The sequence below is a fragment of the Nothoprocta perdicaria genome, unplaced genomic scaffold (assembly GCF_003342845.1).
Source record: "Nothoprocta perdicaria isolate Ctin4 unplaced genomic scaffold, notPer1 scaffold_102, whole genome shotgun sequence".
NCBI lineage: Eukaryota > Metazoa > Chordata > Aves > Tinamiformes > Tinamidae > Nothoprocta > Nothoprocta perdicaria.
This window is the reverse complement of record NW_020454117.1, coordinates 388040-459722: the sequence shown is the minus strand read 5'-3', so window position 1 is coordinate 459722 and position 71683 is coordinate 388040. Positions and strand designations below refer to the sequence as shown.

The 71683-nt window shown below is 42.9% G+C and overlaps 2 protein-coding genes across 2 annotated transcripts in view; both read left to right on the top strand.

The window, feature by feature from the left end:
• Positions 1–24965: 24965 nt before the first annotated feature.
• CD96 (CD96 molecule) lies at positions 24966–50522 on the top strand. The gene is made up of 12 exons (XM_026042015.1): positions 24966–25023; positions 27109–27534; positions 29995–30104; positions 32432–32654; positions 35486–35541; positions 37423–37513; positions 37866–38042; positions 39309–39363; positions 40329–40372; positions 41317–41391; positions 49132–49255; positions 50414–50522. Exons 1-12 carry the CDS (start codon positions 24966–24968, stop codon positions 50520–50522), a joined length of 1548 nt encoding a protein of 515 aa, XP_025897800.1.
• A 7999-nt stretch (positions 50523–58521) lies between these two features.
• PLCXD2 (phosphatidylinositol specific phospholipase C X domain containing 2) overlaps positions 58522–71683 on the top strand; it is a 22583-nt gene continuing 9421 nt past the window's right edge. Inside the window, exon 1 of the mRNA XM_026041841.1 lies at positions 58522–58630. Within this exon, the coding sequence (XP_025897626.1) occupies positions 58549–58630 (82 nt within the window). The 5' untranslated portion in view covers positions 58522–58548. The remainder of the gene's footprint in view (positions 58631–71683) is intronic.

Sequence of the window (71683 nt, the reverse complement as noted above, 5' to 3'; positions counted from 1 at the left end):
AATTCAGAATGAGCTCCTGCCCTGCAGACATGATTGCTACTGAGGCTTCAGGTGGTGCTTTGGAAACGTCAAAATAAACAGGCAGCGGTCATGGACTGAGGCTCTTGGCAGTCAGCACCCATTTTAAGCCTCCACAGGAYGCATTTGATAATGAAAGTCTGGACTGATTTAGTCTTTATTTGCCCTACAGGCAATGGGGGAAGTTATACTAACTCATGGGTTTTCCATCACTAAGAYAGATCTGAGAGTCATTGACATGGACATGAAATTTGAGGTTATTATGAGGACATGAGAAGCATCCAGTAAAATGGATAAGTTTTCTAATGGGTCTGTAGGGAAGATGCTGTGGGAGGAGAGCCATTATTTCCATAAGGCTCTCCTTGAACTAGGAWTCAGACAGCAAGCGGAGAGGGGTTGATATAGTAGGATTTTCATGGAAAGTGAAGTATTTCAAATATTTTTATGAAAAGAATTTCACAGGTGAACAAAAATGGAAGTACAATGTTAACACTGTTGCATATATTCCCAAATCAATAAATGAAACAAACCAAAGTCATGTCAGCCCACTTCCATAAGATCTGAGCAAGTTTAGCAGTTAAGTCCCCCRGTGCTTTCTGTTAGTAATATACCTCTCCATTCCCATCAGCACCTGCTTGCAAATAAATGCCTGTTTTACAGCTAAAAACAGGACTGGGTGAATGGTGGGACTGTCCAACGCATCCTTCTCCGCTTAATCTTTTTATTGCCTGAACAGTAGGTCAGTAGTATTCCAAAGATGATGTTGCCATTATTAATTATTAATTCCCCATTCTGCTAAAGCCACATTGGTAGTTTTCAGGATCAGGTAGTTTTAATCCTGGCCCCTCTGTCTGAGCAGGCAGGCTGCTGCAATCTCCCCTGCCATGGGGATACAGCCCTGCGGTCCTTCCCAAGCTCTGGTTCAAGCCCTGACACACCTTGTTGACCTCCTAGACAGTCCCCATGCCTTCAGATTGGAGTTCTACAATGTGAGCATTAAAGAAAAGTCTGTGATGAGAAACGCTTTCTCACAAATCTAAAGTGCATCTTTGTATTTCTTTTCAGCTGTAAAGAAATCAGAAAAATTTCAGAATGCAATTGCCCTGTTTTGCATGTGCCAGGTAGAAAACAAACTGTTTTTGGAAGCATGGAAGATGTGATCATGGTTCGCAGCTGAACTTGTTAATGTCTGAGTCGTTATTCCTCAGTTACCTTACTTAACATTKCTTAGTTGTACTGCCAGAGTATCCGCAGAGAGGATGGATGTGTAGCAATCAATCTGTTCTATGCAAATTAGAAGTGGAAAAATGGGCTTAAGTAAGTGAGATGTCATATAAATCTGAGTCCTGAAGTGGTGCATTATCAGAAAGGTCAGGAGCRGAGTACAGTGATTACCAGGGACCTCATATTCATCATGAGTCTGTTCTCTAGTCCTTTTGTGTTGGTCTTTTTGTACCCTTGGAAAATACACTGATTAAACAGATAGGTGCAAATGGAATTTGGAGAGGATCATGCCGCGAGTTAAATTAAGTCTACCGCAGGTGGATAAGTCCAGTGGTAATTCTTCCCTGCACCTTAGTGTTACCATTCAGATAAGATACATCCTCAGATGCATTTCTCTGAGGAGAAATAAGGCCAATGAGTGATCATCGTATCAAATAATCAAATAATTGTTTTTCAGTCTCCTGTAGATTACTATTGATGGCAAGAATTGCCAGCAGGTGCTAGAACACTGACAGGATTAGCGTGTGCCAAAAAAGCCATCACTGCAAAGTTAAGCTTTTATCCCAAAATAGAATATAAATATAGTCAGTGATTAGTGAGGGAGAGCGGGGAGGCAGCGTGAATGGCCTAGTAATAATTCCAAATTGTCTTAGTCCGATGACTCTCTCTATTTGATTTTTCGAGTTATCTTTCCTGGGCTGATGATTTGTCTGTGATGACAGTTGTGTTTCTTCAACTTACAAGCTGCCTATTCTATTCTGCTTCACTTCAATAAAATTGGTAAAGCCGATGGCCACAAGGGCACATTTTTTAAAGGAGTTGCTCTCTGTTAAGGCACCCCTTCAAGAAAGAATAGTTCAGCTGGGAGATAAGGGCAGAGACTCTGGCTACAGTTCAGGAGCAAGGCACCAACATTAGTATCTTGGGAGGCATCCAACATTTAAGCATTGGATGCCTCTAAAGTACCCCAGATATTCAGTGCTGTAGAATGAAAAACAAGAACAATAGAAGAGGATAAGCATGTATTCCTAATGTTTATATCACAGATGTGGATGGGCACATATACTTATAATTTTGTATTTGAGGAATTCTTGTTCAGACGAAAAGAAATATTGAATTAGCCAGTTCTTACTGAGGGTACAACATTGTTAATAATTAATTTCCAGTAACTCCATGGAAACAAAATTATTTTAGGATTCTTGAAGCTCATGTTACAGCTAAAAAGAGTAACAGTATTCAGCTCTACAATGGTGATTTTGTTCAGTGTCAGTTGTTAAACAATTAGAAAGCTGTGGACTGTTTGTGTGCTGTTGTGTCAGCTCATAAGCAATAAGTTGATTGCCTAACATATGACAGCTGATTTCATTTTAGAGCAATGGATTTTAAGCTAAGGAGATGGTATCAATAGGTTAAAATAAAACAAGGAACTGACATTCCAGGGAAGTTTCTATTTGTGATTTTATCATTTTCTTGTTGAGGGAAGCTCAACATGCTGTTGAACATGATTTATCATACATAGATATCAATATGAATGATTAAACCAAGTATCCTTTAAAGTTCTGGTTTAGTGAGCCCCTCACTTAGCATTTCTCAGTTTTATTTTGTTATGAAACTATGATGATCAATGGCTTTCTCAATGGTCAGAGTTGTCAGACTGGGAACTCTCTGGGACAACCAGGTTCTTCAACCAGGTGGTTAGCTGGGACAATGAAGCCTATAACTTAGTCTGCATCCAGTAGGATCTGCATGAGGGAAATTCTAGAGAAGTCTGAAGTCCTCCCCAGAGAGCTCCTGCAAGAGTTAGCCTGTGTTGAGTGTGATGGGAAGTAGGAGTCAGTCAACATTTTTGCTACAAAAATGATCTGCCCGTAGTCTCAGTGACCAGCTGGACAGCTCTTGGACTCCTCAGGGATTTAGTGATGCAAGTGCACTGGATATGCATGTGGGCACAGCCCTGAAAGCCAACCACATCACAACAATAACTATAGGACAATCTTGATTTTTTCCTCATATCTCACTTAAAAATTAAATTCCACAGCTCTTGCCACACAATATGCATGTAACAGTAATTTGCAAGGTGTGTTTTCATTCTTCGTGGTTCCCTAGGAAAAGGTAAATAGATGCCTTGGAGGTCATGCATCAGGAAAGCCTTCATTTCTCTTCTCACCAGCTAAAATAAGCCATTTGCACCACCAAGCTGAAGCTCAGTATATCTTCATGCAGAATATTGCTGCCCACTCAAAGCGCTATTCCCATATCTTCTGTAAATTGAAAAGACAGCTCCATCTTAAACCATAGGTTATCTTGCAATTGGAATTAAATAAAATCAGCAGCATTTTCCAGAATAGTGATTTATTAAATTTAACAGCAGCTACTTCATCTTTCTTTATTGTTATTTGTGACACTTAGCTAGCAGTTGTTTACAGTGATGAAGCTGGTCAATAAAAATAAATTAATAGAGCTTTTTTTTTCTAGTAGGGAAATACTGGAAGCTGAGACTCTAAGTTAGAGCATCCAAACAGAAGATGCTTCATAAAATGTTAGTGATTGTTCAAACTGTTGATCTTCAACAGAGAAGTGAAAAAACAAACTAAGATTAAGTAGACTTTAGCAAACATAAATGAATGTGTAGAAGCCACACAATTCAAATCGTCATTTTTTATAAAAATAAACAGCTCTACATTGTTCAATAATCAAAAAACCCTGTGGCATGAACACACATAATGATGGGCTGTATCTGAAATGCTATMTCTTCCTTGCAGTGCATGTTGTGGTTTTCTTGGCTAGAGCTTGTTGAATTGTTCATTGCAAATAGTTCTTGCCAACATGTCACCTTTTTGTGTGAAGTCCAGAGATGCTGTCGTTCAGTGAAAGAAGCCATGATATGACACTCCCTGGGTCATCATCAGAGACCAGCTAGGGAGCAGGTGAGATGAGGGAGTCAGAATGCCTCCTTGTAAAGTCACATATGAGGTTGTTAAAAATTATATTTTCCCTCTAATTGTGTTCAGTTGGTAGGTTATCACGCATGTAGATGTCAAAGTATTTTTCTTTCCTCCGTATGGGTGATTCAACTTGCCGTGTCAACCTATTGCTTGCTAGTCTAACAGCATCATGGGGTTGTACAAGACACGTGATTTCTACTCTCTCACTAAATGACAATGTCATGTGCGTTTAAATGGAGAGAAACTACTAAAYATTTCATAAGAATAATAATACACTTCCAATGTTGTGCCAAATTTGATGATTATGCATTTTCCCACATGTCAAGTGTTGCACGTCTATGAAGAGTACTGTCATGGTTTACAGTCATCATGTTTTGCCCAGCTCTGCTCTTAACTAATATAAGGCTTTCCTTAATAACTTAAAAGAAGATAATATTGAAAATCRGTTTCAAGCAACCAGTCATTGCCATGTCCATTTGATCCTGTAATGAGAATTCTGTAGAAGCAGGAAACTAATTATGTTGACATAGTTGTTAGTTCTGCAGCACAAGGTAGCCGCAAAAGATACTGAGAAAGTTTCTGTAAAAGAATGGACAGTGCTTTACTGACCATTAATTTTGTTCACTGTCCCAGTCAACTACTGCAATTTGCCTCTAAAGTGATGAATCATCCATAAACCTGTTTTCTTGTGACTGTCATAATCTTTGACGTAAACTAATTCTCACCACTTAATGGATGATAGTGTACTCAATGAGCCAGCATTGCTCATAAAGAAAAGAAAAGAAGTTTCATTCTTTTGGTCATAATCCTAGTAGAGAGCTAGAATATATTTAGCTCTTACATTTTAATTTGTAAATAAATCAGCTACACAAGGCCAGATTGTTAGATTTGCTAAGATGTTGTAAATCAAAGGAAATCTTCTGAACTATTTCTGACTTGAGTGAGAGAAGAGCCTACCTACTGGGTTTTAATAATACTTGTTTCATGAGCTTTGTTTTTCTTAGCAAATTATAAAAAACATAAAAAATGATTGTGTGAAAACTCCCACTGTTAAACCTTCAGGTCTCTATAGATTTTGGGTTTTTTTTTTTTAATGAAAAATGATTATTTACTTTAGGATATAATTGAAAGTGGGGTATTTTTTAATTCACGGTCAAATATTTTGAAAATTACATGTTAAATTGGTCTGCAAGGTATTTGAATTCCCAGAATAGTTTATATATTCTTCTCATACAATGTCAATGAGTGGATTTTTTTAAACATTCAGTGGAGGGGGGGTAGAGTGTGAGAGTTTTCCATATCTCCCAATACTTTTCTAGGTTTTAACAAACCTCTGGTAGGTGGTTATGTATAAGCCACAAAAATTGGTAGTTGAGAAGGGGAGGGAAATGTAATCACTAATAAATCTACATGCAGTAAGTTCAAATTACAAATATAAAAATGATTTATTTTCTCTAGCAATGGAGAAGAACATGTGCTAGAGAAAAATCCCCAGGCTCAAGTATCTCTTCTCAAACTCTAAATGTTAAAACATATTCTCTCCAGGCTGTGTACTCCTGCCTGCCCTATGATTTTCTGTATTCTCTATCTCAGTTCAGGAGGTATGTTCTGCCATGTTATTTTTCTTGAGCCAAAACTCACAATATATTAGATAGCTGCTTGTGCACACCTATCAGTGAATCTGACAGGTACAAGATGTAAGGATTCAAAAGAAAAAAAAAAGACATAGAAAAGGGGGAAAGATGTTTCAGTACTTGGGAAGCAGAGGAAGAAAACAGATTTCTTTTTCCCCCTATGTTGTTAAATGGCAGCTAGAGATACGTGAGTAGTTTCACATGGCTATTTGAATTTTCCCTATTCAGGGGTGAGATGGATGAATAAGAGATCTTCTGGGCTGCTGAAATGTTGTTCTCCACATTTTGCTAGTTAGTCAAAAAATATGTTTGCCCTGATGTTCTGGGGGCCTCATTCAATGGGGACATAGCTCCAGCCTCTGTGGAGCTTAACCTGGGAGCTCCTTGCTAGTGCTGGGAAGCACAGGCCCAAGCTAGGAGCACAGCCCTGGGGGTGCTTTTTGGCTGCCCCAGAGTCTACCCCCATCCCCGGAGCTTTGTGTCCTTGGGAATTTCTGCTCACAGTGTCCAGCACCTGATGGTCTTGCTCTCTTCCAAGCACTGGGGCAGGGCAGAGTCAGACCCACATCAGAAGAAGCAAGATCTCAGATAGACCTGGCACCTGAAAATAGCAGAGGGGTGCCCTGATGCATAAGTCAATCCCCCTTATACTCCCTAAATCTTCTGCTCAAAGACAATAAATCAAAGGTAAATAAGCGTGTGAGACAGTCCTTGTACGCTTGTAGGTATAGCAGCTGAGACCGCCTTGTTGGGGGCCATAAATCTGATAGCCAGCTATATTTAAAAGAGCACAAACAGTAATGTCTGTTTGAAAGAGCACCGTACACTAATGCCAATGACTTTATATATGTCAGGAATGACTTTTGAACATCATAAATCAATTCCAGCTCCCTTGCTGGAAGGAGAGGAGATCTGGTTAAAAATTTGGAGAACCCAGGCTGCAGTAATTCACAGCAGCACCTGCCTCATGCTCACAGGTGGAGCCTTTCCAGAKATAGGTATAAGGATAGTGGAATTATCTACTGAGATTTTCTTGATAAAGAGGAAATATTAAAATTGGGTTGGGATTTTGGGGCTTTTTTTTGGTCCCAAGAGAAAATGAGAGGTACTGCATCTAGCACTACAAAACATCTGCTTTAAAGATGTGTGCTTGTGTTTTAATGTTGGAGTCAATGCTTTTGAAAAGTGAGATTAGTTGCTATGGAGAGGGAATTCTCCTCTGCACCTCCTCACCTCCCCCAGGAAACATGAATGAGCAGCCAGCTACATGACTTCCTTCACGCTACCCTGGCAGCATGGTTTTAGGCACTGAAGGAAGAATTTCCTATGTAATTCCTATGTAATCCATTTCTGTCATCTGTTAAGAAGAAGGGAAAACATGTTGGAAGCTGTGGTCGCAAGTCCTGAGGTGAGGACACAGTGCAGGACAGCTCAGGAGGCTCCTGAGCTGATGCGCACCAGTAGTCAGATACTTAATTGAGGGGTTGACAGAACTGAGACATCTCCAAAAGAGCTCAAGATGAAGCTATAAAATGAAATAAAATAAAATGAAAGAAGGTAAAATAATATAAAAGGATTGGCGTTTTCACCATACAGTAAAGCWTGAAATCTCGACATGGTAAAGTTGGGTTTTGGTGCAGTAAAATGCTACATTTTTGAAAATGCAGTTTGAAACACACCTAATCCAACTCAGAACTAATTTAAAGTGATAACCTTTCTGTGACCTGGATTTGGCCAGTGTGGAATAAATTTTTTGGATACAGATGCATCCCTTTACAGAAGGGGACACATTATTGAATTCTCTTGGTACAGAAAATCCTCTTGTGAGCGCTTCAAGAGAGATGTCATAAAGTGAGTAGGGTTTTGAGGTTGTATTTACTCTCTGACCAGTCTTAAGAAGCAGTTCTTTCAGGGCCAGAATAAAGGCATGTCATTACCTTTCTTCTGATGGCTCTCCGTTTTCTTGTGAAGTAAATTCTTTACTTCAGAAACGTCAATCTAATGGCCTTCATCAGAATTAATACACATTTTATGGAAAATTAATATATATTTTCTGGAAAATAAAATTTTAAAATGATGCTACACAGATATAAATGTAGCACWTAGATTTTCTAGAGAAAAGGAAATAGGAAAAAGACTACTGTTTCTTCCAACAGTAGGATTAAGACAGAATTGGTTAAATTAATGCAAGGAATGGTTAGGAATTTTTAGAGGGAGACTCTGGAGTTCTCTTTGAAACAATGTTATTAAAAGTTCTTAAAGGAGATGTCTCACAAAGAGACATTTTGATCTCTTTTACATATATTATGAGAGAATTGAACTTTAGGAAGGTGATTGAATCTGTGGTTTTTCTTTTGGATTAGAACTCAGAATATTTGGGACACTTTTTGGTAAATTCTTGAATTTACTCATACCTCAGATTTTTTACTTAGAGGTTAGTGCTGTTTCAAAAAATTCTAACTTTTTGCCACAGCCTACTTTTGTTAACCGCTTCTAGTTTCAATGGAGCTATAAGTCCACTGAAGGCTTTGAACCTGATAGCAATAACCACATTTTACACATCTCCACAGACAAAGTTTTGTACACATAAAGCAAATATGGAATAAAGAAATTAAGGCAGCACCTTTCTTTTTCCATCATTGCTGCAAATAAAATGATTGTTTATCAATAAATACATAATAACCTCTAAACTACCTTATAAACTGTGGGAGCTGAATGAATTTCAATTACGCAGACCAACAGTACTCTGCAACCCATTCTATAAATCAAAGTTAGGCCTAGGCCTGTAAGCTTTAGCTGCTCCACTGATTTTTATTGCCAAGCAAAATGATAACATGAAACTGTATAGAACAAGGCAAATTAAGAATCTATTTGGGGGAAAATGCAATTGGCAATACACGTTCTCCTGGAAGCTATATTCACAGCCCAAATGCCTTGTGAGATTTTATCTTCCGTGCACAATGCAATGATATTCATGTGCATATATGGTTAAATTAATTTTCCCTTATCAACATAAAAATGTAGCTGGCCAAAATAGATTAGAACAGCATAATATACTGGATCATATTTTTTTTTTAGATGGAGAAGAGGAAAATATTTAATTTCAGACTGAAATGGTATTGAGCAGAATAAATGATTGAGTTCAAACAAAGAGATCATGCTCTCATTTTTTCCTTCTGTTCAGCATGAATGAAATTATCTATAAATTCATGGCAAGATGATAATTTTTCTCAGTTGCAGAGCACTAGAAAGAAAGTAAACAGCTTTTGCTATGGCCAAAAGGAGACTCCCGGTTCTGTCGGATCCCAGTCTCACTGTTCGGAGGATGGGGCTCTTGGGGCTCAGTGGGAGCAGTGGTGAAGAGTTTGAGACTAAGGTGGAATGAGGCCTCTTGTGTCTAGCTGGAGCATTCAGTAATGAGCCYGTCTTCCAAATGTCCCCAAAATACCAAAATCTAACTTTGTCCCCAGAGGGCCAAATGATGAAATCATGTTGTACAGGGACGGTTTTACTACTGACCTACTGACCTACCATCTGCAAGTCAAATTATATTTTCTTTTTCTTTTTTTTTTCTTTTTTTTTTTTTTTTAAGCAGTATCTTTGTCTTCCTGGCTCACCAGGCTCATGGAGCTTTGCCCAAGAGCATGGTCCCATATGTACAACCTGTCTCGCCTTCTGCAAAGGGGAGTCCTCTTTACTGTGTCTTACCATGTCTACAACAAATATCTTTAGGGTATTGGGATGATTTTTTTCCCTAATCCTGTTGTTTTAGTTCTCCTTGCAGTATAAGTTATTCTGGAGTGTTGTCTGTTTTTCCCTTCCCTTCCCTTCCCTTCCCTTCCCTTCCCTTCCCTTCCCTTCCCTTCCCTTCCCTTCCCTTCCCTTCCCTTCCCTTCTTTTTGCCATAATAACCATGGAGAGTATTTTAGCCTTCAGCTGTTTTTTATGAAACCATTTGAAGATGACATTTGCTATGTGCTTTAAGTGCATTTTTTAATGATAAAAAAAATTCAAACAAGACAGTGAGTGACATTCCCTTTCCATGCAGATATTACTTGCAGTTATAACTTACCATGTTTCCAAGAAAAAAATCACAACTTCTTCATTGAGGGAAATTATATTTGGGCAATCAGATGAAGTGAAAGATGTTGAAAGAGAAAGTAAATATTAATAATTTTTCAGTGTAACCTGATTTTGCCAGTAATAGCAATGTCTTTGGTTAAATTTGTGAACTAAATTTAGATGAAATTATTGGTGAAGTTGATTACTAATTTTGATTTTTGGTTATATAAATCAAATATTTAAGCAGTCAGCATTTTKATTTAGCATTAGAAAAATTTTATATTTCAGTATCAAAGAATAATCCCTATATTTTAGGTAGGAGAAATAAGGAAAAATACTCCTCAAAGGCACCAAAGATATAGCATAYAAAAGTGGGCTTCTACTCAAAAATTAATTCATGAAAAAGAAACTGATTTTCYTCTCAAGGTAGCACATTCCTTGGTTGTGGTAAAGCATTCCTTGGAAAACAYTGTGGCTGTCTGTATTGCAGGAAATAAAAACCGTTAAAAGGATAAGAGAATAAAAGTGTAGTGAGATGTTCAGAGAATCTGTCAATAAAAGGAAGGTAAGCAATTGCTAAAGACAGCCCTTTCTAAATGTATCTCTATGGTGTGGTCCTGTGTTGTGCCAGCACCCACTTGTGCTGCATTTTGCTTTTGGGGGAATGCTTTTTCACTGGTAACATGGGAACGGGGCAGTGCTGGGTTGGTTAAATTCACCTTCTATGGAAGATGGACGTATTTTTTTTTGAGAACGGTGGCTGAAAATAGAACAAATTGCAATCAGCTAGGTCAGGTCACTTCGTGTTGTTCAGGGGCACGTGCTCTCCCTTGGGTGGTGTGGAGAGCGCTGCCCTGTCCTACGCTCGTTCTCTTTGTAAATCCTCTGCAAACAAGCTTCCCACTCTGAAAGGCCCTAGTGTGAAGGCATGGAGAAGGAAAAAGAACTTGGTAAAGAACAAACAGTGGTAATTAAAATGTCCAGTTTCTGTGAACTACTCCTCAGGCCTCAGTAGCAAACACTTAGGATGGAAAAGAGCTTTGAAACGCCAAGGGTGGAGCGATTTGAAAATGCTCAGGTATTGCGACAGGGCAGCCAACAGTGGCATACCCATCAGCTTTCAAAGCAATATAGGACAAGGAAAGCCCGAAGAAATTACGGGAGATGAGGAATTTATTTGAGACTTGAGGTCTCAGACCACTCATGTAGAGAACAGAGTTCAGTAAGTACCACTGTGGTGAACAAAAATGCCACAAAAATGACAGCTGCTGGCCCTACCGAGGTGATGGGGCAAGTTTCTGCCACACAAAATCTGTCTAAGCCAAGCCTCCATATTAATGATAAAGACTTCACTGTTAATGCCTTGGGCTGCGGCACAGTCTCGTGTGTCCCTCTCTGTGTAAAGATTTGCTAAAATCTAATTAGCATGGATTACTGTGCTGCTGTTATTAACACGCCGAAGTGAAATATTCCTGATTGTACGGGATTTTTTTTTTTTTTCTGCTGTTTCACCCTAAGCATAACAACTCCTAAATCTGGGGAAAGACCCGAGTGAAGGAGGTGCAGTGGTGGAAGCTCTGCCAGCAGAGAGAAGCTGGTCATTGCAGACAGCGTAGCCACCTTGGTAGTAGATTTGGGTACCTGTAGGACATATTTGCTTGAAGTGTGGAAGAATGTATGAATTGCTGACTGCAGGGATGTTTAACCCTCAGAAATGCTCGTGTTACCTGTTAGCGTTTTGTTGAAGTTTAGCGCGCCATTGCCATGGCCAAGTGGACTACAGCCTGCTTGAGGCTGCCCTCAGCAGACCTTGTGAGTGCTGACCAGCTTATTTCTGCATCTAAATTCCTACCACATGCAACAGGAAGACACAGGCAGTGGCTATCTGTGCCTTCAGTGGGAGCTGCAGCGTTGAAGGCTGGTTGCAAAGCTGAAAACAGTGGTGATGTCCACGTAGGAACATGTCTTGACAGGCCATGGGCAGTGAAGACCCAGTTTGGGGTTGGGCTACTTTCTCCCTGTCTTCCTTCTGGGTACCTGGGAGTTTGATGCATGTGATATTGGTGTCTTAGCAGCAGCTCTGTAGATATAATAGAGTTCATGGGCATGAGTGGGGGCGTATTTTGGTTTTAGACAGAGTCATAGAAGATCTACACTCTGTTTATCTGTGGACTTATTAAAAGAGGCCTTGTGATAAAATCTTTCTCTTAACTRGACAATTTGACTACGGTGTACTTAGCAGGGGAAAAAAATGATCTATTTTCTATTTCTTATTTTTCAGAAAGAGCCTCAGCAGAAATTAGCATTCCCAAACACTGGTTTTCAGCCGTGGCRGCTGCTTTCTTCCTGGGAGCTGCCTTTCCCACCAGTCAGCGTGAGCTTGATGAGCTCTTCCAAGGCTGGCAGGTTTTACTCACCAGCAAGCACCGATGAGGACTCAGTGGTCTGTCCTTGCCCCTTCTCCCTCTTCCTATTTGCATAGCCAGAAATCTTAATGTACTCAACTGTCCTTAAGCACAGATTTGATTCAGCATTGCATTTGTCACCCTTAACTTTACTGAAGCAGGATTGCTGAAGAGTAGCAAATACAGCTCCACATGCTGGGAATCAACTRCATGTCGTGGAGCCCGGCTGTCTAGAAATCCCTGTCTGAAGACTGGAGTCAGACTCTCCTTTTATGTAAATTCAATAACTTCTTTATAGAGGGAACTGTGCATGTCAATCACTGCCTTTTGYCAACTGCCAGGCTTTCAATCTGCTTCTGCTCACTATCAGTACTACATCTTCAATTTATTCTGTATAAATTGAGATGCTGTAATTGGACTTCTCCAAGTATTCGCTGCCTTGTCTTAAAGTATCTCCAATGCCCGACCAGTCTTTAATTAGTCCTCTGACGGACTGCAGGCAACCTGCTTGTTAGTCCATTAGGTAGCTTCTTGTCTTGGTTGTAGTCTTAAGAAACCCCATCATTTCGGTTGCATAACTCCAATAATTAGGCTTCCTGAGAGTGATGCTTTGGCTCACACAAAAAGACCAGAATGAGCTCTAGGAAAGAAGTTTCGCCTGGTACCAGYCAACAGTATGAAGGAAGGTCATGCCTGTTGGGTGCTGAATCTTATGAAGCTGTGCTACTGAGCAAGCCAGAAAGAAAAGGTGCTGACTTAGTCCACTTGAGACTGTATGCCGTTGGGATGGATTACTTCAAGAGCAGTTCCTTCAGCTCTGATTCTTAAGTCAAAGCAAAAATTTATCAGGAACTGAGGTAYAGGCAAAATATGTCTATAAAAAAATCAACTTGGAACAATAGTTATAATTGCTGTTCGTAGTAGAGACTGATTTTGGAAGATGATTGTCTTTGCTAAATCAGGGCAAAAGACTGAAGAGTAAGATAAAATAATTTGCCTTTTTAGCAAAAACAACTTACAAATTTTTTTTTGGCAGCTAGTAATTATAAAGTTTTCATTAGAAGATGAGCTTGATTTGGGGTTGCACATGCACATCTAAATCTTCATCATATGGCAACATGCACATATCATGTTGCTAACATGCAAATAATCAGATTTTCACCTGCAATAATATCTGAGTGTAGAAAGATTCTCAGGATTTATACATTCCATGTGTCCTCTGGAGAAGAGAGGTTGACTTCAATGAATTTGAATGCACCAAATATTAGAAATGTTTTAGTCTTGTATTCCTACAGGTGAATACACATAATTGCAATGAATATTTAGCCAGATGGATGTACGCAAGGATTAGGTTCGGCCTTAAGCTGTCAGCACACCCCAGTGGGTCGTGTATTCTGTTGGTCGATCTTGCTGATGTGCCTTTTTCATTGCCTGTATCATCACAGTTTCTCTAGCTACAAATGTCTGCACTGAGTTTCTCCCAGTTGTTCATCAGGCTATGCCAAGCATTTCAGTCACGGAAACCGAGAGGGAGCATCCTCAAACCATCCATTACCCTTTGTCAAGGGAACAACTGGGGTCTCCTTTTTTAAGGTCAGTAGTACTGCCAACATCTTGTATGGACTGATGGACTACAGCCAGTGCAGATCTAACATTTACCTGGCACTATTTTAATTGCCCCGTAGGAAAGTGCAGTGTGCTGCCTGCCAATGCTACTGCTCATTTAACCACACTTGCGTGTTGTTCAGTCAGGAAAAAAAAAGATTAATAAATTATAGCAGAGTGAGGAGTGTGGATTTAATGTGGTGTCATAGAACGGGACGTTTTTAAACTAATTCCAGTCTTTCTGGGTCACAGTTCAGCTACTTTTCTTTGAACTCCTGTAGGGGAATTCAATCTATGCTCAGTGTTAAGGCCCCCTCTCTCTCTTTGACAGGGCCTTGAATGCCTTCATTTTTCAAACAGAAAGGCTGATCCCATAACTCACATGAGCAGACTGCCTTACAGGCATGACACACAACAGCAGGGCAAACTGCCCTTTACGTCCCGGATCTGAGACCCCAAAAGTGTGACTTGCATGCTTAGCTGCCATCCTCTTAGTGAAAAAATGTGTTTCTCTACTAAGATAAAATACATTCCCCTCAATATAGTCGTTATTATTTGAAAGGTAACTCCTTTCTTTAAAAAATCTGTAGGAAAGTTGAACATCAGATGTTAAAAATGAAATGGAATTTTATGGAATTATTGTCCTATGTTCCCTAGGACAATAATTATATTGGCCAAGAAACTGTATCAGGGCTAAGTTGACAGAAAAATTTCAGCATTGTTTTTCGGTGCCTGCTTTGTAGCTGCAAATCTTGAATGTGCATTTGCAAGCTTTTTCAGGCCTGGAAAGCTGCCTGTGCATTTAAAAATAACTGAGAGTTACATAACTTTGGATTAAAGTATACACCCACAAAAAGTTTTCTTCAATTGGTTGTGTGTAAAGTACAGGGAACACAAATGCTTGTTATGGTTCTTGGCTTGGAAGGTGATCCTTGGTACTAGAGGTGCAACATTCAGTGTTTTTCTCTTTTCTGAGGTGAGAGTATTTTGACAGGCAAAGTAGTAGCTAGGAGAAAGGGAAAAAAAAAAAAAAAAAAAAGTTGCATAACTAAGAGAGCACTCCATTACTAACATCTCCAAAATGTATCGCCAGAAAGACCAGTCTTGATGAGCCCCTAGTAGGCAAAGCTTGAGTGCAGGGAAAAAATGAAATAGAGAACTTTCTGTGGACCTACCTTAACGGGGATGCAGGTGTCTTTCCCATTAAGTAGGAGGCTGGTCCCAACAGGCTGTCAATATCAAGTTGTTATGCACCCTGATCCTGTTGACTATCCCTCAGTAAACTGATTTCATGTCTCAGAAGATCAATCTTAAGAGACAGCTGGCAAGAAATTCCTGCTAAGGGCAGTGCACCAAAGTCCCTGATTATGTGAGCTTTGGTTTCTGAAGAAGCTGCTACCTGGGCAACATTTGCTGGGTCAATATCTGGTCACAGTTCTTCTTGGTTGCAAAAGGTGTGAACCGTCAGCAGTGTAACTTCTAAATACTTGGTGTGTTTGTACAGAGGCTTTCAGGCCAGAAAGCCTTGGGTCACAATCTCCTGAAAAAAAAAAAAAAAAAGGTGTTTGGGAGAAGCACTGGCTRGAAAGGCCACTGTTGGCATGTGGCAGCTGGACCTGCACCAAGACATCTTCTCCATCGTCATGGTCATGGGTGCAACCTGGCCACACGGGAAAGCTGCAGCAGCCTCTGGGCCCTCTGCTTGCCAACAAGGCCATGTGTTTTTCACTTGCCTTTTGGTCTGCTGCTTAGCACATGGCATTAATAAGATTTGTCATAAAAAATATACACATTGACCAACTGTGTTAATAATTGACTTAATGAGGATCTAACTGCCTCTAGCCGATTCCAGGGAAGTTAATTGAAGGGATTGTGTTTATAATCTGCYTTGAGAGTCCTAATCTTCTGTTCTAGCACTGCCAGGCCAAGGATTGATTGATTGATTTTGGTCTCTTGGAGCAAAATAACAACCTCCTGAGATAGACTTTGGCAGTTTCCCAAAGACAAAATACGTGGCATGGGTAACGAGGGGAAAAAAAAAATCTCGTCTCCTTCCTGGTGCTCAAATGTGGGTTGCTGAATCCTTCCTCCTAGGAAATGCAAAGCAGTAAATGTCCAGTACTCAGGCACTCTCCTCATCTGATGAAAAAAGTACAAAGAGCATCSGTGTTAGGAGTCTTCCTGCCTGGTGGGGGAGGAAGTCGATGCTGACAATCGGGAGGGAGGGGTTCATTTTTCTTAGATACTAGTTCTAAGCATAAAATAACTAATAWACTTGCTCTGTATTTTGAAGTGTTTTTATTTTGAATCTCAGATTATCTCCCCAAAGAAATATTAATTATTTCCTGTGGGCAACCGGTGTGTTATGTAGGTGACAAKCCCATAGAGCTGGACATTTACTACTTCTGTTCAGGAAAAGCAGGTAATTCTCCCTTGGATTCAGGAAATACACGTATTGCACCTAGTATTTTAAAACAAGTGTACTGTGTTTTATGCACAGTTTATATGGGTATATCTAAACTTTTCTTCTGGGTGAACAACCCACATTCATAAACTGTTTTTTTTCCCCTTATGTTTCATAAATATATTACTAAGAGTTTCGATTGTTAAAGGCACTAAACCATATATGAATTTTCTTTGAACTTACAGTTCCTTCACAATCTACCTTCCCCTCTTCAGCTTGCCTTGTGGGAATGAGAGCCTGCGCAAAGCAGGAAGCCTGCCAGGGGAGTCCAATATCTGAGGGTGATATGAGATTACAGGCCGAATCTAATAAGGATAGATTAGTTTTATTTCCCATTTAGCCATGAGCTCAGCCAGTAGAACAAGATATTAAATCAGGCTTCTAAAATTGTACCTGTGTTCAGAACAGCTGGTGAGCCTTGCTGCTCCCCAGCCCTGGTACTTTTCCTTGCGTCATGAATGACCCTACCCAAGCCCATGTGTCTCTCAAAATGATCCTGATCCGTCTCCTGCATACAAAAACAATGGGGCTTCCAAAGTTGTTATTTCTTGCAACACTATGACGGCCTTTTTTGCCTTCCTGGGAAGCTCTGTGCCTTGACATCTATTACAGAAATATACCGTGTGAGTCAGTCCAATTTCAAGAGGAACTGGGGTGGATGATCACGGCTGTAGCTCCCCTAGTGTGCATAATGCTTATTGCTTGGGCTGCTGTGCAACTGAGCAGGGATAGGGATCTAGAGAGCCTGACGCACAACAAGCCAACTCAGTTCAGCTTGATAGAGAGAGATTTGTTCCTTATTTGCAATTAAAATCTYGGATAATGATAGAAGTATTTGATTTATGCTCAGTTACAGTGCAGTTCTCTCAGTGATTTTAAGGAAGGTCTTGTAAGATGCTTCTTTTTATAATCCAATTACAATAACAGACTGAAATTAATTTACTGAATCATTGATTTTTCCAAGGAGTGGAAGGTGGCTTCAGCCTTTTGGGAAAAAGACTTAAAAAACAGGAGGAGCTTCCTTTGCCGACACAGGGATGATCTTTTCAGGGCTCACAATCTRGATGCATCCAGGTGCTACTCCTTGACAACAGCAGCCCTCAGACAGGCCCCATAAACCCACTGGGCCACCGTGTGTTTGTTGCTAAAACAGAGAGAATCATGCAAAACAGAATTCAACTGCTCTCATAGAGGCCTCAGATGACTTTACTGCCATTAGCAATATTGCTAAGTTTAATCAGTTGTGCAGAAGATAAAGCATAACCTCATTTTAGATGGGAGGAAGCATGGAGTTCAATTATCTGGTGAAGGTGTGTCAGTAGGTCACCAACACACTCCCAGGCCTAAGTGAATCATACATGAGAGAGATGGAAATAGTATCTAGGGCACGGAATCTAAGCAGGAGGAGTACGGGGGTGGAGGGAAGGAGTATCCAAATCTTTTWGGTTCACAGCAAAAACTCCAGCTCAAATGCCGCTCAGGAATGATCTTTGCTTGCATAATTGCTTGTGATTTGCTTGTATGATTCTTCCTTGCCCTCTTTGGACAAGGTGACCATTAACTAGKTAGTGTAGTTACCTTCACCCCTCTCTTTGTCCTTACCTTATGCTATTTGGTCAAGAAGCCCTCCTGAAGAGGATGTGTGCAACGAACATTGCTGCACTATCACACCCTCACAGCTTCCTAGGGCAGCTTCACATTATATGTTRTATCATGATGCAGTGGAGTGAACCATAAGGATCCAGATCTGAAGTATTGAAATGTTACTCCGATTGTTTTCTGAAAAAAAAAAAAAAAAAGCATTATGCAAAAATATTGGAGAAGATTTTTATTCTCTTTTTCAGATTCTCACTACTCTCCTGTTGAGTTTATCCCATCTAGCTTTAGGCTGTAAATACTGATATACACCAGTTCAGAGATAAATTTGTCTTATGCTCTTCTTGTCCAAGGCCCRCTCATGTCAGCAGTGTCTTCCAGAGGTGACTCTCTTTTTGCGTGGCTCAGGAAGGTGTCCACTCTGTCAGGCTCCAAACCAGCTCTTCCTTGAACTCCATGCTCAGGCTCTCCTGAGGTACAATTTCTTCTCTGCAGAGTCATGCAAAGTAATTTCTGCCTTTGCAGAGAAGCAAGATGTAGTGGACAATTAAACCAATGATGGATGTGACAGGAGAGATATCTCACTTCTCTGTGATTACTTCTGACGTGCTGATAGCGCCAGAGGTATTTACAGGACTATAAACATTCTGTTTGCAAACACACACGTGAATGGTGATGCTTCTAACGTGTTCTGTCAAGAAAATGCCAAGTTATGGTTCTCAAAGTCACTGAAACACGGCCATTTATCAACATAAATTATTTGATTCTTTATAATGAAAAGGCAGCTACTGCAGTCAACTTGTCACTCTTACTATATCTGAAATTAAGTCTCACACTTTTATCTTCTCTATTTGATGTAGTTCTTCAGTGGGGAATTCTAACTATGCTGCTTGATTTAGTTTTGTCCAGGTGACTGTGGATCAGTGAGATGACATTTATGTACAACAGTATGGAGGAATGAAAATTAACCCATTCATGTAATGAAATCCAGTAGAGATAGTCTGTAAAGTAAAACGAACAGCACCACCCATACAGGTTTGGAGTTTTTCTGTTTCTGTTGGAGCAGCCTATTGCTTGTTTCGATAGCTCCCTCCTTCACGTGGACTTCAGGGTAAAGCTGCACTGGCCATGGTTGAGAAAAGCCTGTTCTAGAGCAGTCCTTGCCTCTCTTGCCGGTGTCATTCATGCAAGCTGCTCCAAGGGTCACCTCCATGGCCTCTGTCAGACTGGCCAGGAGATGACACTGCCCTTCTGGGAGACATCAGTGGGAACTCAAGCTACAGCCCCGGGGATTTTGTTGTCTAACATGAGCAGATCCTTCATAACACTGACTGCAAGTGACCTTTTCCTAATAAATGCCTCTTTAAAGCTATATGTACCATTATGTTTTGCTACTCAGTTTCCCACCTACRTAGATGTGTTTTCTCATAAAATATGGGAGGAAAAGATATGTAAGCAAGGAGTCTTAGCTAGTGCTCTGCAAAAGCCAGGACAGAGCAACCAGCTGACAGGGCAGGTCTCATCTACAGCTTCCATTTCATTTAGAAAATAATAGTTCTCTACAGTCTTYCATTTGGTGGAAATGCCTGCCTGGCTTTCACACAGTGGATTTCCATTGGTRTGTAGCCGAGTTGTTTTGCTTCACATTGGTTTTGCTTTGTTTTGTTGATGGATTTTTTTATTATTATTATTCTCTGTGCTTTCCAAGTAGCCAAGTAATGCTGAACAGTTCATGCTGATTTAGCCCGTCATTGATGAGAAATAGCATTAATTTGGAGTAGATGGCTCACCTGGACCTGTGCTTAGAATGGTAGAGAAGATGAGGAAGTCAGTTATCTTCAGTTTATCCCCTAACTTAACTTAACTTAGTTAAATCTTTTTTTTTTTTTTTTCTGAAATATTTGCCTTTAATTAGGCCTTCTAACGAGAAACACCAGTGCTAAGTTTTGTAGTCTCCCTATACCTATATATTTGAAATGGAAAGTCAGAAATGTGTATACAGAGGAACTTGACACTTGAGGAGACTTCTGCAGGGTCATCATGCTTCTCCTTGATGAGGTAAAGATGCCTCCTTGACTTACCTGAAAGGTTCTGTTTCCACAGGCAGCAGGAGGTGAGGACCAAAGGACTGTGCTTCTTGCCTGTCTGTCCACTGACTTTCTCTTGTAGCCTTAGGCAAGGCAATTCACAGGCAAGTTACCAACTTCTGATGTGAAGGAAGCAATATTTACCAGCGGGATGACCAAAAGGCATAATTAAAGAGCTGTCATCTGCTTAGATTTGGCCCAAAACTGTCTGCAGGACGTCATGGCAAATGAAATGTTTGTAGAAAGAGTTGTCTTTAATTCTGCGGGACTGGGAAAGGCAGGATGAGCAGCGCTGGAGCCAGCACGGACCATGCACCAAGAGAAGAAGGTGGCTGTGACAGAGCTGCCCTTAATTTTCACTCCTGCTCTAGGCCTTCAGTGAGGGAGGAGGCATGAACGGTCCATGCAGATCTTTAAACACCTTCTAGCCACAAGCAGCAGTGTTAAGAGTGGGAAGAGGAGTTCGAGGAAGCTGAAGGTCACTGGAGTAAAACAGATAGGAACCTGGAAAGCAAATTCCCCCCCGCCYGTTCCCTAGATAAGGCTCCCTGCCCTGCTCACACGGCTGCGGTGACAGGAGCTGCTTTGCTGAAAGTTGCCTGGTGGCAATGGAGTCATTAGTGTGGTTTTCAAAGGAGTCCRAAAACAAAACGCAATGACAAAGTTGGAGTATTTGTGCTAAGCGACAAGCGCCCCTGGAAGGTTAGTCTCCTGCTTAATGAAATTCCTGCTTCAAAGCCTCCACCACTTCTCCACCAGGGAGTAGCGCTTTCTTTAAGCAATGTTTAGAGGACACTAGTCTGCAAGGGTAATCATCCTCGCCTCTGGCAGGAATAGCTTGCGCACCAGTGTTTCTGAAAGGCTTCTCTTTGTGAATAATTGAATTTTTCTCTGGAGTTCAGTGGGCTTTTTTGGTTTTTTGTTTTTTTTTTTTTTTTCTTCAGGACTGACTGCAGCTCTGCTTCCTCCTTGGATGCAGCTTACTGTAATGGAGCAGGAAGAACTGCTGCAATTGAGGTTTTTGTGAACATGACGCATAATAGAGATGACTGCCACGGAAGGAGCCATTTGTCACACTCAAAATGCCAGCTCCAGCGGTGGCCGAATCCGCGGAAAACACTTATAGGGACACCCCGGTACTGCTACCTGCCCCTCTCTTCACCCACAGGAATAAAATATCGTCATGAGGCAGGGGAGGTGGCTGGAGGGCACTGCCAGGGTYGTTCCCAGGGATGCCTGGAGCCATGCACGGTGCTTGGTGTTGCCTCTGCCGGCTTGCTGCCACTCCCCGGGCCGCTTTGACCTGTCTGCACATCACCCCAGACATCCCTACCCTGCCGTCCGGTGTGTAACAGTGCGCGAGAGCCCCTAAGATAYTCGTAAGTAACTTTTGAGGAGGGAGTTCAAAAAAAAAAAAAAGGAAAAAAAAGCTCTCCAAACACTTTGCGTCGCTGAGAGCAGGGACTCGTGTCTACTCTGAGAAGTGACAGCTCCCTGCTGGCAGACTGAGGGAAGTGGCACGTCTGAGAAGGAATTTTTGCTGCCCTTGTGCACGGCTGTACACGCAAATCAATAGTGCGGCGAATGACGACGTCACAATTTGGGCTAAAAGTAGGAAATGTGGCAAAGTGCAGTCTTGGAAGGAGCAAAAATCCCTCCAGGTGGAAGTTTTCTGTCTTTTCTTTCTTGCTTTCTTCACCAATCTCAGTAATAACCCTCAGTGGCTGGGTTCAGCCAAGGAAAGATGTCATGGCAGCAGAATATTGTCAGGATGCTATTTTAGGGTGGGAAAMAAATTCTAAGGGCAAGACATAATGATCCGGTAACTCGGAGGAGCTGCTCAGGGATTTGTCTGTGACTATTTAATATACCACAGGGTGTTTGTGCTATCTTGTCAGATTGCAATGTATGCTTGAGATCAATATAATGGATCACCTGAGATCTCTTTTTTTCCCTGCATGTTGCACAAAATACATTTACTCTTAGTAACTATAAATCTTGSAAGAACTGATCAGCAGAAGAAGCAAAGATAACTGCAGTCATGACTGAAAGAAAGTCCTAATTTTASATTTAAGTCCAATTTTCTTGGGCTCTAGTCCCTGCAAATAGTCCCCAGTTTCTTTGTGGCCTCTGCTCTGAACTGGAAACCAGAATATATACCTTTAAGTTTTTTTTCTCTTTTCTGTTTCTGGTAAATACAGTGACTTGAATATTCTGTGCATTCAGTGATTCAGGGCTTCCTGATCCTCAGAGACAGATATTTTTCTGTCATGCTTCTGAGTGACAAGCTGAGATTTCAGCCCTTGCTCATATTCCCTAACCAGTAATTCCCTAACCACTTAGTGTAACTGCCTTTAGTGTGGTTCCTCAGGTAGGAAAATAATGCATGCAAAAAGAGAACAGTGCTCTAACATTTAACCTCTAAGACATGTATATGCAGACCTGGCCTTAGCCTTGCCGGCACTAATCTCGTTGATCTAAAGGGCAACCAAAAGATTGCATACGCACAGATTAGGGAAGTGGTAGAGATGTTGCTTACAAGTGGTAGTGTGCAAAACAGGGAAATAGGTAGTGAGCTTGTTCTTTCTTTTGTTTTGCTTTGTTTTGTGTTTTTTTTTTTTTTTTTTTTTTTTTGTTGTTGTTCTGCTCTGTGACTTGCTGCAGCTGTGGGGAGCCCCATGGTCAGTCGAAGGTGGGTAGTCAGAAAGGAAACTAAAAGTTGTTAGGAAGAAAATTCCTGGTGGTGGCTAAACTATTTTTGTAGACCTTGCCCAAGCCAAGGGAGGTGCTGCAAAAGGATCGGGGCTGACAGCACCTTTTACAGAACTGCTTTCTGTAAAGAAACCTCAGGACCTGGGTCACCCTCAGGTGGACCAGCCGCTGAAGTCATGGCACCATTGATGGAGAGAGGCATCCACTTGGGTGACCATGCTTTTAGTCAGTCAGATCACTCACTTTCGTTGTACGAACAAACTCTGCCCTACAGATGGGCTGTAATCAGCTCTCACTTATTGTCGAAGCCTTGTCCACAAGCTCCAGGGAAGGGTTGCAACAGGAATGACCAGGTCSCTGCTTAGCTGGGTGTCTGAAGGCAGATCTTAGCATTTGAGAAAGCCATCAGATACTGTAGGTGCAAGATGTGTAGGTGAGATGTCCTYCCTGTGGAAAGAAATGTGACAGGCAAAAGCTTAAATCTATTTTCTTGCCAAAAACCCCTAGCAGGTGCCCCCAGTTGCCTCTGTGATGGCCATGCAACATACAGCAGAAGCRGAGAGGAATATGCTGGGTTGACCCCTGGAGAATCTTCCCTGGAAATGTTGGACTCATGCTGGCATGCCCAGCGCACCGTCTGTCTTCAAGAACGTGCGCAGAGCACCTTTGTCCAACAGGCTGGTGGCAAAGCACCCTCATGGCCATGCGGTGCCGGAGAGTGAGGACAAACGTTTCGGGACAGCATTGACACAGCCCCAGCATAAGACTACTGTGGTTAAAACTTTAGTATAAACCAAAACCATACTTCTGACCCTCTGAGGCAGAACACTGAGCTGTTTTTTCCCGTGAAAAGTAGTTTTTTCTTTTTTTTTCTTTTTYAAGTGGATGTCTTCACTGAACCATCTTAGTGATGAGAAAGGGAATCAGGTGAGTGTTGCCTGAGGAGATGTTGCTCTTACRAAGATTCTCCTCTCACTTTTGCTTCTTGGATCTGCTTCTGAGTGTTACTGAAGCATGAAGATGTGCTCGTGCCTGTATTTGAACMAGCAGTAAACTCTGTGGGAAGCAGGGAAGAAAGCAGTAAATAAAGTCAGGCTGCAGGGAATGGTTTCAGGAACCTGAATTACTGCCCAAGACCTGTCTTTAACGGGATGCTTTGCTGATAGGTGTATGCCTAGTTTGTGGAAATGAAAAATACTTCCAAGRCAATCTGGAAGGATTTATAACTGGCCTGGAGTAAGATGGCTTCTGCCTGGAAGTCTGGAAGCCTCTTCTGGCAGAGGCTTCATCCTGAGAGCACCACGGCACCAAAGGYACCTCCTGAGACAGGGTGCAGCTGGCACACCACGCTGAGTGACGCCGTCATGGGCAATTCTGCAGTTCCTCAATGCAGAAAATAATCACAGAATCACAGAATGTTCACAGAAGGGATCTCTAGAGACCATCCAGTCCAACCCCCTGCTCCAGCAGGGACACCCAGAGCACGGGGCACAGGGCGGCATCCAGGCGGGTTTGGAAGACCTCCAGGGAAGGAGACTCCACAACCTCCCTGGGCAGCCTGTGCCAGGGCTCTGGCACCCTCACAGGGAAGAAGYTCCTCCTCACCTGGAGATGGAACTTACACCCATAATTAACCTTTCCCCATAAAGAAGCGAGTATGGAAGCTCTCAACAAACTCTGTTTTAGTTTAGGGAGGTTATTTTTGATATTTTATCGTTTTTTTTTAAAACCAGTGAATGTAGGGAAATTGGAAACAATCTTTTTTGGCATAACGTGTGAAGAAGGTGAATCAGAAAAAAAAAAAAAAAAAAAAAAAAAAAGAAGACTCTCTTCTTGTATGCTCTGTGCCATGTATTCAACCTTAAACACCTGCCTACCTGTCTCTCAAGAACAGTGTGTTTAACACGCTACACTATTTATTCTGAGTTTATCTGTAAAAGCAAGGGAAAAAAAGAAAATGAAATGTACTGAACAGGGCCTTAGAAATGAAAGTTTCACAAGACRTACTAACTCTATTGCTCTGACAGGAAACTGAGGCTTTCACATTGAGTGAAACGTTTCTTTGAAGTCATGCTAAAGTGAAGAGCTTGGCAGAGTCGTTCATCTGCCTGTCTGCTCGGGACGGACAGTTTTGACTTCCTCTTCAGCAAAGGTGCGGGGAGCAGGCCCAGAGAATACAAAATATTCAGCGCGACTTCACCAGCAAAGCGAACATGGAAAAGAGATGGCTCTTCTCCATGTTTTATTGTGTCACCGTGCCCGCTGTCACAGGTGAGTGCCAGAGGAAAAGCTTTGCTCAACCTTTGAGGAGGGTGCTGAGGGGCATGGGGGCATTGGCAGCCCCAGGTTGAAAAGCTCGCTCGTGTATCTCGCTAGAGCTAAGCTCTACCTACTAGCAAGGATTTGGGGTTTAGCAGCAACTAACTATTCTAGTTATAATGCACAGCTAAAAAGTAATAGTTTATGTAGGCTAATTAATCATTTTATTCAAAATATATAGCCTGTTTTCACCAGAATAATTGTTGGGATGATGTTGTTTATGTTTGGGGCAGTATGTGACTCTTTCAAGCAGGTTAAAAGGAAAACTGTTCTTTCTAAGAGCAACTAAATACTGTCTCTGCCTCACACATACTCTGGTGGGTAGTTAGACAGGGGAGTGAATTATTTTGGGGAAAAACAGACTTTTTCCTCCCTCTTCGGATGAAATCCTCACTGAAGACTTTCAAAGGTGAAAGTAGCCACCCTACTTACCTCCATAGGGATGTAAACATCTGGGAGTCATTCCATGGAGCCCAGACATGAGCTAATGCACAGACTTGACTTGGATATACGAAGTCCGCTTAAAAATAGACTTCTTATGTTAACATGCTGGCAAAAAGATTAAAACACCTTTGCATGAAAGCGACTTTGTTAAAGTAGCCTGCAGAGCTAAGGTATTAACAAAAATAAATAAAAAAGATAAAATGTTGATTCTAGATATGTGACGTTTTCATCTTAATATAAAATACTAAAGTAATTCTTGTTAGGCAATCTTTACATGGTCCTTTAGCCTAAGGGAGCATCAATATGAACATTATAGATAAGTTACTAAGTAGGGGACTTAGAGTTTGTCTCTTTTGCTTGCCRTTCTGATCCCAAGAGTGATAATTAGTTTTTATTCAACTTTTACTCATGCAAAACTTACCATGAAATCAGTGAGCATTTGCTTTAATAAGCTCCTTGACCCCCATGGAAAAGGGACTCAGTAGTTTTCCTTAGAGCAGTTGTCCAGCCAGGCTTGTTCTTCTTCAGCCTCCCGCCTCTTGGAAGTTAATTGAAAGATTAGYTTTGGGTGCACGCAGATGAAACCCCAGGACGAGCGTTTGCCCTGAGCATGCACTAGTTTTATTTCCCGTGCGTCAGTTTTCTGCGTGCCTGTGTCGCAGTTCCGTGGTCAGACCCCACATCCCAGTCGGCTCTGCAGTGCCGTGAGCTGCTTCTCCTGGCCCCAAACCAGAGCTTTGGGCCGCGGGTGCCGCAGGGTCCCTGTCATGTCCCCGTGTGGGGTGGCAAGGGSCGCTCTGTGTCCTACAGGAATTACCTGGGCTGCCTCAGCTGCCTTGGAGCCCTGTAGCACACGGGTTTGGGGAACCCTGTGGGGGACTGCAGACCTCTTGTTCTTGGTAGGGAGAGGAGGGCAAAATCAGCTTCACAGCAGCAGCAGCAAAAAACATGTAGAATAAGCACAGAAAGTCCCTTTATTTCTCCAGTGCTTTATACGGCACACGAAGGGCTGCCAACATGCTGCAYGAAATTAGCTGGGAAGAAAGCACAGGTACAGGGGCTGCTCCCTCTGAGGCCAAAGTGGACACTCGTCGAGGCCATGCAGGAGCAGCTTAATAATGTGGAGATAAAAGAATCGCCTTCCCTGTCAAACCAGCAAAGGTAATAGAAATAGGCAGATGGAATTGTTCGAGGCGAAATTAGCCAGCAGGGATAATTCGTTTGTTCTTGGAAAAGGAGCTGGGGAATAAGTGGCCCCAGCTTCTGCTTTATTTATATCCTTGAAAGATTTCCGTTTTTCACAGGGCSTCTCGGAGCTCCCATTTCTCTTCAGCTCTTGTGATGGGAACTCCCTCGCCTCTTTCAAAATACTGCTCATTTGCTTTTCCAGCTCTTTGCCTGCAGTTTGTATTASGGGTGATCTGCTTCTCCCTACTCTAAATCTCATTGGAAAGTGTGGTTACCTCTCCAGACCCGAATCTACTGTCCTGACAGTTATCTCTAGCTAGTGCACCAAGCCACGGCAAAGGCAGGTTAGGAGAGAGCTCTCCTTAAGTTTTCCTTGCACTGAAAGTTGTCCTGTTTGTTTCTAAGGCCATCTTCAAGACATCATCACACAGTCAAAAGTGGTCCATGCTCTACCAGGTACCGACGTGACCCTTGTGTGCAGCTTCCCAAGATCAGATCACATCCACGTAGTGCAGGTGCATTGGTCAAAGACTGATGGCAACCATCCCGTTGCAGTAGCTGTTTATCACCCGATTTACGGCGCCCTGTACTTTAAATCTCATGAGATGTCTTCCAACTTTTCGGTGTCCTTCAGCATCAGGAACTGCTGCAGCAGTGAAGCTCAAGATGCTTGGTGTTTCTCTAGCCCCCAAACCCTTCTGGAGTGCAACCAGTATGCTCTGCACCTGAGAAACATTAGTTTCTCCCTRAGCGGGCAGTACGAGTGCAACCTTGCTACTTTTCCCTTGGGGACAAAGACTGACAGCATCCAGCTTGTTGTGGTGCCAGAAGGTAAGTTGTTATCAATGAGATGTTGATTTTTCATAACCAAGGCTGGGAGGGAATAGCAGGATACAAGAAAGTTTCCGAGTGTCCTGACTTGGTTGTGAGTGGCAATGCTGCACTGCATGCCATTGCCTGCTTAGTTCCTTATTTACCAGGGGCTCTTTAGCTGTTGTTACCCAGGTTGTGATTAGGAAACTTCATTCATCCTGAAAGATATGAAATTATGTAGGAAAACAAAAAAGATTGGCAAGTCCTTGCRTAGTGCTACCCCTAGGACTGCTGGCAGAGCAGGACTTCACGTGTTGGGACCAGTGGCAGCAACAGGTGACCTGGGCAGGGGCAGAGAGCAGCGGTGAAAGCAGCATCTGTGTCAGCTGTGAAATTCTCCCCTGTTAAAGTCAAGTCACGTTAAGGAGGAACTGTGTAAATGTGCAGGATATTGTGAGTGAGGCTGCATAAGCTTCCACACAGACAATGCTCTATCCTTGTATTAAGACTATGGGATAACCCTTTGCTCCTGAGACCCCTGGAAATAAGGAAAGAAAGGAAATGCATACACTGAGAATCTGTTTTTCTGTTCTTTTCCGGCAATTTCCGTCTGTCCATTCCTTTATATAGTAATAGCAATAATTAGACTCTTTTTCCCTTGCTGATGCCTGTCATTTATCCTGACATCTTCCATCCTGTTACTGCTGTCTACATATGTTAAATGTAGGCAGCTGTTGTTCATATGAGCATCCTTGTGCTTTTCTTCATCATCTGATGATGTAGCAAACTCTGCTACTGTCTGCTAGAGAGAACTAAAACGTTTAGTTAGTAACATATCTCTACCAGATTTGTATTTTAAGGTAACCAGACTTTTGCAGTGAACCACTTCCACAGAGAAGACAATAAAAGACCTTAAGGCTAAGAGYAGGATGGAGAAGGGTACTAGTCACTAACAAAGCGCAGCTCTCAGCTGCATCAAAGTGAAGTGGCTCCAGATGGATTCAGCTGGTAGGCACTGCACAAAGTCTGCAGAGCAACAACCATACATAGGGCTGACAAACATAGAAGGTCTTAGCCAAAACACAGCTAATGGAGGTAGGAATAAGAGATGGAGGGGAAAATAAGCAGTCACAGCATGTGACTGTGAGAGGTGCTTTGCAGACTGAGGTCTTGAACCAATATTCACCTCTGTACTTCTCATGTTGTTCCTGCACGTTGCATGGCACTTTTGCACATGAGCTTGTCCTAGCAATGTTTCCTACGCTGCTTTTTCCTGGAGATGCCGTGCATCCTCAGCCCTTTCATTAGTCCTTTCGCGTTACCCCATGATGTCAGGGGTAGCTCTTCATCCTGCTGTGATGACTGGCTCCTTGGCTGCCTGGTGGGACTCCAGCAGCATGCTAGCACTGTCATCTTGGGTGTGATGGTACCGTCACCTCGCGCTTGCTGCCTGGGGAAAAAGGAATTTACCGTCACCAAAAAGTCCCCACTGYCAAATAATGTAGCAATCTGGTGCTGCTAAATACCTTCCCTTCCCCARGAGAAAAAAAAGTCTCTCTGTCTCAGCATGTAAGTCAGATTGACCGAAGGTGAAAGGATCAAAAGGGTGTGCAAAGAAAGAAAATAAAATTTTGCCATGTGGTGGTTTTGGCTTGCCAACCATCACCCACATCACAGCAGTAAAGGCTTGAGAGACTCATGGTGGTGGAGGGTGACCAGCCAAGGGTGACAGCAATGTAGGCTGRCTGGGCCAGTGTCTCCATCCTTGTGGCAGGCACGCAGGCTTCCCTTCCCAGCTGTGAAATCAAGGGCTGTGGCTGAAAGCAGAGGCAGAGCTGAGCGATCCCTGCATTGCCTGCATCCTAGATGGGGACGGGCTGCTCAGCTTGGTGTGGCACAGCTTCCGGACCRTCGGGTTTGTCACCCTCTTGCTCTGGCTCCATTTTTGCAAGAGGCAGAAGATCTCTGCTTCAAAACCAGCAGAAGAATCACCTAGACCAGAAAATGGGGTTTATCTTAACCCATCTGGCATGCTGAGGTCTTAGTGCAAAGAAAGACAAATTTAGAGGCAAGGAAGTACAGATGAGTGAACTTGACAGGAAGGTTTACTGCAGTGGAAAAAAATCGTAAGAGAGAAATGTACATTTCAGATAATCATTGGTTCCAAAAGGAGATATCTTGATCCAACACTTAAGGTTTTTATGAATTGCACAAAAAAAAAAAAATAATAATGGTAAAGCTGTGAATTAGCCCTGAAGCTGCATCTAGGACTGTGTGCAAGACTTTCACTTCATCAGTGTGTCTATGGGAAATAGCTGAAAATCCCAGTTCCCAGTTAGACAAAACAAAGCACCTGCTCCTTGACCAGAAGAGTAGCCAAGATCATCTCCCAAAGCCCAGTGGACACCACGTTTCTGATTTTCCTTCTTGGACTTTTTTTTATTCTTGTTGTCGTTGTCACTGTTGCGATGGCAAAAGAGGAGCAGCATTATGTGAAGGAAGTACAGTTAAACAAGACTTTAGAAATTCCATGCCTTGGGAATGCAACCTCAGAAGATCTGTCCAATTATCCTTTGAAATGGCTAGTGGTAAGTATAATTGTTTTTCATCTTAGGTACAGATTTAGGAAGAAAGAAGTGTGCTTTTTTTTAATAGAAATGGAAATAGAAATGTTAGACTGTTTCCTATAGAATATGTTAAACAAAAGATGTCAGTAGAGTTGGACTGTGATAATAAAGGAAAAAATGTGAATGCTGTTTTGCAACATAAACACTGCAAACAATAGGTGTTAAACAAGCAGAGAGGGAAAATTTCATCTTAATTGCTTTTAATTTTGAGCAAGTTGAGCAAGTTTGCRGMTGACACCAAGCTGGGTGGAGTGGCCGACACTCCGGAGGGCTGTGCTGCCATCCAGAGGGACCTGGACAGGCTGGAGAGTTGGGCAGAGAGGAACCTCATGAGGTTCAATAAGGACAAGTGCAGGGTCCTGCACCTGGGGAGGAATAACCCCAGGCAYCAGTACAGATTAGGRGTCGACCTGCTGGAAAGCACCTCCACGGAGAGGGACCTGGGAGTCCTGGTTGACACCAAGTTAACCATGAGTGAGCAGTGTGCCCTCGTGGCCAAGAAGGCCAATGGGATCCTGGCCTGCATCAGGAGGATGTTGCCAGCAGGTCAAGGGAGGTGATTCTGCCCCTCTACTCAGCTCTGGTGAGGCYGCACCTGGAGTACTGTGTGCAGTTCTGGGCACCCCAGTATAGGAGGGACGTGGAGCTTCTGGAGAGGGTCCAGAGAAGGGCAAYCAGGATGATTAAGGGAATGGAACATCTCTCGTATGAAGAGAGGCTGAGTGAGCTGGGCCTGTTTTCTCTGGAGAAGAGACGGCTCAGAGGGGATATGATTAATATGTATAAGTTCAGGAAGGGAGAATGCAGGGAGGAAGGGGACAAGCTGTTTTCACTGGTGGCCAGCGACAGGACGAGGGGTAATGGCCACAAGCTGAAGCACAAGAAGTTCCGTCTCCAGGTGAGGAGCAACTTCTTTACTGTGAGGGTGACAGAGCAGTGGAACAGGCTGCCCAGGGAGGTTGTGGAGTCTCCTACTCTGGAGGTCTTCCAAACCCGCCTGGATGCCACCCTGTGCCACATGCTGTAGGTGTGCCTGCTTGAGCAGGAAGGTTGGACTAGATGATCTGTAGAGGTCCCTTCCAACCTTAAATATTCTGTGAATCTGTGAATCTGTAATTTTTCATGAATACATGCAGAGCAGTTTTATAGAAAGTGGCAAAGAGCTCAGCAAATTTAACTGAGCTAAAATATTCTTTGCATTAAAAAATCAGAGGGATTTTGTTGTACTGAAGTATTAATATCTCACAGTCAGTTACTGCATAGAGTACTGAGATATGAGGCTGCTTTGAAAGAGGAAAAAAGGGGGAGGTGAGGCTGACCACAGTGTTTTTGTTTTCTGTTAACCACCACATCCCAGATGCAGGCAAAAGTCATGCAAGCCCGCTTATCTATCTGACCTCTTAAAACCATTTTCTTAAGCAATTTGTCAAGATATGTTAAGATATTTTTGTATTGTATCTTATTTTTACTATTAGTTTCAGTATTTGGAGACAAGTATCACTCATTGGTATCCTTGAGCTGTGTCCTTTAGTTGTTTTCTRTTGTCACCTATAACTGAGGACTTGTTGTTGGAGGATATCTTAAAAGTGGCTTTTGATTTTTTTGTATTTTACTTTTTTTTTTTCTTTTCTAAACCAACTCTTTATCCAAGTAAATCTCCATCTCTTTGCCAGACTATGGAAGGTGCTTGTAATTAACACTTCACAGTGTTGAGGGTTCAGACTGCAGAGCCAMGTAGTAGAAAGAAGGGAGAAAACCAGAAGACTGGCACCATGGCATGTGTAGGGCACCATGTGTCACTCAGAGTGCTACTTGTAAATATGCATTGAGGCACAAATGTCCAGCATGTCCTGATTACGCCTGCATAACAGAATGACCGGCACACAGGTTTTCACTGTGTAAAGCTTAAATGCCCAAGGATAGTCCCAGAATTTCCCCCATATTTAATACTATGGGGTGTTCAGCATGATTTATACAGTGAGAAAGAAGCTCTTTAGCTCTCTGTGCAGATTACAGAGACCATCCCTAAGAAGGCACAGCTTCTCCATAATCTACACCACAATCCACTGATATGGTGATAACTGCTATTGGTATTGAAAGTCTGGAGGATCTACTCACAAAAAGACAGTATTTGGGGAAAACACATGTCAAATGCCCAGTTACTCCTAAAGTTACTTCTTGATGTGAGGGGTGAGAGGGAGGATTTTTGTGATGGGAAGAGAATTTGTCTGCAGAAGGAGCATGGAGTGCCCCATCTTCACGCCTTGCCTGGGTTGCTCTTTTCACAGGAGGAAAATGGAAGAAAACAAGAAATTGTAGCTAAGGATCCTGCCGCTGCTGAAGTGTACAAGAACAGCAGTGTGTTGCACAGAGAAAGAATCCACCTGGGTCTGGATAATTCCCTAAGGATTTTCCCCACCAAGCTCTCTGATGACGGCAAGGTTTTCTCGTGCCATGTGGTGTACCATCCAGAGCGAACCCGCAAGAGCAGCACCRCAGTGAGAGTCCTGGGTAAGGGCCTTGTGCCAGCTGTGCTCTCGCATGACCAAATGCACAACTCCTATCTCATTATGAGGGTAGTCACTTCTGAAGAAATACCAGATATTTTTCCGTGTATTTACAGCTTAGAAACAGCTCTGCAAGTGCTGAGCTGCAGCTTAGTGAGAACAAAGCTGCCAGTGGAAAACAGGGCTGCATTTTTGCATTTTCTGCTTGCAGAGAAGTGCATCTGGAAAATATATTTCCAACACTCTTGAAATGACTGGGCGTTGGGCAGAGGTTCTGCCTACACTGCCTTAACCATGTGTGCTTGCAGCAATAGGCTCTGGAATAGGGCATCTATGCAAGGCTGGCAACCAGAGTGCAAAGAGAGATTCAGCAAGGTGTGCTGGAAAAAGTACCATCTCTTTTGGGGGCTCTTGGTCACTGTTTCAAGAGAAATGAGAAGAGGTTTTTTTTCTTGCATTTGCATGATTTAGTCATGTTTGTCAAGCAGCTACAGCATTACCTAGGTAATCATTCAAGCACACTGACATACTTGAACTCTCCTCTGCTGACAATCTTGCCTTGTTCCTTGTATCTGTTAATTTATAAGGTTGCTGTATTTATTATTTGCCTTATTCTCTGTGTTACTGCGTCACGCATGGCTGCCTGTGCATGCACCCCTGAGCATGGCAGCACGGCAGGAGAGAGGTGCAAGCAAGAGGAACTATGTCCTGTGGTGACGAGCTCTTCTGAACKTCCCACCACCATCCCAGGCACCACAGGCTGGTTTCTGACACAAGGGCTCAGCCTTTCGAGGACAGACAAAAACCCACTTCAGCTGACAGCATCTCTCTTGCTCGTAGTGCCAAAGCTGAACAGGGAATGAGGAGATGTGCATTTACACCCCATTGGGTAGATCCAGGCCCAGATGGCCACAGCAGAAGCTAAAGCRCTGCAGAAAGCAAGTGTGATGTCAGCAGAGCCTGGCATTGGCCAGGTTGGTGCTTTGAAAGGACATSACTAAAGACCCAAGGGAAGCTGCGACCTGGCAAAGTCTTTCCAGCCACAGCAAGCCAGTGACGTACTGGYACATGATGTGTCAGGGATTTGACAGGCAAGGGACAGGGAGAGCATCACTGAGTCTCATTGACAGCAGGAGACTCAATAGGTTGAGTAAATATAGATATTAAGGTGAGAGTGATTTCTTTAAGCAGTCACTTTTAGAGAGAAATGCTTAAAAATACTCTTTTTTTCTTGAGTACAGTACTTTCAGACGCAGCTTTCTGTGAAGATGCRTGGCCTTTGTATGTCTAGCTTTGCCAAATATTGATCTATCCTTTTTGTAAGAGTAAAAGCTCAGCAGCAGAAACCACTATACTAAATATTGAATTTCTGCTAGACGCAAAACATTGGTAAATATTCTAGCAAGACAAATGAATGTCAAACTGTTAACAGGGGCCGAGATGTCAAATGGAAAGTATCTATTGAATGATTCAGAGCTTTGCTTGGAAGTTGCCGTACAGAATAATTACCCAAAATGTGTCTTCTGAAAGAGATCAGTATGCAATACATATTTGGAAAGACATACCCTGTTCTAATCAAACTGAAAAAAAAGAAAAGGCTGAAAAGGCAGAACAGGAAACTGACTAAATGGTATTTTAAACTCTTGCCAACTTTCAGCTATTTTAGAAGCCTCAATTTACCATATACTCTTTTTTTTTTTTTCTTACTTTTGAAAAGCAATGGTTGCCTTGCCTGCTAGCCACAATCTTGTTTTGAAAGGACAGAAATAAGGACAAAATTTTAAAATACTCTTTTCCTTATACTAAGTCTTAGATGGATCCACCATATAAAGAGATAGAAAAACATCAACACATTAACCCAGTAAGGAAGTAATGGATGGAAGTGGCTCTGTATTGGTTAGCAGGCTTGAAAACAAAATAAGAGAAAGAAGAAAAGAAGAATGATGCAGAGGTAGAGAGTAAATGCACTCTTTGGTTGGGAAGAGAAAGAGTCAGACCTGTTTGGTGATCCAGGGTGTGTGCTTGTTTCCAGCCAATTTCAGGGCTCAGAAAAGGCCAGAAGAATGATTTTTCTGAGAGTCGCTTTATGTCATCACAGCTTTAACAGTTCTTCTGTAATAAATCGCTTAATATTACTGCACAACCAGTGACTGCAAAGGCATGGTTTAATAATTTAGAAATGTTATGGTAGTAATTCTAGTAGCTTTTGTTGATACGATCAAATATGGCTACAATTTTAATGCTGTGAAAACAAAAGAAACAAACAAACGCTTTTTCCATTCCTTGTGGATGTGGTCTTCAGAAACCTGCTGCTTTAATGCGAAGTTAAGTCCTGGGTTTCCTGTAGGGCATCCTGTGGCTTGCTGTTGTCCTGAATCTGCTCAGATGACTTGTGGAAGCTGGTACCCAAGGTCACCCAGGTCACCCAAGGTTTGGGGGTGGGAAGGTGACAGGAGCAGAAAGTGATGAAAATTTTCACTSAGGGCTTTGATCTGCAAACATCTGAAGGGACAACAGTTGGACAATGGCTCTTTTTTTTTCAGAAAACCCTGAAARAATTGCTGTGTTACCAGAACTATGACTGTAGGCTGCTTTTAGATAACATCTCCAGGAAAGCAACACAAGAATTTTTAGAAAGATGATGGTGTGGTAGATGCTGCTGATCTATGCTTGTAAACCACTTCCTTCACCTTGAACCRGAGCTCTACAAGCTCTTGTCCTGCCAGGTAGCTGGCCAGGTGTAGGATTCAATATATGCTTGCTTGATGAAATGAGACTTTCATTGGAAGACCTTCAGTATCCCTTTCATAAGCGGGTTTTTCGTTTTTTCTCCAGCCTACCCTGAAATCTCTGTCACCCTGCAAGAGGACTCAGCTGGCACCTTGCAAAAAGTGAGTAGTTTCAGAATAAAGAGCAACTTCCATAACTATAAGGCTGCTCAGTGGTACTTAATGAGCCTGACTGAGGTAGACGGCCTGAGTGATTCAGACCTAGCAGGACCCTTCATGCTGCCCGAGCTCACACCGAAGAAGTGAGTCAACATCTTGGTGTGATTCATATCCCTTCTCCCACGCTGGTCCTACCCTGCTGCAGGAAGCTGCTTCGGTGAGCAAAGACAAGAGCTAGCTCAGCGTTCCTCTGTGGCATGGGTGAAAATCAGATTTTGCAGCRGCATTGGCAATGCTGCAGGGTAGGGTGGAGGAGCTGGGGTGGATTGCAAGGGGCTGTGGTGCTCCCTCTTGCTCCTCATGTACCAGCTATCAATCAAAGGAGTACAGATATCTTTACACTGCTTAAAATCCCTTTCCAAAGAAGGAGCAAGGGTTGATGTGATCTTGGCTCCTTTCCTGTAAGGGTAGAGCAGTGATCCCTCCCCTAAGCTTGAGTATATTTTGAGCAGAGAACTGTTGGGCATGCTCTGAAGAGAGAGGCAGGAAAGTGAGAGGTGTTAGTAGTGGACCAAGAAAAGGAAAACTGATGTTATAAAGTGTCAGAGAAGAGCTTAGGAAAAGAGCAGCACAAAGGAAGTGTGGAAATTTTGGCAGACTTTTGTCCAGCTGAGCATGGGCAACGGGTACTGCTACCAAGAGGCTGATCAATGGAAATCTTCCACCAGCTTTTGTCCATTCTTCACCTCCGGACAAACACTGCCTCCTTTCCTTCTCTTTTCTGCCCTTTTTTGTGCGGTAGGAATTTGCAGATCAGATTTGTTTTTCCCTATAAGATAAAAAAATACTACGAACAAAATGTGACTGAAAAATAAGTGAATAACAAAGGCAAAAGAGGAGAAAGTAATTACACAATGAGTCTGTTCTTTTTTTTTAATCATGGCAAGAAAAGGACCCCAGCTGGGTAGTTTTAGTCTTCATACTGAATGATTGACTTCTGCTGGCTGCAATACATCAGGCTTGCTTTCAGCTGCATGTGTGTGCTAACTCCTTCAAAGTGCAGGAGGACTTTGTGATGAGTGGGTAGTAACATGAACTTCTGTGTTTAAATGGACAAGGCCATCTCAGTGCTAGAAAAGCAGCTAAATGAATATTAATTTCATCAATTACAACGTCAAGGCAGCATAAGGACAGGACTTCCCACCCTCCTAATGTCGATCCCTGCATCCAGCTTTGATTTTTGATCCTTCCACCTCCTGCATTACAACAAAGTAAACAAGGCACAAACACCTACTCTTCAGAGGAACTAGCATATAACCAGGCCTATTCCATCTGATACGGCCAATTGCTTGTGGCTTCTGGAAATCTCTCACATATTCTGCCCTCTGTGAAGGTATCTAATTTTGTGCATGAAGAATATCGTTGTGCTAAGCAGGCTTTTTCAGGGAATTTGTCTCATCTGCTTAATGAAGGAAGGATTTAAGTGGCAGTCTCAGAATGCCTTATTCTTTCCCTGGCATGCTGCCCTTTACCAATGTCCCTGGCTCTTTGTGGGGGTTTCACCAGGAGYGCTGGGATGGGGATGAGGGTCCCTCTATGCATCTGTGACTGCAGTGCAAAGCTGGGTGGTGCTTGAATCCTGTCACCCCCAGCCTGGCTCAGGACATGAGGGTGTCCCTTAAATCTCATTCAACCATCTTTTGAACCAGAAAAATGTTGGGAAGAAAAGTCAAGAGAAGAAGAAGCAAACACTTCTTTGCTGAGTGGGAGGGTGAGCATATGAGCCTGCAGRAGCAGCTCTGCCTGTGGCAGATTTTGGACCTCAGTAACTGGAACCAGATCAGAAATGTTGAGGACTCATGACTGCCTTTTGCTGCTTCACAGCCTAACGTTAGCTGCGTGGTGAGGAAGGCGTTTCCCAAGCCCAGCCTGGTGTGGTACGTGGACAGAGAGATCCTGACAGACCAGCCTGGAGGTAACAAAACCCCTTAAGGAAGCAGCTGTAGAAATGTTCACAAGAAAAGCAATTTGGGCTATACCGTTCCTGCTRAAGGGAGCCTCGGGGTGCCTCCCCGGATGAAGGCAAGTACCAAGCATCCTAAGAGAGAACAGCTGGCGAGCAGCCGGGATGGCCACGTGCCGTTGCTGTTCATGGGAACGACAGCTTGGCACGAGCGTGCTACACGTGCCAAATCCTTCAATAGGGTCTCGGCAAAGAAGCCTTCAGCCATATGAGCCTGCTTGTTAGTGCCAGCATTTTGTACCGCTCCGATTTATAGTTTGGAGTGTAATGAAAGGGCCTCACAGCTTTTCTATTTTCTTTCCAGAAATATCTGTTGAACAAGAAGATTCACAAGATAGTGAAGGTTTCTATGAGCTACAGTCAACACTGATGTTACATGAGACCCTGAAGGCTCATAAGATATTCTCGTGTGTGTGTCTGTTTTCCTTTCCCGGGAATGAAACATGGAATATTTCATCAGAAGAAATATTTTTTTCTTTTGGTAGGTTTACACAGATAGGACATATCTGAAATATAGAACATTAGGAGCACTCAACACATGTTCTGTTATTCAAAATATTGAGGAAATGCCAAGCATGTGGAGGTTTTATTATACAAATTCATCACACAGCTTGAACAAAGACTATGAATGAGCTAAAAAAAAAATGTCCAAAAAAGCCTGAAGAGTCTTAACCAGTTGAAAAGAAAAGAAAGTTATTGCACATACTTATGAAAATGCTTGCTGTTTTTTAAACTGTATCCTGCTGCAATTCCTGTAGCCAAAAATACACTAGTTTAGCAGCAAGCTCTTATAACTATGCATTTCTCACTGAGCACTCCCAGGAGTAAATCTGCATGTGTGCAGTGCAGCTCTCTGAAAACTCAAAGCTGTGGAGTTAGGGCTATGTAGCACATCCTCCAGGAGAGCTGCAAAAGGTCCATAAGGTGGTAGAAATGCCTGAGGCAATGGAGAACCCTCCCTGCTCCCTGTGCTCTGAGTTGGCTGCTTATGTGGAGAAACACTGTCTCTGCTAGCTGGTGAAAGCCACAGTGGTCAAGAAGTTAATGGCATGTTGTTAGAGGGTGGCTGGCAAGAAGGGAGGTCCGATTTCCCTCCTGATCATCCCTGGGCTTCAGGCTCAAATGCAAACTAACAGCTTTTCTTCTGCTAGGTGTGCTCCTTGGCAGGGAATGGGATAATATACCCGTTCCTGAAATGCTGGCCTGCGTGGGTACATCATGCGCTTGGGTAGCTGCTTACCTGAGCTCAATCAGGGTAGCTCAATACCCGAGCTGTATCCACCTCTGGCTGGGATGTGCTTAGTGGATATGGGKTTTTGTTTTGTTTTTTTGTTGTTCCCCCCCCAAAGATGGACTGTATCTGGAATCAAAGCTTTGTTCCCTTGAAATGTGGGTCTGGAGGGTGGGAAGATGAATGATCTGTTCTTTTTCCCAAAATGACTCATTTCAGTCAATTTGCAGTTTTGTAAAAATGTATTCAAATCAGAGAGCTGTTCATTAAAGAAGTCTACATTCTTGTCTGCAGGCTGTACTAGCACAAAGATAAATCCACTCTATAAAAAAAAAAAAATGTTAATGTATTTAGAGGTGAGAGAAAGAGAAAAAAAGTACGTCTCAGCTATGTTCTGTGGCTGTGCTGCACTAATGCACAGTGTGACACAAAAGCCAGGCTAAACAAAAAAGCCCAACTATTTTACTGTTTTTAAGATTTACTTTCATCTTTTTTCTTTTTTTTTTTAATTCACAGACAATCAGTCTAACGAAGTCTCAACACAAGCTTTTTCCACCGTGGCTTCAGAAGGTAGGACAAATTAAAAAGAAAAATTATTTGGGTCATGTTAAAAGTGCATCTATATATTCCTAAAATATTCTTAAATCTGCTRGAGAAATGATTTTGAAAACTTGTTTCTAGACTGATGGTTATGGATCCTTTTCTGCAGCTACAAATTCAGGGAAAATACAATGAAGGGATATTTTTGTAAGGCAATCTATCATAGTTAAGTCCAAGAATAATTAAACTCCAGCTTTGAGGGGCACTTAATGTTATTTCTGATGCTTGAGCCAGCATTTGAATATAGCTCTTTCAACACTGAACTGATAATTAAAAATAACATCTCTACTAATGGTGCTGCATTCTGCTTAAGTAGGCAGGCAAGATCCCGAACATTCTTGCCTAATTAAAGGACTGATGAATGTTCCTTAATCTGCTCAATTTTGCTAAATTCTTGCTGGGCTCCTGCAAGTTTATCTTGTTTTTAGCTTCCTGAAAATAGACAAATTGGTCTTCTACACCTCAGATGGAGGACTGTGAAGATGCATTTTGCAGTCTTCTGTAGGAGCTGCATGCCCTGAATATCTAGCGGATAGAGCTATGTGGATATCCAATCATATACGTTAGGGTCATATATGTTATTTCAAACTGCATGTTAATAAGGTGCATCTGCCTGTATGGATAAATACATGTAACTCCTTCCTGTGTTTTCCTTGGGAGGCACATCTGTAATTTGGAGGAGCCTGGGACTCCAGACCCCTCCAGCACGATGGTTGCTTTGCTAGAAATTTCACAGCATGGTTAATTCAGGTGCTTCTTGTTCCTTGCTGTAATACTTGTACACACAGTGTGCCACAATGTAGCACATTGAAATGCTATTTAGAAAATAAGTGCAATGTGCTCTTTTTCTTGAATCCTACAAGGACCCACTTTTTTAAACCAGAATAAGTAACTCTTCCATCCTGATTAGATGTGTTTGCTCTGATTTGTTACAAACCGTGGAAATTCAGCACTTCCATCAACCATCATGACTACCTCAGGTGAAAAATGTTCCTCTTTATTACTCAGTTAATCAATGTGCAATCTCTTTTTGCCCTGTGCTTAAATGTCACAAACACAGAGGCAGAGGAGTGCCAGTGAAAGGTCAGTGTGCTCTGATACTGATGGTGCCTGTGGTGTCGTTTGCTGGGAACTTCTGAGCTATGAAGTTACTCAGGAAGATTTAACACAAATCTTGATAAAATTCTGTCACCAGAGGACAGCATGTAATACAGTATGCTGAATATTGAATATTATTCTGCACCTTTATACAAAACCCAATAAAAACTCTATACAGCTACAAATAAATTTCTTCTATTATGACAGAGTGATGGTTGTGATAGAAGAGAGGTTGAAATCATCACTTTTCCTTAATCTAATAGTAGCATATCATTCCCATTCATTAATATAAATATCACTGCTTCACCTGAGCAGCTTACTGCTATCCATACAAAGCTATCTTCATCAATTGCTCTCCTTTATGCCTGCTTCAGGAATGGCTGTGGGGATCCACGGGAATATAARATTCCCCAGGTTTATATAGTCATTCTGTGTCAACAGGACCAGTTCTGGAGAGCACCTGATTTGATAGGACAGCTCCACTGTAAAGTGGTGATGTGGCAGTTAAGCTCTATATATTAAAAAAAGTAAATAAATGAAGCATATAGCTAGCCCATGTGAAAGTCTCTGCATTAATAACTGTCTGRTTGCCATTGAATTTGTGGTATATGTTTTGAGCTTTTAACCTTAAGCTTTGGTAGTGGGATTTCCACTGAAGGGTTTGTGTTTACCCAACACTTACAGAATAATTATGATCTCCAGTCAATATTATTATTATTATAAATCATTATTGTAATATCAAATAATGTTTATTAATATTATTTTTAAAAAACCCTACCAACTGAAGGTGATACTGTGTAATATCACGTGATCTGTTTTCCTTTAGAGCATCAGTCTGTATCTTTGGCCTCAACAGATTTCACCAGTCAAGCAACCTTGGCTCTGGCTACCACAACACRAGGTAATGCATTCAGCCCAAAATCTTTTCTCTGCTGCTTCAAGAATGTAAGAGAAAGGTGCATAAAAACAATAAACATCTTGCTATTTTTAGCATGCAATTTAATATTCACTGAAGCCCTATTTCTAATATGTTATATACCAGGAAGATCACTGTTTAAATATATGAGAAAATGCTCTGTTGATTTAATAATTTGATTCAGTATTAATTTCATTAATTTCAGCAAAGGAATAGACACCAAGTATACATATTTTGAAATAGCTATTTTCTCCAGTATCTCGAATTAACCGCTGTATAAAGATAGAAAGAGATTAGAGCTGTGTGTGCTGAGAGGCTCCTGTGTTCCTGACGGTGCAGCAGCGCCCACGTGAACCAGGAGCAGACGGAGCGCTCGACCCATCACCTTCTAGCCTGTTGGATCCCAGCCTCGAGACACAGGGTTGGCAGCAGCCACTATCCCAGTGGGGTGGATTTTCTTGCATCAAAGGCTGTCAGCAAGCATTTTTTATTCTAAGGCTCCTCTGATTTTGAAGTCCAGTCATTCGTCCCTGCAGGACTGGTTGTTTTTGTGCATTAGTTAGACGTGCGTTCCTGCTGCTCTGACTGGCAGCAAGTGCTGCACTGACTGTCACACGGACCCAGTAAGCACAGCCATGACAAATGAGCCTGTTTGGGAGGAAAGCAGTTTGTGTACAAAGGCAGTCTTTGCAGCACAAGAAGAAGCAATGGAGCAAGTCATTCTTCAGCGCCATCTTCATCTTCAGAGCAACATCGAAACTATGGTGGGAAAGGGTCTATGGGTGAGACTCCCTTTGGTGTCTGTGGCAGCCTTACTTTCCCAGACACAAAGTCTTTTGCAACAGACAAACTTTCCTGAGTCTGCAGCATGTTGAGTACTTTCCTCAAACTATGTAATTCAGTCTTGCATACTTGGCTAAAAGTAACCTAAATAAGCATGAAGCACTACAGAAGTATCTACAGAGACACAAAAGAGTACTGCARTTGTCAGTGTGTGCAGCAACAGGGGACAAAGCTGAAGAAAAGGCTTGGTCATGACCCAGCAGAGCGCTGTATGGGTCTGGATGGCTTAGTGTAATGTCCTTARGAACAAGCAGTTTAGACAAGATACGGCAGGGCATGAATGTGGGCTGCAATGCCACTGAATTTACAGCTTGCTGCTTCTCCAGCAGCCCTCCCCATACTCCAAAGCAGAGATACTTCCAAAACCTCGCTCACCTGGGGTGAGCAAAAAGCCTGTCCGAGTGGAGGAAAAGCCTTCTCTGCCTCGCTTCACTCTTGCAAGCAATTAATTTCATAACAAAGACTGTAAATATACAGTRTCAACAGTGATGATTCTCCTGACAGGATTGTATATTATTGCTGACTGGGGAGACAGGAGGTCAAAGTCATGGTGTTTGCTGGAGATGAGCTATTCCTCTCTCCGTTGAGTGGCTTTGGGAAACAACTGCACCTTAACTGCACCTTATCTCTCATATGAGGAGAGACTGAGTGAGCTGGGCCTTTTTTTTTCTGGAGAAGAGAAGACTGAGAGGGGATCTGATTAATGATTAATATGTATAAGTACTTGAAGGGGGAATGTAGGGAGGAAGGGCCAAGCTCTTCTCAATGGTGGCCAGTGACAGGACAAGGGGTAATGGGTGTAAGTTGCAACACAGGCAGTTCCATCTCCACATGAGGAGGAACTTCTTCACTGTGAGGATGACAGAGCCCTGGCACAGGCTGCCCAGGGAAGCTGTGGAGTCTCCTTCTCTGGAGATCTTCCAAACCTGCCTGGATGCCGCCCTGTGCCCCATGCTCTGGGTGTCCCTGCTGGAGCAGCGGAGTTGGACTAGATGATCCCCAGAGGTCCCTTCCAACTGTAATCATTCTGTGTGTGATTTTGTGTGTCTGTATGTTAACCAACTCCCTTGGCTGTGCAGCAGTCGTGTGGCCTAGGTCAGGAGCCTTGTGCAGGTGGGAGTGCCTGAGGGCACTGGGTTGGCATTACTCATCCCTCGGCCTTGCCACTTCTAAGTTGGCACACCGAAGTCTTCTTGATCAGCCCTTGGGAAGCAGCCGCATCCAGAAGCTGAACCTAAATTTGCCATTGTGTGAACAAGGTTTGATTTGATGTCTGTCATTTTGCAAGTTTCTAATGAAAATCCAGGAGATAGTTGGGAATGTGTGTGAAGGAAGAGCACACAGAAGTGGAAGGCACATGGAGGGAAAACAAAACCAAGACTTATAAAACTGCAGGCGGCTCCACATTTGTCTTCCAYATGAGCCTTTCCCATGCTGTGTAATAGCTTCATTTCACCTTAGGTTTGTTCAGATGGCTTAACGGTATATTTCCAAAAACRAGACAAGTGTTAGGAAAGACAGGCTCTTCTAGTAAATGTGAAATAGTCCTCCTGGGCAAATAGAGGTCTATTTGCTAAACACCATCTGTCTGTGTTTGCATATCAGATGAATAGCTGGTTGAGCTGTAGAATACTTAGCGCATCAAAAAACAGATCAAAGGGAAAATGTTAAGTAAGTTGATAATTGGTACTGAACATCACAAGCATGGCTCCTGTACAGTAACTTTCTCAAAACTTCTCTCTGCTAGAGCAGAACACAGTTTCATCTCATAGGAGCTGGTGAAATTCTGTTTGAATTCTGGTTTACCTACAATTATTCATCATTTTCTATTGGTTTTATGTTAAAACAGGCCAGAGAACTCAGAACTACCAGGCTGCAACTAAAGCAACCGGTAGATCTGTCTAGGCTTCTTCCAAGGCTTATGTTTCTATAGGTTTTCTCAGAGCTTATCCGTGTTTTCATTAAACTCATCTTGTGTTTGTAGCTTGTGACAGACTTTAAAACTTGATGCAGCCCTCTACCTGCTTGTTTGAGTGAAACTAGAATTTCAGGTACTAAGTTATAGCTATTTTACATTTTTGGTCAAAAAACAAGGAAGATAGGTCAGGAAACACAGAAGACACAAGTGACTGTGTCCTCTAGAGAAACTTTTGTGTTTTTCAATAGGAGCGATGATTTTTACTCCAGAGACAAAAGACTATACAAACACCACAGCCTTGAATAAGAGTTTCACAAGAGCACGTAAGTAGATGATGCTTTCTCCTTTGCCTCATGGGCTCTATCAAAGGAGTTAGAAAGTTAATTAAAGATTCTGCAAAAGGGAAGTGTAATACAATCTTATCATTCAGTTGCAAATACAAAGTGATCTGGAGTCTCTTGAAAAAGTACAATAGCGGGTATTCATGTGATTCAACCTCACATGACCCTCAAGTTGTGATAACGTTGCCAAATGTATTAGTTCTCCAGCTTATTTTCAGCTGCAGCTTCATAAGTCATCTCACTGCTACATAACTGAAGTTAGCGGTGTCCCCCGGGGTTGGTCCTCGGTCCGCTCCTGTTCAACTTATTCATTAACGACCTGGATGAAGGGCTGGATGCTCCCTGAGCAAGTTTGCTGATTATACGAAACCAGGAGGAGTAGCTGATAGCCCTGAGGGCTGTGCTGCCATCCAGAGGGACCTGGACAGACTGGAGGACTGGGTGGTTAGAAAACTCATGARGTTCAACAAGGGCAAGTGCAGGGTCCTGCACTTGGGGAGGAATAACCCTGGACACCAGCACAGATTAGGGGTGGACCTGCTGGAGAGCAGTCCCGCAGAGAGGGACCTGGGTGTCATGGTGGACGACAAGATGACCATGAGGCAGCAGTGTGCCCTGGTGGCCAAGAAGGCCAACGGGATCCCGGAGTGCATTAAGAAGAGCGTCTCCAGCAGGTTGAGGGAGGTGATCGTCCCCCTCTACACAGCCCTGGTGAGGCCACATCTGGACGCTGTGTCCAGTTCTGGGCTCCCCAGTACAAGAGGGATGTGGAGCTGCTGGAGAGAGTCCAGCGCAGGGCCACCAGGATGATCAGAGGCCTGGAACATCTGCCCTGTGAGCAAAGGCTGAGGGAGCTGGGCCTGTTCAGCCTGGAGAAGAGRAGGCTGAGGGGGGACCTGATCAGTGTCTATAAATACCTCAAGGGAGGCAGTGAGGAGGAGGGGGGCGGCCTCTTTTCAGTGGTGGCCAGCAATAGGGCTAGAGGAAACGGCCACAAGCTGAGGCACCAAAAGTTCCACAGGAACTTGATAAAACATTTCTTGACATTGAGGGTGACATTTCTTGACATTGAGGGTGGAACAGGCTGCCCAGGGAGGTTGTGGAGTCTCCTTCTTTGGAGATCTTTAAAACCTGCTTGGATGCAGCCCTGTGTCACGTGCTGTAGGGTCACCTACCTGCGTGTGCAGCGGGGTTGGACTAGATGATCTCTAGAGGCCCCTTTCAATCTTAAGGACTCTATGATTCTATAATTGCCATGCAAAAGGTATTACTAAACATGGAAAGTTGTGCTGAAGCAGAGGCCAGGTACTGTAATTGTACTGGCTTTATAGAAGCAACTCCCCTRTGGGAGTGAACTGAGATGGGTAAAAGACTTGAGCCTTCTAAACCATCAAGGATTTGTAGCAGCAAAAGAGCAACCACAAACATCGGAGTATCATGGCTCTATTAGACATATTTAATTTAATAAAGTTAAAATTAAGAGAGTTGTTAGGCAAATGTAGTGGGTTTGAGGTACCTTGCAGATGAAATAAATAACTGGAGAAGCCRGCTAAAATCCCAGAGTAGGAAAGAAATTGTGAGATAATGGGGGTAATTATGGCTGACTAACGGGACACAGCAAAGAGTACTGAATGTAAAAGRGAACAGGGGGTGACTTTGATGCACATTTTTTTCTCCTTTAAAATCTCTGTTCACTAGCAGTACGCCAGAAATAAATTTCTTTTTCAACATCTGAGAAAAAAAAAAAAGTTATTTGCTAAAAACATCTGTGTTTGTCTGTCTGCTTTTAGAACAGGAAAGGGCAGTCAGTGTGCTAGTGCAATTGTATAGCAGCACCTTCTGGCCGAAGTGCAAACATTACAGCTATTTTTCATTTTCTGTGTGTATTTCTGGGTGCATCTGCTAGTGCATAATCCATTRACACACATCTAAACCGAAACTTTGCAACAATCCCCAGTGCTTCAGAATAGTGCTCTTGCACCATCAGTTATTAGTGAATAGTTAAGCTTCCTTGATGCTATTTTGTCRGCTGGATCACGCGGCTGCTTGCGGGAGCTGCTGTCCCTCGCGCTGCCCCTCGTGCTCCCTGCAGCCCTGGCCGCTCCACAGCAGCTGAGACACGGCCTGGAAGGGCCCTTGGAACTGGGACTGAAGCGCAGCCCAAAGGCTGGTGCCAGGGCATCCTTGTGCCTTCCAGGGTGTCTCCCCAGAAGCACAGGGATAACGCCACGGGGATTACTGCTATCAGCTAAATCCTCTGAGGCTGTAACATGAGCCGTTATATAAATAATAATAAGTAGCATTCACTGGCGTGCTGTTTGGAGCAGGGTGTTATGAGATTTCCAGGTACATGGGGGTTCTTTTGAAACACAGGCAGTTYCTTCTYCATGTGAGGAGGAACWTCTTTCCTGTGAGGRTGSCAGAGCCCTGGCACAGGCTGCCCAGGGAGGYTGTGGAGTCTCCTTCTCTGGAGATCTTCCAAAYCCGCCKGGATGCCGCCCTGTGCCCCGTGCTCTGGGTGTCCCTGCTGGAGCAGGGCGGGTTGGACTAGATGATCTCTAGAGGTTCCTTCCAACCTCAGCCATTCTGTGATTCTTTTCTCTTTTAATGAAATACCAGATCCRCCATGCTTATCTCTATGGAACTAAAAATCTGAGACACAAGGGGAAAAGAGCCAAATTTACTTAATATCCCAAATTCTCAATGAAATTTTAGAGTGCCATAAAATTGTTTGATTTTTACCCACATATACATAKATTTTGTACATATAAACACACATACATATGCATACACATATATTTATATGCTTGATGGTTCAATTTTGATTGGAACCAGCATCTGATGAGAAAGACAGAGAACTCCTAGCTTCATCTGTTGGCTCATTTACACCCTTTAAACAGTGGATTTWTTCCTGAATTTATAAATCAGCCATTAAACAGAAAGTATCATGGCTGTTTCATTTGTTATTTTTGCAACAAATAAAAGTAAAGGATATAAAATAGCTACAGTTAAGCCCAATGAGGCAGCCATGCGCAGGCTTGCAAAGCCAACTAAGGATTGTTTTTCTCTTCATACACATTGGAACGATTCCACCACTGTATCCCTGCAAAGCCTCAGGAACGCAACACGCTCCTTGGAGAATACAAGCCTAGCTCACCGTAAGTGCAGTGGCAGTTTGGTAAATACTGTGCTGTTGTCTAGTCACATATTTCAGCTATTACTTTCGAAGACACAAACACTGAGACAGCTAAAAAAAAAAAAGAAAAATAGGAGTGTATCCTTAGGCAATATTGATCTTGAACATGGGTAGCTTAGCTGCATTCGAAGAGGGAAAATAGCTGTCTGCAAACAGATGAAAGATGATTTTTGTGGCTCAGACACTTCAGCAGTTAATATAGGAGGCTGGGGTTTCACTCAGCTGTGTCGAGAGCAGACTCTTCGAGATGCTGTTAAGCCACTTGATATCCTCCGTGTTTTCATTACTCTACCAAAGAGGCAACAAGCTTGTCTTTCCCCAAGAGTGCTGCTCTTTTGCTGGAACACCTTAATGCCTTTGTACTTTCYTTAATTTGTTAAAATTAAAGAAAATATGTGTTTGTTTTTCCTATGAGTAGGCCAAAATAAAATTAAGTGACCTGGTAAGTGAATGTTGACATCTCGATGCTGGAATTTGTTTTCCAGTGCTCAGTAGTGTGAATAGCAGTGGCTGTTTAACATTATAAAACCAAACAAGCTATTAAAACTATTCTGTGCCCATGTCTTTTTAGGTCATCTCTCCTTCAGTGTTACAGACCAGACAGTTTCAATTAACGTAGGGAAAGATTTCTATACTACCAGCAATCTGGTCAACAGTACAGGTGAGATATTATCCAAGGAAATACCTTCTTTAAAAATATCACCGTGGTAAAGAGGAAATGCAGGGAAGCATGAAATGTGGGTTGCTGTGTCAATCTGGCCAAGGGAAGGGCCAAGAGAAGGCACCAGGGCTGTTTCATGACAGCTCGCATCCCTGTCCCATGGCTTGTCCCACATGCCTTTTGGTACCGCAGTCCTGCGCTCCTCACCAGCTGCAGGAAGACCACGCTCCTTCCTCGCCATAGCCCAACAGCCTCCAGACAAGCATTTTGCAGAGCTCATTGAGCCCCAGAGGGTCTCCTGGGCTCTGTGGCACTTCCCCAGGAATTTGGATGGGGCTGGTGCCAGCAGCGTGCTGGATAACCCGGTGAGTGAGACAGAGCGCCGTGGCCGAGCTCCAGGGCAGGCAGCTGGCTGCGTGCCGTGCTTCCTCCTGGGGAAAGTCACTGGGGAATAGATTAAACCAGTCGTTTTCTCATGAAATGCTTGTCAGGAGGTGCCTAATATCTCCCCRCGTGAACTGAGGGTTGGTTGAAACCAGCCCACAAACCCGATTACAACAGAAGAGGGTTTAAGTCCGTACATGAAAGCGGTAATGCTTAAAGTGCGCAGTGCTGCACTTCCAAACCTGGCAGCCCCATGTGGAAGTGGGGTTCCTTGGGAAGGAGCAATGCTCCTGTGGGGAGCAGTGTGCCCCACGCAACACCCACAAGCTGCTCTCCTCGCGGGCGGCCTTCGGCTGAGCTCTGTGCCCTGTGTCCCTTGCAGGCTCGGGCAGGACCGCGAGAGCCCGTCCCTTCCCCTGGCCGACGGCCGTAGCCGCCCTGCTCCTCTGCTGCACTTTCCTCATGGTTTTGGGGATCAGGAAATGGTGCCAATATCAAAAAGAGATGTAAGTATCGGGGAAGGAAAAGCCGGGGAGAGGCACGGTGCAGAGGGCAGCGCAGACGCTGTTGCAGATGTTGGGGTTTAGGCCTTTTCGCTTGAGACTCTCCGTAGAGCGCCCGCAGCGCACGGCTCGTGCCGTCCTCTCATCCGCTAGTTAATGCCACTGCTTCACACAGGGGCTSGAAGTGGTTCACGGTCTTCATTAGTGTTTGCACTAATCTTCACCCGTGCTGTGGCATTTTTATAAAATAAACTTCACAAAGACAGCAGCAGTGCTGGCAGTGTGTGTGTTATACAGGTTTAAGGGAAGAATGCAAGAATTTTTTCCCCCAGTTCCCCAGCTTTAGTAGCCTCCCTACCTACTTCTCTCACCCTCATTTTGCATGGTTACTTGAGGACAGATTTTAAATGAAACTATAAAACTGTACTTTCAAGATAGGAAACACTATCTGGGTGGTGGATAGATATCTGGGTGTGAAAGTAGATTTCCTAAAACTTAATCCCAAGAAGTGTTGAGTTTCTATTGATTATCAACATTTTATTCCTTTGAAAAGCACTCAGAAATCTACTGTTGACAGTAGTATCTGAGTCATTTTTAATTTCCATTAATAARCTAATATTTCATAAAAATGAAGACCGTGAACCACTTGTGGTGCAGAACACTTTTGAAGCAYAACAGCAAATCCTATGCATCAAAGGTAAGCAAAGTAGTTAGAGTAACACTTGAGTTTTCTTCACAGTTTTAGGGCAGGGACCTTTACTTTAGCCTATATATTGAGACCCACTTCTTCCCCCCAAAAAAGTTAAATATCTTTAATCTTTAAATATGGCTTCATACAGCACTATGAGCAATTCTAAAAACACTTTTAAAGTGTGAATAAAGTGCATTTATGGATGAAATGAATAAACAAAAAGCAGGAATAAAGTAAGAAAATCATGAGGGTAAGATTGGGAGCGGAGAAAGCCGAATGGACAGCAGAGAGCGTGCGCRGCTGCGGACACAAGCCAGAAAGTTGCACTATGTAAGAACAAATTCCTACAGGAATTCCCATTATAGGATTCTGTTATGCTTCTTACTGAGTTTCCATTTGCTTCTTCCTCTTTCATATCAGTATTTTCGATGGCTTCTGTGTTATACCGCGTTTTGTCTCTTTCCTTCCAGTATGAACAGACCTCCGTCTTTCAAGCCACCGCCGCCACCAGTAAAGTACATGTCCATGGTGGAGTCCGACGGGGCTCCCCCATCCTGCCACGAAATGGAAAACCTGTGAAAGTGCCTACACTGCCCGTGTGYGCACAGAAGAGGACTGACACAGCTAAAAGGCTGTCTCTTTAAAGCACTGACTACAGGCGTTTGTTGCTAACGACCTGTATTAAATCTTGAGTGCCTTAATGACATGAATGCTGCAAGCGGAGCACTCCTGAGCACACTTACCTAATCCCATCTATTGCTATATATATATATACGCATTATGTTAACACCAGTGTGAGTGTCACAGTGAGATTATATGTGCTTAACGTGAATTGGGTGATCAACTGGGAATTTGCCATCTCGTTAATGGGAGTAGATTAACATATCACTTCATAAGCCTGCCCAAAGGAAGTGTTAAAGCTTTTTGTTTCAGTGAGTGTRTAGAGATGACAGCTCTGCCATATGGAGGCCGTGATTACATAGGAGTCCCTGGCTTACCACAAGCTTTTTGATATATACATGAGCAGCTTCGATAATTAAGTGGGTTTTTTTCGTTGTTGWTGATGATGTTGTTTTGTTTTCTAATGCAGAATTATTGACTAACTGACCCAATGTGTAATTTCTATCAGTGTGAACCCCCCAAATCAATAGCTTGCACTGAAAGCAAAGAGGCTGCATCTGCCGGCTCCGCGCTTGCAGCACAGAGGCACTGGCAGCAGCTGATGAGATAAAGGGCTGCTGTGCAGGCCTGCAAAGAAGAGGTGGTTGCTTGTTGTGAAGCCCCAAGACAGAGTGACCTTGGGGCTCATTTATAAGACATTTGTGGACCACAGACCCAAGGACTTAAATGAAAGACAAATCCAACAGAAAGGGCCAGTCCTTTGGGAAGAGCTGTGTTTCTGAAACAGAAATCCCTCTCAAGTCTGTTTTGCTGAATATTGTACTTACAGTGTGCAAGGAGAAAGGAGTGTAAATTTTTTATTCCCCCTTGTTGTGGATCAGCTTCAGTGTTCACTGTCGCCAGACACCCCAAGACCAGTGGGGTAGTTTCCCAGGCAGTTTAAGCCTGCAGAGGGCACAGACCACCCCTGCCCTACCCTACCCTACCCTGCCCTGGTATTTCCCTGTGCTGGTGCTGATGGAAAAGATGATTTGGAAGRTCTTTTGAAATATCACCAAGCTTTTAGCATTTCGTGGTGTTCCCTTACCTCGGAGCACAGGAGTTTTAGATGCATCGTTGAGGTCGTATCTGTGCGTCACAGCAAGCGCTCTGCTCCCTTCAAAACTTCACTTTGCGTGCACACAAGAGCCGTGTTAATTCGATCGTTTCCTCTCCACGGGTGCTCCTAAGAGCCRAGTTGTTTAACTCGCTTTATTTATTTTCCCCTGCCCGCGGAGCTGCCCCYGCTGCGGCCCGAGGCGCCGGCAGGTGGCGCCGCAGCGCCGATGATGAGGCTGGGGAGGAAGGCGCCCGACCCGCCGCTTGGCTCCTGTGGGATCCCTCTGTCCTCACGCTGCCGTAAAGGRAGAAGTCCCTGGCAAGGGACGGCTCTCCCTTTCCTTCTCCTGTTCCCCTTTCCTCCCTTTTCCTCCTTTTTCCCTTCTTCCGCCCTTTCCCCTTTTCTTCCCTTTTCCCATTTCCCTTTCCTCCATATCTTCCTCAGCGCTGACCCAGTTGAGCAACAGGGAGAGGTTAGGGGGCAACAGGGGGACCGCATGGGAAAGCAGCAGCTGTCAGCCCATGGCCATGGGAGAGGAGAGGGAGAGGAGAGGGAGAGGGAGAGGGAGAGGGAGAGGAGAGGAATCTGCTGACTTTGTTCTTCCAAGCTTCCTGCAGATGTAGTGAATACATCTAGAATGCAAACCAAGCCAACAGATATGGCCAAGATCTTCTGACCAACCAAGCCAGAATACAAACCTGGAATTTCGGGTTGGCTTCATGTGATCCTGACCAGGAAAATGCACGTGCATAAGGTTACTCAGGAGCTGTGGTTAGGTTTACTCCTTGCTTTAATGTGAAAGGGAGGGGGAAAACCTTCCAAACCATTGKTTTTTGGCACCAGCTGCCTTCCTACGTGAGCTTAAATCTTTCAGATTGAACATGGCTTCTATTAGCCCTGGAGCATGTAAACATTCGCCCCRAACACAGTTGAAATTATGAGATCCTTGACGGTAGTTATGGGAATACCAGATAAAAGCTGTATTATAAGGGCAAAGTGCTCAAAGCCTGATGCATAGGAATAGAAAAGCTTTCTTGGAAAAGGCTTAAGTGTTAAACTACTAAATGCAAATCCGCGACAATGTGAAGCCTGCAAGGCAGACCTGAGCCAGAGCCTGAGGTCACACTTAAGAGCAGCKTAAAGTTGCGAAATTATCTGGAGCTGCCACCTTTGGTCCTTTGTATGCACATTAGCCAGGCTTAAAATGATACATAGGAAAGCTAGGCAGTCGTGTATGTTYATATATAGGTGCTTTTCATTATGTGGGGAGAGCAAAAGTGGCCGGAGCCTCTGATAACTGATGGGACACATGTGTGCGCTTAGAGGATGCGCTTGTCCTGCTGTGCCTGCCACCCGCAAGCACCCGAGCATTAGTCACTCCAGACACCTCTGCCTCCCTCGAAACCTCCCGTTTATTTATTTATTTTACAGCACTGCCACGRTGTGACTTCCCTACATGGCACCTTTCTGCCCTGCAAATTAATTAAGCAGGGATTGCTTATTTAATGAACACCCCTATTGTTTGCACCGTGCCCTCCCATCAGTCTAATTTATGGCCTCTCSCTGCAACACCTGGATGCAGGTTGCAGGAGAGCACAGGCGGCCCCAGAGGTGGATTAATTAGTTAACAGATGCTTATAATAGGCTTTAGCAGCTGGGATTTCCTGGGAAAACAACCCATCTTGGCACACACCCTGAGAGTTTTGTTTTAGGTAGGGCTCTCCCTTGTTCCAACTGTGTGGAAAAGCTTGCACAATTTTGCAGCTTCATTTGTCTGTTTTTTTTTTTTTGTGTACAAAAAGTATTACTTGCTACCTCGAAGAGGGTATTGGCAACATTATATGATTTTGATTGGATTTCAAGGCATTGCTTGTTACAAAAGATAAACATTAGAAAGATCTGTGTACACTGAAACTGCAGGAGTAATGGTATTTTAAGGGAGAAGATAGGGAGGAGAGGAATTATTTTAGCAGATAATTCTTCCTACCTCTGCAATTAACTTTGAGCAATAAGCCCGGAAAAGCTTCTGGAAAGCTTTGCAGAGGAATTACRATTGCTTAATCCTGTCCAAAGAGATTTTAATGGAAATAATATTAAATCATATTATATTTTAAATGATTCCTTAGAGACAAGATAAAGCACAGGGAAGTCCCCAGGAAATGCTATTTGATTTCAGGGAACATCAGATTAAAACTCCTCTTCCATCTGTCCTCTACTGCGTGATGTTTCATCTCTTTCCCTTTAAAGTCTCCTGCACCAGGTTGCCACAGTTAGATTTTAATCACAGGAAGAAATTCATCTGTTTGCTTGCTGCTTCATTTCCAACCAGAAGGGCTTCCGAAATAACTCTGGCATCCTGCACAGTTTGAAACTCCCCCTCCATGTGGAGCGAATGAAGTAGTGAACAGCTCACTATTGTCAGACAGGGGACTCACGGATGCAAAGGAAAAGGCTTAAGGAAAAAAGGGGGAGAGCGGGAAAGAGAGAGCAAGCAGAAAAGGAGAAGGACGTGATATATTGATATCACCACATCCCAGGAGTTTGAATGGTAGACAAAAGAAAAAAGCGATGAGGAAAGTCAGTACTGGAAAATAAAAGCTTGGTAGATACCTAAGTATTTGCAGAGGTCTTAGGAAATAAAAAAATTGCTGTGATAGTCACAGTATTTTTCTGACTTGGGGTAAAATGGGAAACGAGCACGGTTATTTGGTCTACTGCGCTTAAAGAAGTGATATTTTAGCTGCAATAACATCTGCAGAGCTTCGTGATTGAGCGTGTCTGATGGTTTTAAATGTTAAATAATTCCATTACAGTCGGGACAAAAATGGTAATGAACAGCTTGGAAGAGTCTGAGTGTACTTACAAGAAATGCTGAGCAATTAGCTGCTCTGTGTGAGAATGATTCCTGCGGTTCCCTTCTCATCAGGAACAAAGTGACCTTTAAAATAAGCGGGTAACACAGAGCCTGTTTCAGTCACCCTCTTGATCTATAGGCTGCTGATAAATTGCACATAAGGATTGGGAATTTACATGGCCCAGTAGATTTAGGACTAAAATAGAGGATTTGGAAAACATTAACCTGAAGGTTTTTTAACAATAGCAATGCTTCCCGTTGAATGACGGGGCAAGTGGAAGAGCCAGTATTGCAACGGCAGAGGAGAATGAGGCCCAGGTTACTGTAGCACTTGATGTTATCGACTTRTTTTCAGTTGCTTTAAAGCACTTTTCAAAGTTCATTGTTCTGGCTCTGTTCCTAAATTGGGCAGCCTGAGGGCCCGGGTGTTACTGAAAGCTGAAATAAAACACAATCGGGTGCTTGGAATTAGCTAAAAGTGAAGAAAAAACATACGCCTCTTAGCGCTTTAACAGCTTCAGCCCGATCTGCACAGCTAATCTTTTTACTAGGTATTTGAAAATAGGAGGGTTAGGCCCATGGGAATGGGATTTGAGCTGTTGGATTGCCTGGGCTGTCCATAACACTGAATTGTAGGGAGACAAGGAGGAATAGATAAGCTCTTTTAGTAAAATCCAAATAAGGCATAAATATGCCTACATAATCTGGGGCAGAAGGGACAGTAAAGCTTCAGGCATCCTTACTGCTGAATATGATTAATATGCGAATGCTTCAGAAATATGGAAAAATACAACGCTATACTGACCTTAATATAGAATGGGGAAATCTAGATTGTGCAATGCTTCCTTTACTGTCTGCTTAGCCATACATTTTTCCCACCTCTTAAACACATGCAWGAAGTGGAGCATTTGAACAGTGTCAAGTGACAAGACCTTTGAGTTCACTTTAATATTTTGTGGGGTCAGGCTCTGGAAAAATAAAATTATATCATTAAATACATGATATAACCCCTCACAACTCCTCCTGCCCTCACAACTAATGCACATCCGTGCAGAATCTGGTACCGATTATAGAATAAAATTACAATGTTCTGTGGAAATGGAAAGAGGTTGAGGTTTTGGGGAAGAGAAGAAGCAATTTAGTGATCTTAATTTCTAGGAAAGCAAGAGAAGCATCTTTGGACTGAAAGAAAATTCTTCTAGTGGTGGCAAATAACCACAGGCAATGCTTGCAGTTGACATCAGCCCTGCAGTGGCAAACAGACACATCCCTTTCTCTCAGCACTTGGCTTCAAGCCGTCGGTGCATCTGTGCAGCCTAAATGTCCTTTATGGAGCGGAGCTCTAGAAATGACCTTCCCSGTGGCAGCCAGGACACACTCATGCTACGTGCCACAGCGTGGAGATGCTGAATCGAGCTGTGAGCAAAGCATTAAGTCGCTGGGTGTCTGGCAGCACTGTCCTGATGCTGCCTCATGTCTCTACTATAACAGCTCAATAGCAAGGGTTTGGAGGCTTTCGGAAGGCTGTGAAGGCAATAGGCTCGAGACTCTTCTCTCCTCTGGCTTTAGCTCCCTTTTCTAGCTGGTCTCACAACTCRCTAGCATCGACTTTCGCAGCAGAGACTACAGCAAGCACAAGGTAGCGGTGATTGGACTCGTCTCTGCACTGCAAAGTACATCCCTGTCATCAACATGTTCCTCTTCAGACCCACTGTCTGCCACATACATACTAACCTCCCACATCACCTGAGGGACAGGAAATAGATAGGGCCAGAAAAAAATACCGTAACAAGTACCATATTAGCAATCAYCTCTAATTCGTTTTGTAGTAGACCACAACTTCAGTCCCTAAATTTTCATTAAGCAGCATGGAGTAGCATGCCAAGCACCCAGGCGGTGGAGAGAGGTCCCATAGAATGTAACAGTCTTGGTGAATTGGCTATGCTGGCAGTGGGAAGCTTTCCTAACCTGGAAACCAAAACTACAAAACCCTTGTGGTTTCCCATGCTACTTAAGTCACAGACTTAACTCTGACAGGGGGGAATAAGACTGACAGCATTTGAAGTTAGGTGTGCACAGGGTTGGACTGTGAGTGCTCCTAGGGGAAATGCTGGTGCTCCCACATGACAAAATTTCTTTCAGTTCACTGTATAAACTTAATTACCATAGAATTTTTCTAAATTTCTAAATGTATGTGCCTGGCCTGGTGCCTCCTGCATCAGAGCAAAGGCTAATAGATAGTTATAACTGGAAGGGAGCGCAGGGCTGTGCTGCAGAGCTGTACACACACCAAACCTGTTCTGGTTGTTCCTCCTTGAGGGCCAGGAACACTCTGCAAAAAACTGTCATTGAAACTGGGCTTAAAAAGAGTCCAGCATAGTTCCATAGTCCATAGCTTGAATACCCAAGCCCTAAAAGCAAAATTCCTTTGTCTGCTTGCTTGAAAAGAAAAACGCAAATTTATGAAATTATATACAGATTCTGGTTGTACTAGTTAAAAATACACACTTAATATGCATCTATTTACACATACATTAAGTTTATACATGCTGAACCTACAAGGTATAGTTCGGTCAGTATTTTTACCATGTATGGATGATGACCTGCTGATTAATGTATGTACTTTAATAAACAGAATCACAGCATCACAGAATGGTTGAGGTTGGAAGGGACCTCTAGAGATCATCTAGTCCAACCCCCTCCTGCTCGAGCAGGGCCACCTAGGGAAACCAAATGCTTACTCAATTTTAAAAGTGTCCATTCTGTCTACAGACARAAGGAGGGACTTCTGAAATATATGTCCGTAGTACTTTGGGTTTTTTTTCCTAAAGTTATCATTTGACAGTGAAAAAATACCTTTAGAGCAATAATACATTTTTCATTGGCATGTGATGGAGTAGATTTGACTTGTTGCATAACAGKTCGTACCTATGTCCTATATGAAAAGCACTGAAATAACACATTTGTACCTATTTGTAAATAATCCTGTATTAAGGACCCTTTGCTGGCCTCAGCTCTGTCCCTTGCTCGGAGGCAGAGAGCACAGCTGTGGTGCAGGTTGCAGAAAGTAAAGCAAAGAAGTGACTTTTCTTTTTTCCAGTTGCTACAGAACTACCATGGCTCGTGTTTCCTGGGGCTGAGTCAGAGAGAGGATTTTATTTATTTATACTTTTTGACTTGCATACTGACAACACAACGAGCACTGGAGAAGCAGAGGAATGCCTGAGCATGGCAAATGATAACATGTGACTTGCAAGCAGTAATAGAAGTATTTCAGAATTTCAGAATATTTAAGGTTGGAAGGGACCTCTACAGATCATCTAGTCCAACCTTCCTGCTCAAGCAGGCACACCTACAGCATGTGGCACAGGGTGGCATCCAGGCGGGTTTTGAAGACCTCCAGAGTAGGAGACTCCACAACCTCCCTGGGCAGCCTGTTCCACTGCTCTGTCACCCTCACAGTAAAGAAGTTCCTCCTCACCTGGAGACGGAACTTCTTATGCTCCGTAGTAGTACGAGTAGTAGTACGAGTAGTAATAAAGAGCTGAAATAAAAAGCTTGTGGAGTTTCTTCGTCGTTCGTAGGATCGATCAAGTTACTGCAAAATGGCCAGGTCTCTGTGAATTTCTGCGTTTTCCTGGAGCGGGGGCAGCCGAGGCGCCGCCGGGCAACAACCGCCTCGCAGCGCGCGCACCTCACAGAGGTGAGGGAACCCGGCCGTTAACGGCCGCGCCGCGCCGCCCCGCCCCCGCCGGCGCCGCAACCAATGAGCGTGCGGCCGCGCCACGCCGGGCCAATAGGCGGCCGGGATGGGGAGGGCGGGCGCCGCGCCGCACCTGTTACATAAGGGAGGCGCCGGCAACGGCCGCGTGCGGCCGTTCTCTGCCCGTTGGGCCGCGGCGCGGCGGGGCGCGTATCGGCCCGCGCTGGCGCAGCTCCGCCTGTGGCCGCGGCCGGGCATGGACTCGCCGGGCGCGGTGCCCGTGGCCAGGGGCCACCGGCGGCGGCGACGGCGGAAAGCTGCCCGGGCCATGGCGGAGAGCAACGCGGACTGGATGGGCTCGCTGCCGGCGGCGCTGCGCTCCTGCCCGCTCTCCAACCTCGCCATCCCAGGTAGGCGCCGCGGGGGGCGGGGAGGTAGGCCGCCTCGCTGCAGGTCGGGAGTCTCTCGTCGTCTCCTCTTGGCTCCCTGAGAGAAACCGGCATTGACAGCAGCTGTATTTCTTCATTTATTTATCTGTTTTCATGGGGTTGTTTCCCCCGCCGGGCGAAGGAGACGGAGTTTATGGAAGGGGGAAGTAAAACAGGCTAAGATCAGCTCCCTAAAACACATAGCAGCGGGCAGTGCGTTCGTGCAGGTGCGTGGSATTTATCACCCTTTCATTCTGCCTGCATACTTCCGTGGTTGGGYTTGCCCCGGTTTCTCTTAAATTGCCTGTTCTGCTGTCTGGCTGTTGTCTTCCGCAAGCAGTGGGATTAAGCACCAGCTGTCTTTGTGGGGAACTTGGAGAGCTTCCTTCTGACAAGATAAAAAGTGACCGCTTAGTCCACTTAATYGGTCACGTGTCAATACCGCTCTGGTTGGTGGCAGTGGTCTCTTGCTCAAAGAGTGATCTGTGTGTGATTTAAATCACTCTATAATCCTTCATCAACATTGGCTTTCTCCTTTAACTTTTCCAGTAGTGATTTTCTAATAAGTGGAATGGTRTGCTACACAGAAACACAGTTTTCTTTGATGCACAGACTAGTGTTGAGGAGATCAGAATCACAGAACCCTGAAGGTTGGAAGGGACCTTTAGAGATCATCTAGCAACACCCCTGCACGCACAGGGAGATGGAGTAGATGAGGGCAAGTAATGGATGTGRCTCACACAATGGTTTAGTAAGTTTGTGCAGACCCTCAGATCATTTTTGTCTTGTTTTATGGTGCTGTCACTGTACCTGCTGAGTGGTCTACTGAGATGTTTGCTTATGGTTGGGGTTCAGAGCTTGCACATTTGTTAACATGGAAAAATCTGTGTTGGGGAGCAAGAACCATTTTTCTCTATAGCACAGTTTTGAAGGAGAACAGGATGGTCTTACTGTGGGGTGGAGGGTAAATGATTTCCCAAAGTTGCCCTTTGTATAGCTAGTCCCTCATTTATGATTATTAGTTTACTAATCAGGAATAGTTTACTGTCTGGGAAGTGTTATGGCAGCTGTTTGTAAATAAGGAGTAATATGAATCCCTCTGTTGCAGGAGATGGGGTGGGGGAAAGACTCAGCCTTTTTTGAAAATGACCATGAAACTCCAATCCTTTCAGCTGGTCCAGTGGAGAAGTGTTTTTACAGAATCACAGAATGTTTAAGGTTGGAAGGGACCTCTAGGGATCATCTAGTSCAACCTCCCTGCTCCAGCAGGGACACCCAGAGCACGGGACACAGGGCGGCATCCAGGCAAGTTTTGAAGACCACCAGAGAGGGAGACTCCACAGCCTCCCTGGGCAGCCTGTGCCAGGGCTCTGTCACCCTCACAGGGAAGAAGTTCCTCCTCACATGGAGATGGAACTGCCTGTGTTGCAGCTTGCACCCATTRCCCCTTGTCCTGTCCTTGGCCACCACTGAGAAGAGCTTGACCCCTTCTTCCCTACATTCTCCCCTCATGAACTTATGCATGTTAATCAGATCCCCTCTCAGCTAAACAGGCCCAACTCAGTCTSTCCTCATACAAGAGGTGTTCCAGTGAGCAGCCACGGCAGTAAACMTGTAAAACATCAAGTGAAGTCTAAGTACTTGACAAATAGAAGTGTGTAGGTATATCTCTTCCAGATGATGTATATTTTGAAGGGAAGTATTATGCTTTATATAAACTGAAGTTTTTACAAGTTCTTTAAGTTCTAGAAGTTGTTGGAGGTTGTCAAGGCTAAAAATGGACAGGGAAAAAGCTRTATGTTTATGCTGAACCTAACCACTAGTGGAAGCAATGATTCAGGCTATATATTTAAAAAGAAAACGTGTTTTATAGCAGAACCTATGTAAGCCTTGGAGATAAAAATAAAAAAATACGGCACAGTTAAGAAATATCCCTAAATATGATGCCAAAGATACAAAATACTKTAACTCTTTATAAAATCTTGCTGCTTTGCCAGCTGTATTTAAAACAATTCATAGCTCCTGCAGAGAGCTTGCAATTTCATCTGACAATATGTCAGAAATAAATGCTGTCATGTTTACTTTGCTTGGATAAATACACTGAGATATGAGGAAGATGAATAACCCTAAAGTTATTTAGAAATAGAGCTGAATTTCAGTCTCTGTAAATGGCAAAAAGAATCTAGAATTGCTTGCAAATAGGCCATCTGTTCTGAAAGTGGATATTTGACTCTGGTCTTTAATGGTATAGATGGGATTTCCTTAATAATGTCTTWAAACCTGTCAAACTTTCAGGTAGATGTTGGTATAGAAGCTGTGCTGAGACGTTTCCCTATAAACAGTGATTTTTCTGCAGTTTTCAAATAGAGGTRAACAAATGGCATTTGAAGCTGCTGTAGTAGGAGCATCCTCAGGTGTTAGAACACACAGTTCTGTGTCTATCAGAATGTCTCATTTTGTTCATTTAAACACCTTTTTTTTAAATTTTCTTTTCTTTCCTCTAAGATGTTAGCAAATGTGAATTCTGTAACCATATTAATTAGAGCAGGGAGAGGATGGAAAGTAAGTGTAGYGTTAACGTAAAATTTAAGTGGACTGTAAACCTTGGATTTTTTTGTAGRAGTTGTTTTTATTTTCTGTTTTCATTTCATTCTGTTTTCATTTTCTGACCAGCAGCAAATCAGCTTTTATGTGCTGTGGCAGAGTAAGGACTATAAAACTTCTGGCTACACAAAGTTGTGCTGGTGACTGTTAAATATGTTATTACAGTTGGTTTAAAATACTGGCATCATGGTAGCAGAGGAGATGAGAAGACTAGTTATTGCTGTTTTGGTAATGCTGCACTGCTTAATAATAAGTGATGATTTCTGAAATCATAGGCAGCATGGATTTGTTTGTAGTTTTTTTTCCATTCATTCCCTTCACATATCTCATTTAATCTGTGAATAGGGCAAGTAGGGAGACAGAAAGGTAGAAGAATGAGTGGGTAGGTAGGTGGGTGAAGTTTCTTACTTTTCAGTAGTGATTCTTTTGCATGAGTGCATTTTTCTGTGTTTTTTTGGCAAAACTATTGTAACGGCCCAAGGGGGCTTTACCATAGGCAGCATCTGAGGCACCTGTTTGGAGACCCTGACTAGTAGTGAAGACTGCTGGTATCCTCCAAAGGGAGGTGAAAGGTGGCTCAAATGAGCAACATTTTGCTCTGTGCAATACGCGTGTGTGTAACGTGTGACCTGTTTTTGTCCATCTTGGAATGCATTCTTCTTCCTTACCACTGCAGAAATGGATTCAACTGGCTGTTGCTGTTTTTTGGTGTCTTTTTTTTTTTTGCTTTCCTCTCCCTTCTTCCCAGAACTTTTGTTCTACAAGTAGGAGGAGAGTTYTGAGACTGGTGAAGTCTCTAGAGGGCTGGAAAGTCTAAAACTTGTTTCAGCTTTTCTTTAAGGTTAGATCTGTAAAATACTGAAACTTTTTCCTTGCACTTCAAGCAAATGCCACATTTGAAAGTAGTCTGCCTATTTAAAAAAAAAAAGTGAGGCAAAATGTTGTCATGGCAAGGGATAAACTAAAATGCAGTAGTTGATACAACTCACAGAAAAGGAAGAACTCAAGTCATAACTTTGTGTATGAAATAAAGAATCTGTATAGAAATCTGCTTTGTCTACTGCAAACAGTTCTGCTTTTGAAGCTGCTTTTTTAAATGAGTTAGTCATCTTGATCTCTRCCGGTCYTTTCTAACCTAAATTCTCCTGTTATTCCATGAGCTATTGAGTGGTTCCTGAAACATGCTCCTGCGTGACAGAAAGTCACTGGTTATTTGTTRAACTAGTTAGTGACAAATGCTGTTTAAGATAAATATTGCACTAAGTAGACCAGTGTGATGTTTATTTGCTAAGTCTGTGCTCAAAACAGAGGCAYTCTTCTGAGATATTACTTGGGGATCTCCTCCAAAGCTTGTTTGTCATCACTTCAAACTTGCCTTCTCTGTTTTTATAGGAAAACCTCTAGGCTAAGTGAGGTTTCTGTGTAATATGATTGGAGAATAAATTTTATTTTACAAAAGTCAGCACATATCAAATAGTTAAAATGTCTTTACTTTGTGTGGACAGTGTACTTAATTTGTTGAAGGAGGTTAATTTTGTTCTTAATCATACTCTAGGCTGATGTAGATTTTTTAGTTTTAAAAAATGAACTCTTGAAAGCATTCCTGGTATGAATGTAATCCTTGACAGAATGTTTTGTGCTATTTGCTTTTGGCACTCATATGAAATAATGTATAATGTGGGATATCCTATGTTGGTATAATGAGCAGTGCTAATAAGAGGTAGGCATGTATGCAATTTTGAATCCAGCTGGATCTCTGGATAAATTCTCTGTTCTGTGAAAGTTTTTGGGGAGGGGGAGATGCTTTTGTTTTTCTCCATGCTGACTTTTTCTCATGTTTTATGAAGGAAATCATGATCCCTTAAGGATTTAAATTGCTATTTTTAATCTGTGGTGCTGCTATTGCTATTAAACTGCTATTTTTGATCTGTTCCCGGTGTTCTGGAAAGGGGTGAACTGAAACTTGGGGGAAGTTTGGAGAAGTAAAATGTGTTACTTCAATATGCTGAAATGCAGTATTRAAAGAGTAGTCACACTAATATTGGGCATAAGTGGTAACATTTGCTTTAATTTTGCAGTATGAATACTTCTGTATTGTATGTAAGATTTGATATACYTGAGGTTATTTGGAAACACTACAAGGTTTCTCTCCCCAACAGTMAGTCATTCCCATGTATTGTCAATGTTACAGGGCTGGATGTAATGCGAGGGAGATGCTCTGTTTGTGTGGAGGGCTTAGGCAGTTTTCCTCTAGGGAAAAGTAGGACAGCTATTTAGTAATTGCTTCTGACAGTGCACCAAGCCTTTTATCATCTCCTAGCAGTCCCAGCTGATGTATTAGCTCTTCCTCTGAATCCACATGATGGACAATCAGTATCTCATTTCTAAGCAATGCGGAGCAATTAGTGTGGTTCAGTTCCTGTTTCTAGCAGACCCAGAAATTTGCCAAGAATTGCCAACAGGTTGCTGGAATAGAGGTAGCTAGAGGTGATGTAAGAAGTGGAGTTCCACTTTTCCAAAAGCTTTTTTCTTAAAAGAAAATAGTATCATCTCACATGACTAAGATTCCCGTAATTTGGGAAGAGTTACAATAGTTGTTAGTGTCTTTAGTTTTTCTGTTTCTCAATGATGTCTGAAGGCAGTAAATGGCAGTCTTCTGCTCCAAACTTCAACACTGTTCAAGCTGCGCATCTTTCCCCACCCCTCAAAAAAAAAAGCATGTCTGCATCTTTTTAAAATATAAATAACTTAATTTCTARGAGGGTCAGTATGACAATCACTGAAACTTCAGATACTACAACAAGCYGTTCTCCCTTGACAAAAAGACTGCCCCAAAAGTCCAAGACTAAATAAGTGGTAGGAGTCTTACAACACATTTAGCTCTGGAGAACCTAGCTGTGTAAATACAACTGGCAAGCAGTCTTGATGATGTGCTGCCTTACCAGCCAAGCCTGTAGTTAAGTCAGAGTGAGTAAGGCAAAGCTGGGGGTGTGTCTAGTGAGGCGCAGCTTCACTAACTTCCTGTGATGATCAACTGCTCTGGGCAGTTGTGGGGAGCAGAAATGGGCCTGCCCAGATGCTGGTCCTGTTGGCATCTCAGRCATGTGAGGAATGTCCAGTACTGTTGCAGTCCTGCATGTCTGCCRAGCATCTCTCCATCTCCAGGCCATTGCTGTTTTCTTGCCAGTTCAGTGATGTCGTATAAGTCCCATGGGCAGCTTGCTTTCTCATCAGCCAGGAGAAATAAAAATGATTCTTCAGAGGAAGAAGCCTTGTCCAGTTTTGAACTGGTCGCTAAGATCTCGGGACATCTGAGTTTTCTCTTTGCCTGACTGGCTCAGAGGGGAGCTGCTGAGTTTGTTCTTGCCACAAGTGTCTTGTGTTTGTTCACTGGGGTGCCCTGTGAAGGTGCTGCTGTGGGGAGAGGTGCTGGTGAGCTTGGGACTGCATCCTCCTTGCAGCAGGGCTCCTGTAGAACCCTAATTAAAGGGATCATTGAATCAGCTAAGCAGGCCATCTGTYCAGTTAAAGCTCACACAGGGAATGTAAGGTCATGTTGTGATTCACCCAGCTTTATTTTCCTTTCCAATTAAGTTGGCATCCATTGAGGTAATAAGCATTAGAAGAAAACTTTAGAAGTATGCTGAAAATTCAGTGTTGGATATGATTTGTAAATGAAAAGTTTTGGGGATGAACCTGTCATGATCTTATACTGTGTCATAGCTAATACCAGTTTATGGTAGCAAAATGCTATTGGGCTGTCTGGGGTGCTTCACTGATGAGAATATACAGCAACAGCGAAATACTTTTTATTGTATAATAGCCCTTTTAACATCCTTATGTTAAGGACTAGAGGGATGGGTAGTGAAATATCTGTAATGAATCTATGTGGAAGTTCCTGCCCCCCCCCAAACCCAAACAAGCTTGGGAATTTAGGATTTTGATTTGAAGCACTGCCAACTTTTGTTTAGCTGGAAAAATTGTTTTTGATGCAATTGAAAAATGTTTTCAAACAGAATTATTTCCATTGACAGAACTTTTTTTCCGCTGTGAAAATCTGTGCCCTAGAGAGTGACTTCACTGCCAGCTGGAGGTGAAGGTTCAACAAGTGCAGAGTCGTGTGCTTGGGGAGGAATAACCCCAGGCACCAGTACAGATCAGGGGYTGACCTGCTTTAGAGCAGCTGCATGGAGAGGGAWCTGGGAGTCCCAGTGGACAACACATTAACCATGAGCCAGCAGTGTGCCCTTGTAGCCCAGAAGGCCAGTGGRATCCTGTCCTGCATCAGGAGTGTTGCCAGCAGGTGGAGGGAGGGGATCYTGCMTTTCTCCTCAGCTTTGGTGAGGCTTGGAGTAGAGAGGGTCCAGTGCAGAGGAGCAAAAATGATTAAGGGACAGAAGCATCTATCATATGAGGAAAGATTATGCAAGTGGGGCGTATTAAGCCAGGAGAAGACTGAGCGCGGATCTTATCAACCTATACAAATACTTGAGGGGCTGGATGTAAAGAGGATGGGGCCAAACTCTTCTTGGTGGTGGCCAGTGACAGGACATTGGGTAATGGGTACAAACTAAAACACAGGCAGTTTCATCTCCATGTGAGGAGGAGCTTCCTTACAGTGAGGGTGACAGAGCCTTGGCACAGGCTACCCAGGGAGGTTGTGGAGTCTCCTTCTCTGGAGGTCTTCCAAAGCTGCCTGGATGCTGCCCTGTGCCCTGGATGTCCCTGCTGGAGCAGGGGGTTGGACTAGATGAGCTCTAGGAGTCCCTTCCAACCTCGAGCATTCTGTGATTTTGTGAAATCTTTACTTCAAATGGAGAAAGCTAATCACAGTGTCAACATAAATGTTTGTTGTCTTTGAGTATTATGTGAAAGTTTCAGGTGGTGTGTGCTTTCTAAAAATGTGCTATAATGAAAATGGGAAAAACTTGGAAGGAACTTTCTCCAGGGCGAATGAGAGCCTTTGAATTGCACTTCTGAGTGGTCACAAAACAAGGAAGACAGGTGTCTTAGTTCTTTGCAATAAGGGAATTTTAATTCCTTGTATTTACTAATCATATGATCCTTTTTTTAAGCCTAGTTTACTAAGAGGATTGTGTGTGGTGGATTGCAAGCAGATTTTGGGGGGAATCTGTTTATTCTGTCATACCCTGTGTTTTTCATTTTGTCTTGAGTGCTTATTGTTGGGAAGTACCTTGCTTGAAATTTTCAACTGAGCATAGGAAAATAGGTATTATGTGATCTYCTGGAGTTATTTATACCAGTCTGGKGATTTCCAGTYAGRATAAAGGATTTGACTTATTTAGGTAATAGAAAAGTCAGGAGTATCCTAGGTGGGCCAGACTTCAATATTGCTCAGTAATTTTAAATCTTGAAGTTTTAGGAGTATTTTTTGGTGAGTGTAGAAGCAGCTTATRCTGTTCTTGGTATTATCTAGCACCAGTGAAAAAAGGACTCGCTTCTTGGTGGAGGTTGGGACCCAGCTTTTGTGATAGTGTAACAGATGTCAGAGTTGTTTRTGAAATGCTCAGATTAAAGAGCTTGAAAATCTGTATTATATGTACAGCTTATTGAAATTTCCTCACCTGGTATTTGTCTTCAGTACCTTTTGCCAGGTAAGTTTTCTTTCCCCTGTTCCAATTAATAGAGCTAACTAAAGAGAAAAGTTTCTTTTCTATCAGATACCTTTGTTCAGGGTCAGGAAATACAGTCATCTGTTGTTTTCCCTATGCAGACAGGTAAAGGTACTGGTGATAAATACATTATTRTTACTAAACTACCACAAACTGAACAGGGAGCAACTGCTGTTGAACAAGCTCATCCTGGCTTGAAAGAAAAGTAAATTAACATACGRGGTTATGTCTGAAGCTGTTTTGAGTAGTCCCTTTCTCTTCTCACCTCTGCCACTTGATTCTTCCTGCCCTATCTTCTACTGTAGGGGAAGTCAGTCTAGTACTCTGATACAGGGAAGATGCTTTCATAAGAGGATTTAGTCTGTGCTAGGCTTTGTCTCTTTAGACTGCATTAAAAATAACTTGGGATTCTTTTAAGAGTCTATTAAAATATAAAAAWATTTGTTTAGATAGTTTCAGATTATTATCAATGAGATGTTTGCTACTCCCTCTTCTCTGCCCTTTGCTGGGCAAGTCAGTGAATCATTAAATTTGCTTTTCATTATTTAAGCATTTTTAAGATGTTAATCTTCTGATAAGAATCTGGGTTATTAATGACCTGAATCCTGAGGACTTTKGGGCTTTGAGAGACACTATCTATGCCAGTTTTCCCTCAATTCTGGCACAGATTAGGCATTTGGTTTTGAATAATGCTTGAGGGGATAACTTTAACTTGATAGCATTTGGTTCCCATGTGCTTTGAACTTGATTAGTTTGTTTCTCTATTTTGACTCTAATGTTTATTCTTCTAAATCTGTTGTGAAGCATGTTGTTTAATGTGAGGAATATCCTTTGTATAGAAGCTTGGTGTCATTCTGGTTAGGGTGATTCTTTGTTCATAAATGATCCTGTAATGCTTTTAATGGTGCAGTATGTTGACCTTGCCGTTTGTAAGTGTTTAACATGACACATGTTTCTCTGTGCCTTTTGTTATTTCATTGATGTAAAGATGAAACCAAATTATTTTGATCTAGTTAAGCTTGCTGAAAGTGCACTCTCCTGTTCTGCTTTCTACAGAAACATGACTAGCCAAGAGTGTGATGAAGGTGTCTTCAGCTGCTTATGACCAGTCTGTGGTGTTGTACCCAGGGCAGCTCATACTGTGAATGTGCTGGTGCCMAAGGACTTTGAGGGCGGGAGAGGAGCTCTTTGTTTTCAAGTAAATGCTAGCGCAGAAGTAGTGCTGGAAGCTCTCTGCATTTTGTGTGCTGTTTAATATTCCTCGGAAGTAAATTTACAAGCCTGTAAAAAGACAGCTAGGTTGATGAGGTGATACTGATTTGTGTCCCTACATTATGACAGTGTACAGAACAAGTAGCGATGCAGAGACGGAGAAGATGGAAAGCAGTGTAGCTAGCAGTTGAAGTCCAAGGCTTAAAAAAAATGTCTTGACTAATGTTACTTGTTTGAGCTACACCATGGGTTAATGTATCCCATCTGACTAGATGGCGTAACAAATGAGACCTACTAGAAAGTTGGAATCTGTTGCAGATGTGATGATAAAAGGCTCTTTTATTAGCAAAGAGATTAGCAAAGACTTCAACAAAAGTCATTTGGAAGACTGGAATACAATATTTAACATATAAATGGGATTTAAAAGCAATCTATTGAATGTACAGTTAATTTGAGAAGCCAATGTAGGGAGGAAAGAGGGTTGAAGATCTGAATAAAATGCTTCCCTTTGCTGGGATAATACGAAGAGGGTTATTTGTTGTTTTAACAAACTGGTGTCTGAAAGATACCTGCTTAGTATCCTTCTGAGCRTATCACAGGTTTGCTTAACACCCCAGTGAAAACTCAGATATAGTTCCTGTTTTCCTGGAAACTTCCAGTCGGAGAGATGAAAGAAATGAAACCAAAGTAGAGCAGCCAGTGCCTTTTATTCAGAGAAGTTAAGAGATCAGACTGATCTGCAACCTGGACTTTTTCCTGGTTAAATCTCATGTACTGAATAACACCAGCTTTGCTTCCTCGAGCCAAGTATCTCTGGCCTGTTGGGGGCGGTTGGCAATCCTTGTTGCCTTGTTTAGCCCTGTGGGTAGCTTGGTATTGGSAAGGTCTGAGCAGCAGAGTGACGTTGTGTCACTGAGGCTGTTGCCTGAGAATTGCGGTGTGCGCGGTAATCCCTTGGCATTATGCAGGGACTCGAGAAGAGTTTCTGGGCAGCATGCTGCAGGTGCAAGAACATGCCCTTGAGGTAACCTAGCGGGGAGCTTTAGCCTCCCCTCGTCTAAAGGACAAGCGTAGGCAAGTTGTTGTGCCTTCCCTCCTTCACTCCCATCTGTAAAATGGAGCTTATAAATACCCAAGTTGGATGTTTTTAATTCACAATCAACAGTATTTAAGGAGTGAGTTTATTAAAACGGTATAGAATTTAATTTAYAATTAAGATATTGACTGTCATCTCAAACGTGACTTGAGTTGCTTCAACTTTCTTGGAGAAAAAAAAGGATCAGCATAATYTGGAGAAATGCACGCAGCTTGTGAGGCAGCAGAAGAGTTATGAAGGATTTATGTACTCAAACTTGGCTGCATATGTGTATATTGCAATTCTTGCGGTGTTTGGCAGCCCCTGACTCTCCTTGCCCATCCTTGCGGTAGTCCCTGGTTGAGGATATGGCCAATGGTGCTGCCCATTGARCTGCTAGCAGAACTGGGCTGCCCTYCTGTTCTCATGTTGGCTCCTGCTTTTGCCTTGGAAAGGGTACAAGCTTGGGTTGGCCTGGATTGCACTCCTTCAAAATGAAATAATGCTGGGTCATCTGGCAGMCTGGCACATGCTGTGGCTGCAGAACAGTGAGGCCTGCCCTGGGATTGGGGAGGGAGGAAGAGAGACAGAAGGAGGGGCAGGGATTATTTTGGCATTGAGCTGAGTGAATTTAGCATGTAGTCTAACATTACAGCTAAGCAAAGTTAACCCCATGGCTGGGTAAGCTTTTCAATTTCCTTTTCCTATGTTCTACTTTATAGCTAGGTATASTTGTTGATCAAATCCTAGATCTCTCTTTAAAGAGAGAGGGCAACCATGAAGGTTTAACTAGAAGGATAGTTCTGTTTCTCAGCTGTGCTGCTAAGAAGCTCAGGTTTTAAAGCATGTATTGAAGTCAGTGTGTGTGCAGCTTGCTCTTTTATTGTTTTCTCCAGCTATTAATAGTCTGCGCTAGTGTAAGCATTGCTAAGAGCAATTTGCTCTCTGGRTCCTTAGGTGTGAGCCTTGTATGTGCAAGTCTGCAATAGGAAGAGGCTTTCATAGCTGTRAAGTATATGATCACTTACCAAGCCAAGCTGCTGCTTCGCTTGGATTTGTTTGGAAAGCTTCCTGAGAGTTGATAGCTATGTGTCTGATGCCAGATAAAATTGTCATTCTGTTCCTTCATAAACCAGGTTTACCAGACAACGATGCTCTCTGAAGGGGGCATAATGATGTTAGTAATAGCACAATCCCAGTTGGAAAATATTTTGTACGGCTTTATCCCAACATAATTCTATAGTGAGTTTTGTAGAAGAAGAAATTAAAATGGGTAGACTTGAAAACATGATTTTTCTTTGCTTAGTTTTTATATTTTTTTCCCTTATTCAACGTGATTTATTAAGAGGGATAAGAAGATTTCCTTGTAGCTGAAGTCCCTTTTCCAAATACTGTYGATGCTTGAAAGACTCATTCAGCAGCAAGGGGAGCTCTTTGTAAAGCCACGCGTTTGCATGAGTTGCAGTATAAGCAGGGCATTGTATGGTTTCTCTTGAAATGTCTTCATCACGTGTTTGATCCCTTGTARTCACTGTGGTTTCTGTTTCTGATGTTTGGAGGAAAAAAAGGTTTCACTCCAAAACTGGCAGCTACTTTTTGGTGTGGTTTACTGTGACAGATAAATAGCTGCTTAAGCTGATACCTTTTAAAGCAGCTTTTTGTTACTTGTCACTCTTTGGTGACTTAATGAAAAGCAATATAAGAGCCATACTTCTCTGAAGTTTGCAAGGATTTAATGAACAGTTGCTTAGTTTTAGTTGTCTTTTGTAAAGGCCAGGCAACTAAATGTTTACAGTTCCCTTTYCCTACTAGTAAGTTGTTAAAAAATCACAGGAAGGAGTGCATTGGAGTCTCTAAAGTGATGTTTGGTTGTACACAGACTGTTCTTCTRTCAAGATTAGAAATTCCTGACAAAATAATCCAGTTGAGATGATAATCTCATTTACGGTTCTGACCTTGCATGGTAGGATAAGCATCAGTCTTCAAGTGAGCACTTGTAYATAGATAAAAGGCTCAGGTAAAAGATGGTATAGCGTCAGCAAGTTTTCCTTTAAAAACTAGAAAACTGCCCTTAGGGGAGTCTCAAACCAAGGTRGAGAGGAGGAGAGTGGGTATAGTCAAAGTAACAGGGAAAAGAATCCTTGAGATAAAAGGAAGATATAGGCACAGGAAGCAGATTATAGCCTCATAGTACCTTAAGGGCAGTTGGGAAGGGAACTGCTCATAGGAGGCAAGGAATGAAGAYCTCTTCCCTGCAGTTAGCAAAATATGCATGCGTTTTTGCTGCTCAGACTTCACAAAGAAGTTGTGCCTGGAGACTGATGTAACTTCTGAGCCAGAATCCTGGTACCAGGCAGGTGGTAAAAATAAAGATGGTTAGAAATCCCAGGCAGACTTCAGTCTGTGGCAGATCAGCTTATACCCACACATTTTTACTTGAAGAGCATGTATGTTTAGAAGCCCTTCAGCTTTCTAAAACTCGGTTGTCTAAAACTAAATTTTTTGTGTGTG